The 72089-nt window shown below is 43.4% G+C and overlaps 3 protein-coding genes across 9 annotated transcripts in view; 2 read left to right on the top strand and 1 right to left on the bottom strand.

Annotated features, from left to right (window-relative positions):
* Positions 1 to 42913: 42913 nt before the first annotated feature.
* Positions 42914 to 44740, top strand: LOC120686635 (the record flags this gene model as incomplete). The annotated part of the gene is made up of 2 exons (XM_039968844.1): positions 42914 to 43945; positions 44330 to 44740. Coding segments are annotated over exons 1-2 (1443 nt in total), but the record flags the coding sequence as incomplete, so codon positions are not given.
* An 11304-nt stretch (positions 44741 to 56044) lies between these two features.
* On the top strand, positions 56045 to 58886 carry LOC120684349. 6 transcript variants are annotated; one of them, XR_005679250.1, is made up of 6 exons: positions 56045 to 56240; positions 57155 to 57366; positions 57436 to 57603; positions 57680 to 58070; positions 58220 to 58367; positions 58456 to 58886. XR_005679250.1 is itself a non-coding variant. In XM_039966218.1 (5 exons), exons 3-5 carry the CDS (start codon positions 57951 to 57953, stop codon positions 58710 to 58712), a joined length of 507 nt encoding a protein of 168 aa, XP_039822152.1. In that variant the 5' UTR covers positions 56045 to 56240; positions 57155 to 57366; positions 57436 to 57950; the 3' UTR covers positions 58713 to 58886. The 6 variants fall into 6 exon arrangements, 4 of the variants coding, with proteins under 4 accessions (XP_039822152.1, XP_039822149.1, XP_039822151.1 ...); XR_005679249.1 differs by having other exon boundaries at positions 57159 to 57366; positions 57436 to 58070; XM_039966218.1 differs by having other exon boundaries at positions 57436 to 58070; positions 58238 to 58367.
* Positions 58887 to 69849: 10963 nt separating this feature from the next.
* LOC120686399 overlaps positions 69850 to 72089 on the bottom strand; it is a 2486-nt gene continuing 246 nt past the window's right edge. Inside the window, exons 1-3 of one of the 2 annotated variants that reach the window (XM_039968599.1) lie at positions 71940 to 72089; positions 70611 to 70708; positions 69850 to 70126 (exon numbers count right to left, since the gene is read on the bottom strand). The exon at positions 71940 to 72089 is cut by the window's right edge and continues 246 nt beyond it. In XM_039968599.1, coding sequence (XP_039824533.1) covers positions 70078 to 70126; positions 70611 to 70708; positions 71940 to 72089 — 297 coding nt within the window. In that variant the 3' untranslated portion in view covers positions 69850 to 70077. Of the gene's footprint in view, positions 70260 to 70610; positions 70709 to 71939 lie in introns of both variants that reach the window. The other variant, XM_039968598.1, reaches the window with a different exon arrangement.

The raw sequence follows: 72089 nt of genomic DNA, 5'->3' as shown, positions 1-72089 counted from the left end.
CTTGGAGTCAGCGTGGCGTCGTGGAGCGGCGGCACGATTCGCGGCAGTGGTACAGGGCGATGGGATGGGTCGGGCAAAAGCTGAGCGGCGCGCATGGAGCGTGTGGGCACAGGGCGCGCGTGCGTGGCTCTGCTCGCTGGCGGACGTGGGAGCTCGGACATCGAGGCAGGCAAGCGGTACGGCGGTGCAGGGGATAGGATGCGGTGTGGGGGCCCTGGTGGGGAGAGGGGCGCCGGCGTCGAGCTCGGGCACGCGGCGTGCTGCGCGTGCTGCTCGTGGCCGTGAGGAGGCTGAAGGAGGAAGGAAGGAGAAGGAAGAAAGAAGGAGGAGAAAAAGAAAAGGAGAAAAAGAGAAAGGGGAGAAGGAAAAGAAAAAGAGAAGAGAGAGAGATGCCGGCGCCATTTGCGGCGGCGGTCGGCCACTCGCGTGCTGCGGCGTCCGGTTGGTCAGCGACGGTCGCGAGTGTCTTCGGCGGGAAGCGTTCCGCACGCAGAACGAAGAAATGTGAAACAAGGAGAGGACAGCGAGTGATTCCGGTGTTGGGACGGTGAGTCGCCGGGAAAGATTTCGGGGAATCAGGATCTCGGACACAAAAGGATTTTGAAATGATTTGAGCTCAGCGTCGAAAAGATTTTAAAATTGTTTTTTTAGCAAGTGATTTAATTGGATGAATTTTTACGGATGTTACAATTTTCCCCCTCCGAAGAGTACGACTCGGAAGAAATCCTTCACTTTTGTGAGGATGAATGATCATCATCCCTCTCGACTGAGTTTGAGCATCTTCCCGCTGGCCCCGATTACATTGTTCTCGGCCACGATCGAGACTCAACTATGATCTTTCACGATAAATCTCTTGAGATGGAGAATCCATGGGCCAAGGAATTTTGTGAGGCGTTGACTCTGGAATCTAAAGGAAAGAATTCCACAGATGATCATGGGAGCTTCACTCTTGAAATACCACAAAAACCATGCTCATCCAATGCCACTCCAGAGTCAGGCATGCTTAGTGCCCCGTACACACACAAGGACTACAACCACCTTAAAGTCCTCTTCTGCAAAATCTTCAGAAGGTTGGTTGTAGATGTATATATTTATCATAAACATTGCAAATTTCGTGGGTGCACTGTGGCACTAACCTTGTAGCTAGCTTCAACAATTGGTGATGAAACAAGGACCCATTACCAATGATAGCTGCAAGAACTCTCATGGTCAAGCTTACGACCATAAACAAAGCACTGCCGGGAGATAACCTGGATTATCATCTATTTATTTCCCTATTTAATAAAAGCAAGAGCATGCTCTAGGTTATAGCTTTCCTTCGGGTATTCTTGGTCGCTAACCATTCTAGGTGGAGATCAAAGAGAACGACGGACATGCGACACTTATGAACTTGAGCTACATCGACTACAAAACCTTGGAATGTCTTGGTGAAGGAACGACTACGAAAGGTGATTTGAACTCCACACACTTGAGTTTTGTTGCCAAGCAATGCAAACTCCAAGTGTGGGGGAGGTACATGAGTATCCCAAGTAAGTTCTTTTCATACCAATTCTTATCATGGTTTGGAAATAGTGTTAGCTCTTGCACCTTGCTCTTAAAAAAATATCCTGCTTTCGACCTTAAACAAAGCCCTTCCAGGAGGTCACTCGAGGATCACCATGCTCGTGCTCATGCTTATCTCTGTTCCAGTAAAGCTCAATCATGCCTCATGTAACCTTTATCTATTCTTGTATGCTCTAGTCTGAATGTGTGCCATGGAACACATTTATAGGCCTTTTAAATTAAGCATGGTGCTTAGGTTAAAATGCCTTCTTCAATTAAATGAGACATGGAGCTAAGTTTAATTGATGAAGCTAGAGTTAATACTTTTATAGATATTGGTTGTATATGTGGACTAACCCCTACAGGATAATCTTCAAATCCAAATGGGTGAGTCATTGAACTTAATTCAAATGAAGAGGTAAATCGAGGCATTGGATTCTTGTTGTACAACATTCTCATGTTGATGCAACATCAATTCAGTCTTGCTTGAGTAAGTTTCATGGTGAGAGTAAATTTTAGATCCAATAAATTTAGGGCTCCCTGCTTCTTAAAACCGGCAGAGCCATTATTTTGTTTCCACATATTTGTTTTTGAATAAAGCACCAGGTACAAGAACAAATGTGGGAGAGATCACTCAGAGCTTTGACTCAAATCTACTCGAGATCTCCCACACTACGTGCACAACACCGAACAAACCAACATGCAAAAGTCCAAGATGAACTGGTGCTAGCGTTGGTCGGCAGAACCTCAGGTTTGGTCTCCAACACTAGCCCCGCTCGTTCTTCATCGCGATGGTTTGTGCACTCTACCCCTTATTCTCCCCAACCTTTGAGTTTAACTGAGATCCATTGATTAATCACTAAAATTAAAACTCAAGGATATCCTCTAGTTGTGTGCTTCCTTATAATTGGCTTGCATACATTTTATTCTTTGCTAAGCCGGAACTTGTGAATCATATCTTAGGGAACCCATAATTGTTAAGATGTTGAAAAGTGAGATATGATTTGATGGAGGAATCCTCGCTTTATCTGTTTATATGTCTGGGAAATTTTATTTTAAAAGGGAACCTTCCATAGCTTTACAACTCCACGTGTTTGTCCTACCAAAGCCATATGTTGATCCTCATGAATAAATCATATACATATGTGCCTTGTTGTTGGATTGAGCTTCATCAAATTTTGTGACCCAAGTGAGATGCATTTCATGATTAATCAAGATCATGTACAAGCCAGAAGCTAAACTTCTACACTAGAAGTTAGCTATTCCATCCCATCCATTCGCAGAATAAAACTCCATGAAATTATCTCACTCTCCATATTATCCCTAAAAAGAGGCATGGGCTATATAAAAAAAGAAAAAAAGGGGAGAGAAAGAAAAAGGACCCATGAAGGTCCAAGTGTTGAAAAAAAATTTGGACACAAGAAGGTCCAAGAAAAAAAATATATAAATAAATATAGCCATGTCCTCATGTTATCCAAATCAAGGAGAGAGAGATGCATTAAAGGAATATTTCATTTCCACCATCCATTTTCCACACACATGCACAATCTTGATCAGCTTGTATGATTTGTCATCTCTATGGATCCATTGTTTGATTTTGCAATATGTGTGACACATGTGCATGCTTCCTTTTTACCTAACATGAGCTCCACATAAGCTATCTTTAAAAGTAGGATGAAAAGAAGCAATGCTTTGGTGAGGATATATACACACTGAGGGATATGAGAGATCCTATGGAGGAGTAAAGCTATGGTTGGTCTTTGCAAAAATCTTTTCAAAACGCCCAGTCATATGGCAGGAAAGTGGACGAGACCCAAGTCAACACCGTTCCACTCTTCAACTTCCCAAACCTTTATGGTAGACACATCAAAATTCACAGGTGAAGGTGAAGTTTAGAATAATATGTATGCAGGTATCATATCATATGAAAGTCAGGTCCGCCTTAGTCCTAGCCTTTACTCCAGGACGAGCAAAGGACTAAGTGTGGGGTCGCTTGTTGACGCTCGGTAACAACCCATTTTGAGCGTCATTTTAAGCCAAAAATCACAAGAATATAAATCTCATTCCTGCATATTTTATCCAAAAAGGGTCAATTCCGTGTTTCCCCTAGAAAATATTACTATGTCGGAATTTGGCCGGAAATGTGGGAAAATCATGCTCCAAGCTCCAAGTTACAATACCCGACCTGAAGGAGCATGCTAGTTAGCCTCCCATGGATCAGAGCAGGCCGTCAGCTCCTACATGAGCGCATAAAATACGAGCGTCAATATTAGTGGAAGGTGTTATTACTAATGAATTCCACAAAGTGTTGGTGTATATTGTATGCAGGTTGCTTATCATTGGAAATGAGGATGAAACACACCTTGAGAGCAAGAGACACGTCAACAATCCAAGATGACATCCTCTCGGTGAATCAGGCACATTCATGAGGATCCATGGGCCCACTAGAGCTAGTAAACCGACTCAAGACACCCCCACTCACCCATAATTGACCTTAGGACCCACCAAGCAGCCTCCTGGACGAAATTGGGGCCGTTTGGTCACTGTTTTCAGTCGGCTGACTAACATGGTCGCCCGACCTAAGGTCGGCGCATCTCGAGCCCATCTTCCATGTGTCGTCTCCTTGTGACATCTCAAAGGTGGTTCTGATAGGCTCGGGGTGAAGTTACCGACTTAAGAAGTGCTAGGTGGCACAAGGAGAAGAGTTGAAGGCTTGGAGGAAGTCCACTCTCCCAAGGCACCTCCCACATGTCACCCTCTACAAATACAAGGTGGGGGGCTCATATTTGAGACACACAACACCAGCCAAGAGAGCTCCATTCCAAAGGCAAAGCCTTACCTAGTGTTGACACTAAATTGCGCCGAAACATACATGAATGCGCTAGAACGGACGATCATCAAAACAATCAACTCGAAGGAATCCTGTGCCGACCGATCAGACTGGTTATGCAGAACGCCGTGTGAAACCTACCACCTCGAGCTCGGGAGGGTCCCCATCGGAGCTCAAGGAACTTGGGATGCTCTGAGATCGCTCAGGCCACTCAGAACACCTTCAAACACTGCTAGGACACAAGAAGAACAACAATTAGGGTTTGGAAAAGCTAGGGTTTGAGAGAGTAAAAAGTAGATATAAATTTTATTGATTCGATTGGGAATAACCTCAATCGCCCGTGGCCTTCATATATATATGCCGGGAAAGACGTACCCCTTCCAAATCAGTTTACACAAGGATTCCTAAATTAAATCTAAGCCTACTCGGATTACAACAGGGCTGACCGGTCAGATCGATCGGCCTCTGACACTGCCAATTTTGGCTGTCAACATATGCCCCCTTGCTTTTTGGTGAGTTTTACAAGCCAAAAAGCAAGTACTAAAATCTAGCCTGATTTACATGTATTACAGATCATATTGGCCTAAAAACAAAACTAAGGGCGATATCCTGTACCGGCTGTCTTCATCTTCATGCACTTTGCCATACGCTGGGGTAGAATTTCTCCAAGCACCTCCCATTGATAGCCCCGGGTAAACGTTCTACTTGCAGTGTTTCCATCATGTATGAGTTCCCGGAGATAACCTTGATAATCTTGTATGGACTCTCCCAACTTGGCGACCATTTGCCAAACTTATTGCTCTTCATCCCAAGAGGCAGAATTGTCTTCCACACTAGATCTCCAACCTGAAAAGATTTAACTTTTACCTTTTTGTTGTAGGCTCTAGCCACCCGAAGCTTGTCCTCCTCAATCTCCTTTAGAGCTCTCAAATGCTTGTCAGTCACCTCATCAATATTGTCCATCATCAAATCATGGTAATCAACAGCGGAGAGGTCATTTTGTTTAGCCAATCTATATGCGTCTAGATTTACTTCAACAGGTAAAATGGCCTCTTGACCATACACAAGCTCAAAAGGAGTCACCTTAGTAGCAGCATATGAAGATATGCGATAAGCCCATAATTCTTCAGATAATACTTCATGCCACCTCCTAGGATTTTCTTCTATCTTTTTCTTGATAAGTTTGATCAAAATCTTATTACTTGACTTGGCTTGTTCATTGGCCTGAGCATAATATGGAGATGAATTGAGCAACTTAATCTTATAAGATTCGGCAAAAACATGCACTTCCTTTGAAATAAATGAAGAACCTTGATCCATTGTCAAAGTTTGTCGAATACCGAATCTATGAATAATATGCTCTGTAATAAACTCATTCACCTCTTTATGTGTCATATTCTTCAAAGGAACTGCTTCGGTCCACTTAGTGAAATAATCCGTAGGAACCAACATGAAGCGATGCCCCTTTGAAGATGGAGGATTAATTTGCCCAATGAAATCCAACCCCCCAATCTCAGAACAGCCATGGTTTAATGATAGGATGTATCAACGCATCGGGTACCAACTGTAAGTCACCAAACCGCTGACATTCTTCGTACCCTTTATAATATTTGAGGCAATCAGACATCAAGGTAGGCCAATAAAAACCGACTCTTCTAAGTAACCACTTCATCTTGGGAGCTGATTGATGAGTACCACAAATGCCTTCATGAACATCACCCATGGCAACTCTGGTCTGATCCGAGTCTAAACAGTTGAGAAGTAAATCTTCAGCGGTATGACGATAAAGCTCATTGTCAATCAAAACATATTTAAAAGCCATACACCGAATATTCCTCTCTACACCACGACCAGGATCTCTTAAATAAGATATAAGAGGAACCCTCCAATCCTGATCTTCGGCCTTGACGATCAAATCATCTTTCATAGCCGAATTGGTGTTTCCAGCAGATTCACCGGTCAGACCGGTTTCTGGACCGGTCAGACCGGTCTGGGCGGTCAGACCAGCTGCTTCAACCGATCGGACCGGTTCGTCCAGAACCTGAAACTCGGATTTTGCTTGCATCGGCTTTCGAATGTTAAAATATTTCTTTGTAACATTATAACCAGATGCTTGTTGAGCCAAAGTGTTAGCCTTTCAATTCTCTTCCCTTGGTAGATGTTTTATAACAAATTCATCAAAGGAAGAAATAATATCAAGATATGCATTTAAAGAATGGTTATAGCATTGGCATACCTTGGATACTTGCAGCACCACTAGAAGAGGATCTCCAAAGGCTTCAACATGTTTCACGCCCATGGATTGCAAAAATTCCAAGCCAAATAGAAGTGCTTCATATTCAACTTTATTATTTGTACATTTCTCTTCCAATCGGTTCGAAAACTCAAAAACAGTGCCACTCGGGGAAATAAGAATAGTACCAATTCCTTGACCATCATCACAAACCAATCTATCAAAGTACAACATCCATGGTGTGCAAGTAACATAGCTGACTTCTAAATCACGCTCATCATTAATCCGATGCTTAACAATGAAATCCGCTACAATTTGGCCTCTCATAAATCTTAAAGGTTCACAAGCCAAATCATATTCAACTAAAGCATAAGCTCACTTGCCGATTCTACCACTCAAAATCGGCTTTTGTAATATATGCTTGATCACATCAGTTTGACATACGACTATGTAAGTACTAGATAGTAGATAATGCCTCAATTTGGTACAAGCATAATAAAGAGACAAACATAACTTTTCAATGAAAGATACCTTGTCTCCGCATCTATAAGTCATCGGCTTATATAAGTAATGATATACTCCTTGCCTTCGGTTTCTTGAGTAAAAACAGCTCCAATAACCTTGTCTTCAGTAGCCACATAAAGTTTGAAAGCTATCCTCTCCTAGGCGTCTTGAGCACAGGTGGCGAAGACAAATAAATCTTAATCTTTTCAAATGCTTCTTGCTGTTCTCCCCCCTAAGTAAATTCAGCTCCATTCTTTGACCGAAGGATAGGAGTATAAGCATCGATCTTCCCAGACAAGTTAGATATCAATCTTCTCAAGAAATTTACCTTGCCCAAGAATTTCTACAAGTCTCTCTTGCTGGTAGGAGCCTCAACTTTCTTCGTGGCTTCAATCCTCTTAGGATCAATCTCTATGCCCTTCTCATGAATAATGAAGCCAAGAAACTTTCCAGCCGATACACCAAAAGCACATTTGAGTGGATTCATTTTCAAATCACACCAACGCATCGTCTCAAGAGCAAGTCTGAAATCTGCTAAATGATGATCCAAACCAGTCGATTTTATGACAATATCATCAATATATACTTCCAAGATAACACCAAGCAAATCATGGAAGATTAAATTCATAGATCTTTGATAAGTTGCAACAGTATTTTTCAAACCAAAAATCATGACGACCCACTCAAACAAACTGACAGATCCAGAACATCTAAAGGCCGTTTTAGACGTATCTTCTTTGGCCATAAATATTTGATTGTAACCAGCGTTACCATCAAGAAAGCTAATAACACGATGTCCGGATGCCTCATTAATCAACATATCGGCTATAGACATAGGATATTCATCTTTAGGAGTAGCTTTATTAAGATCTTTAAAATCAATGCACACTCTGATTTTCCCCGAATCCTTTTTCTCGATAGGCACAATATTAGAGATCCAATCAGTATAATGATAAGACCGAATAAAATCAGCATCTAATAAGCGATTAATCTCATCTTTAATTCGGTCATACATAATAGGATTGAAACGCCTAGCAGGTTGTTTATAAGGTCTAAAACCAGCTTTGATCGGTAAATGATGTTCAACAAGATCACGACTTAAACCAGGCATTTCATGATACTCCCAAGCAAAGCAATCAACATATTATTTTAATAAATCAATCAAATCGGCTTTATATTCAACCGATAATTTTTTATTTGCAAAGGTCGGCCTAGGAACGAATAATTCCATCGCCAATATCTACCTTTTCTAAAGGATCAACCGACGTAAAACCTTGGCCCAGCTTATCTAGATCATCAGAGTGTTCAATGGCTTCACACATATCGTTTGTACACATCTAGCCTCTGCTGGAGCCACTCTGAGTTGGACCGGTCTGACCGGTCAGGGCCTCCGGTCTAACCGGTGACTTCTGCAGGCGCTCTGACCGATCGCGTCTGGAGATTCTGCTGAACTCATTGGATTCACATTAAATGATTTAGCCGATTGTCCATCGGCTTTAGCACAGCAGAGACAAAGCCATCCTTGGTGCAATTGATCAGCTCATAATCGGATAGATCCAAGCTCATAGACACTTGATGTTGTCATATGCCCCAATGGAGTCAAAATCGGCCGTAGCAATAAAAGATGAAGTGTCACCACGGAGCACTTCAACATCATCGCCGATCCACTGAATATGGAACTGATGCAAGGTAGAAGGAACACATTGGTTTGCATGAATCCAATCGCTTCCTAGAATTAAACTGAAGTTACCTTGCACTTCCGAGATGAAGAAAGCTGTGGCAAGCATCTTGCTCCCAATGGTCAGCTCCATGGAAGCAACTCCCTTAGCACCGATGGGATCACCTCCACCAATGCCGCTGACTATCATGTTCGTCTTGATCAGCTCTTAGTCCTTGCCACCAAGCTTCTTTAACAAAGTGTAGGACATAAGATTTACAATACCCCCACCATCCACAAGCATGCGAGTGATCGGCTTCTCGTTTGTGTGTCCCCTCATGTAGAGAGCCTTCAAGTGGTTCTCCGACTCGTTGGGCTTCTAGAACACAGCTTCACAGGGCCCAAACTGTAGATGAGCCACGTCCTCCTTCGGAACTGGAGGAACTGCACAACATTGAACTCCATGTTGCTGTGCTCTGGAGACGGTTCGTAATTCACCAATTCCTCATCTTCTAGTACTGGAGGAACTGCTGGAGCTTCATCAGCAGAAAAAATCAAAACAAGCGCTGCTGATTTGGATATTGGCTTTGTGCTGGGCTCAACCGGTCCGACCGGTTGCTCAGGGCGGTCAGAACGGTCTGGCTCACCGGTCAGACCGGTCGGCTGGGGCGGTCCGACTGGTTCTGCTGGCCTGTCAGCTGACTTGACCTGCCAGATCTTACTTTGAGGGACCATGGGCCTATACTTGTTGAAGTGCTCATCCCTCAGCTTCTCTGCCTCCTTCTCCTTCTTCTCCTTGTTGTGAAGGCGCTGCAACTTCCTCTTTCTGAGTGTGTGTCGACCCAGGAGGGCATCACCTAGGTTGATGGTACTTTTCCGCTGCACTGCTGCTGCTGCTGCTGCTGCTGGCCTCATGATCATTAGCTATGATCGGCCTTTGCACAAGAGTGTTGACTGATTTTACAAAAACCATAGGTCCTTTGCCCACTTCTTTCACAGCCACCTTGACATCGCCGATCTGAATAACATCATCCTTGGGTCTCTCTGTGTCAAAAATAGGCTTCACTTCCTCCTTCTTCTCCTTGATGCGGTACTCTTGCCTTGGAGAAGGAGCTTTGCACGGCCTCTGATGAGACTAGTCTGACAGGTCAGTGGTGACCGGTCTGACCGGTGCCGCCTGCTGCACCAGACCTAATTGGCGTGGTCTCAATCGTTCCTGCATGGGTCTTCTAGGTTCTTCCCCTTGATAATGTGGAGGATATGCATGGGGAAGCACTACATCCAGATCCCTTCGTGCTCCCATGTAGGACATATAGCATTTGATGCCGGTGGCACCCATGGCATGGTAGCATACATCTTCTGGGGATGAAACAGCGTGGTAACCTCACCCCTGCGCCTGCTGGAGTCCCTCCTCGGGGATGATGGCCTGCCTTGGTGCGGTGGTGATCGCGGTCTCTTTTTTAGTGGCTGATCCTTTTGGACGGCCTTTGTGTACTTGTTCAACAACTGATCAAAGGTGGGCTTTTGATTTGCAGTTCTTCCTTACACCTTTGCCTCATTGGTCTTCCAAGTACCCACTTCCAGGTGCTTCGTCTTGTCCGGGGTCGGTCATTGGGCCGGTCTGACCGGTCATGCCAACCGGTCTGACCGATCGTGCCTGGGCAACAGACTGACTACCTGATAGAGAGCCTCCTTGTGCCCCCCCACCCGAGTCTCGGAGCTCTAATGGTGATCTTCAGAGTTTGTTCACCATCAGAAGTCCTCTCCTTTACAACCTCTCTGGCCAGAATCTTGTCATTGACATTCATCGGCCTCGGATCACCAATGACAACGTTCTTTCCTTTCACTCCTTCGGCTTGCTCCGGCCGAATGAGCACCTTTGGATTGTTTAATTCCAGCATATGTATAAGAAAAGGAGCCTTGTCAATTTGCATCTCAGAAAGTACCAATCGTCCTTCATTAATGGCTGATTGTACCTGTCGACGAAAAACATTACAATCATTAGTCGCATGAGATGTAGAATTATGCCACTTACAATATGCATGTCGTTTAAGCTCCTCGGGCGACGGTATAGCATGTGACAATCGGATATTCCCATTTTTAAGAAGCTCATCAAAAATCCGATCACACTTTGAAACATCAAAAGTAAATTTTATCTTGTCTTGCCGATTCTTTTGAATCGGCTTGAGAGATGGGACAGAACCAGGTTTGGCCTTTGATGGCCAAACAAATTCGGCGGTATACTTCTCTTAGCCCTCATCGTTCGAACTATTAGAAAGAAGATGCGTGTTGGACCGATGAGTCTTATAGGTGTGTTTGGCATTTTTAAGCTTAAATTCTAAACCCATGACATTCATTTGCAAATAATTAACAGTGTGATATTCAAAGCTTTCGAGTTTTTCTTTCAAGTAAGAACGGAAGCCATTAAAATCCAAATCTGCCAAAACTTTTTCAGAAATTGTCAAACTAAAGCATTGGTTTTTTACTTCTTTGAATCTCTTAAATTAATCAAAAGCAGGCTCATGTCGGCATTGCCTAACCGATGTCAAATCTGACAATGTTGCCTCGATTTCCCTGCTAAAGAAGTGGTCATGAAATTTATACTCCAATAGATTCCAATTTTGAATAGAATTCGAAGCAAGAAAATCAAGAGAAAGCCATTCCAGTCAAAGATAGAGAAAATAAACTCACACGCAAAGCATCATTGAAACTAGCTTCTCCCAATTGCAAAATATATTGACTTCCGTGCTCCCAAATCATACGCGTATCATCACCATTAAATTTAATAAACTCAGGAACACGCCAACCAACAGGATAAGAAACAAAATTAAACTCAGGAGGATAAGGCTTTTGATACAAATGAGAACTCCCCATATCCACCCCAAGCTTAATTTTAATCGCATTGTCTAGATCCTCCTTGAACTTAATGAGATTGGCCTGATAATATGCGCTGGTGTAAAAGTCAGAAGAAAGACGATGGGTGTTAGTGTTGCCATGTGCCATTGTCTTTGTAGAAGTTGGGATTGGTCCTTGATAAGGCCCGGATCCTCGTGATGTGCCTGCTACAGTAGTAGTGCGAGGAGGTGTATACACTGACAATTCATTGGTTCGGCCATGTGCAACCGAAATGGGAATCATCTCAAGTGGTGTGGGCGATGGTGGCGACATCATTATGTCGCCGGTCTGACCGGCTAGACAGTCGGTCTAACCGGTGTGACCAGTCTGACTGGTTGGTGGGACCGGTCCAACCGGTGGTGTGTACATAGATTATGGTGGTGGTATACCATAGATCGGTTCAGACGTGAACACAGGGGTAGCCGAACTTGGTTCTGATGAATAGGACCCATCCATAGGTTTTGTACCCTTAAGCGCATCTATCTCGCTATTCATCTTTGCAAACATATCGCCCGCAGCAGATTGTGCAGCAACAAGTTTCTGATCAATCATGAGCGATAATTTTTGAAACAAATTAGAGGGCGGAGTGCTTATAGTGGGAGTCTCTTCAACCATGTCTTTGTTAAGCTTGAAGGACGGCATGACAAACTCCTCGACCCTCTTGACAAAACCACCATGATCCTTCTTGAAACCATTCAAGAACTGCGCCTTGACGTGCTCCTCAAGGACCAAGTACGCCTTGCGCTCCTCCTCGCTGAGCTCCTCGATCGTCGTCGTGATGATGTTGTTCTTGTCAACCTCGGAGGAACTCATCTTCTTTGAGAACTAGATTAGATCGGTTTTACAGCTAGATTAATCTTTCCCCAGTGGAGTCACCAAAAAGTGTGTTGACACCAAATTGCGCCAAAACACAAGTGAATGCGCTAGAACGTGTGGACGATCGTCAAAACGATCAACTCGACGGAAGCCTGTACCGACCGGTCAGACCGGTAGGGCAAACTAGTCAGAAAGGTTATGCAGAATGTCATGTGAAACCTACCACCTCGAGCTTGGGAGGGACCCTGTCAGAGCTCAAGGAACTAGTGATGCTCTGAGATCGGTCAGGCCACTCAGAACACCTTGAAACGCTGCCGGGATGCAACAAGAACAACAATTAGGGGTTGAGAGAGTAAAAAGTAGATATAAATTTTATTGATTCGATTAGAAATAACCTCAATCAGCCATGGCCTTCATATATATAGGCCAGAGAAGACGTACCTCTTCCAAATCGGTATACACAAGAATTCCTAAATTAAATCTAAGCCTACTCAGATTACAATAGGGCAGACCGGTCTGACCGATCGTCCTCTGACTCTGCCAATTTTGACTATCAACACCTAGCTTGTCTTTAGAATAGGGAGAGGGTAGAGGTACTCAGGAGGGGCACCGGTTTTCGGCGCTCTTCTCCAAATTGTACCTCTACGAGAGTGAGGGAGTAGTTTGGGAGATGTGCCGGGGTGTTGGCACTCTTCCCTTAGCTTGTACCTCTACGGATGCTGCTACATTCTTCTGGTTTTAGTAAGTATTCATGGTTCCTATCTCTAGTATTTTACTTGGTATAGTAGATGCTAGTAGTATTTGTAGTTGAGTGAGATCAGTTCTCTTACTCGCGGGTTTGTCGCTCCGTATTTATATGAGGTACTGTAGTTTGCTATGGGACGTGATACATAGTTAGACTACAATAGTAATCAATAGTGTAGATGTGGTGTCTAGGCTAGTGGTTATCCTTCGTTTGCCTTATATCCCATGGTTTGCTAGAGGTAGGCCATAGATGGTGACAGCCCTATTGGTCCTCATTAATCCTCCATATTTGGATATAGCGTAGAGCTGTTGGCCAGAATCTCCTGGCAGACCAGGTGTGAGCCGGTGCCCGAAGCGAGTATTATGGCCGAGAGATTGACCTTTAACTCAGCTATAGTGCTATCTTAGGAATCCTCTCTTCCCTTGCCACCTATCTTGGTGTGTCCTTGGACCTACTAGAATAGGAGTTAGTGCACACACGTTCCCTGTGGATTCGATGACCCTTGGAATACTCTAAGACTGACTCCAACAATACAACACAAAATCGGAGAGGCAATCGGGAGTTTGCCTCGTGTACAGTGGTTGGATGGAGCACGCAAAAATTCCGGCCTCCAACAGAGCCGATGCAAAATCCGGATCCGGCGAGCTCGCGGGGCGAGGGCGAGGCCCGCCTGCTCGAGCTCCGGCGCCGTCGGCCACCTCCTCCTCCGGCCTCGGCCTCCTCGTCGTGCCTCCTCTTCCGTCCTGGGGAGAGGACGACGATGAGCTGGACGACGCGCCCGCCTCCGCCTCCCCTGCTCCACCACGCCAGGCTCCGGCTGATGCTGCTCCGCCTCCCCTGCTCCGCCTCGCCTCGAACACGCCGTCGGGACCTGCTGAGCGCCGCCACGCCGCCGGGGTCGCCCATGCTCACGCTGCCGCCGCCATCGGACCGCGGCGGCGACGACGACCAGCCCAAGAAGCAGCGGAGTGCCTCCGTGTCCAGCTCCACCACCCCGCAAACCGGCTCCGGCCACTCCCACATCCACTTCCACTCCGACGACACCTCGGACTCCGATCCGGACGCGGAGGAGGAGGAGGAGCTCCAGCGTGCCGCCGGCCCAGGGAGGGGAGCCGAGCCGCGGGGAGGGGCGGGCGCCAGTGCGCGGGCCTGCACGAGGAGGGGAACTGGAGCTCCGGCGGCCGCCGCCACATCCACCGCGGTCCCGCCGCGGCCGGAGGAGGAAGGCCGCGCGGAGGTGCAGCAAGGGGGTGGCTGGCGGCAGAGGGAGGAGGAGGGCCCGGGGCGAGGCTGGCGCCGGTGGAGAAGGGGGCCGCCGTCCGCACGCTCGCCCATCGCCACGGAGGGAGGAGGCATGGCTGGTGGCGGAGGGAGGAGGAGGGCCCGGGGCGAGGCCGGCACCAGTGGAGAAGGGGGCCGCCGTCCGCGCGCTCACCCGTCGCCGCGAAGGGAGGAGGTGGGCCCAGGGCGAGGCTGGCGCTGGTGGAGAAGGGGGCCGGCGTCCGCGCGCTCGCCGATCGCTCGCCCGTCCGCGCACTCGCCCCGCGCCGCGCCCCTCCGCCGCCAAAATGCATTCGAGGAGAGAGGGGATGTATTTTTGCATCCCCTCTCTCCTCCATGGGCAAAATGCATCGTGTGGTGCCTCTTCTGTTGGAGGAGGCACCGAGCGTGCACAGCGCCAAGCGCGAGGGAAAAATCCCTTTGCCTCGCGCTGTTGGGGTCAGCCTAAGGTGAATGCTATAACTTTATTCGAGCGCTTGCGGATTTATTTGTGACGCTAAAATACCCAACATAGAGCAAGGCACAAGAGCTAACACTATTTCCAAACCATGATAAGAATTGGTATGAAAGGAACTTACTTGGGATACTCATGTACCTCCCCCACACTTGGAGTTTGCATTGCTGGGCAATAAGACTCAAGTGTGTGGAGCTCAAGTCTCCTTTCGTAGTGGTTTCCTCACCATGGCTTACCAAAATTTTGTATTCAGTGTAGCTCATGTTCATAGGTGTCGCCTGTCCGTCATTCTCTTTGATCTCCACCTGGAATGGTTAGCGACCAAAAATACCCGAAGAAAAGCTATATCCTAGAGCATGCTCTTGCTTTTATTAAATAGGGGAATAAATAAATGATAATCCGGGTTATCTCCCAGCAGTGCTAGGTCTATGGTCATAAGCTTAACCATGGGAGTTCTTGCAGCTATCATTGATGATGTGTCCTTGTTTCACCACTAATTGTTGAAGCTAGCTACAAGGTTAGTGCCACAGTGCACCCACAGAATCTGTAATGTTCACGATAAACATATGCATCTACAACCAACCTTCCAAAGATTTTGCAGAAGAGGACCTTAAGGTGGTTGTAGTCCTCATGTGTGCACGGGGCACTAAACATGCTTGACTTTGGAGTGGTATTGAGTGAGCATGGTTCTTGTGGTATTTCAGAAGCGAAACTTCCATGCTCATTTTTGGAATCCTTCTCTTTGGACTCCAGAGTCGGTGCCTCACAAAATTCCTTGGCCCATTGATTCTCCATCTTAAGAGATTCATCATGAAATATCAAAGTTGTATCTCAATCAAGGTTGAGAACAACATGTTCTGGGCTAGCGGGAAGAGGCTCTAACTCGATCGGGGGAGATGACGATCATTCGTAGTTAAGGGTATCTTCCGGGCCGTACACTTTGGAAATGGGTTTTGTAACCCCAAAGAGAATGGGCTCGGATGATATGAATGGAGATATATGCATCATCTCCTCGAGCGGGTCTTGCTTGGGAAAATGCTTTGCCAAAAGATCTTCTGAGCAAGAGGTAGAAGTGGTAGAAGCAGTTTCCCTAAGCAATTCATCTAGGCACCCTTGATAGGATGTGAGAAGTTTTTCAAGAGGGTAGCCTAGGAGAAGATCGAAATCGAGGATATCAAAGGTGTGAAAGTCTAAGTACACCTCGATTTTGTTTACGATGATTGGCACATCCCTTGCGATTCCCCGACATTTGAAGAAAAGTCCTGAGGGACTTCTAAAGTAATTGTCGGTTGGCGTTAGAGGCTTGTTATCTACAAGAGTATCCATGAGGCACTCGGGTATGATGCAAACCTCAACGGTAGGGTCATGAAGGGCATCTACGACATTTCCCTTCATAGAACAAGGGATGGTCGTGGAGATTGGGCTAATCTGAATTGCTTCAGAAGTTTGCCTTGCCTCCTTCGACCAGTCCATTGTGGGTGCATGGTGGGAAAGTTGATCGAGGGTCTCACAAAGACATAACAATGTCGTAGGCTTCTTGTGCCTATGAGGATTCGTGGTATCTTTGATGTTTCTTGAAGAATCATCCTCGAATCAAGAAAAGAACCCCGAAGGTTGAATATCTTCTTGCTCCGATGTTCCTGGTTCGGGCAAAGGTTCTATAGTTGAGTCTGAGGATGTGGAAGGTGAAGGATTGGACTCAGGTGCTAGAAGATCCTCTTGGCTCGACTTGCGCTCTTCTTGAAGGGTTTCACACCTGACCGTGAAGTCGGTGTACATCATGATATTATCTAGGATTTCCCGACATTCAGCCAGAGACTTATGCAGAAATGACCCTCCATTGGCAATGTCGAGATAGTAGGCAGAGTCCTTGTCGAGGCCCTCATAAAAGTTGCGAAGCAACAAAGATTTGGGTATCAATAGGATAGGTCTAGATTCTACTAAACATGAAAATCTGAACCAAGCCTTGCCTATAGGTTCCTTCTCATTCTGCCAGAAACAACGGATATTCCTATGTAGAGTGATGACTCATCATGATGGGAAGAACTTAAGACAAAAATTGTCTCTAAGCTCATCCCAACTGTCATTCACACTGCCTACGTTGTACGTGTACCATTGTTCGGCTTTCCCTATAAGAGAGTAGGGGAACAACTTCCACATGAGGGTATCTTGTATCATGTTCGGATTGACAAACAACAAGCACATCCGCTCGAGATCCAACAGAAGGTGGTATGGGTTTTCACTTTTTAACCCAGAGAAGCAATGTTTCCGAACCAGAGTGATGAGATCGGGAAGGAATTCAAAGCCGGATGTGAGGATTATTCGCGTCGAGGGTGGTGGCTCTGAGAATTGCCCCCTTAGGGTAGAGAGCTGTGAAAAGGATAGCTGCTCCATGGGTAGTGGGGGTAAAGGTAGAATCAAGGAAATGAAAAAGATATGAGGACGAATTAGGTTCTAAGATAATATAGCTGCCGTTCCCCGGCAACGGCGCCAGAAAGCTTGTTGATGTTTTAGAGTGGCACGAATAGAATCTACAAGCGCATAGATATCGTCGAAGCTTTCAGCCAAGAGTATTCCAGGGTAAGAGGAAAGGGGTTGAGAGGATTTCTAAGCCCAAGAATCAAAGGTAAGATAGATCTACTAGTTGTTTACTTCGGGTCATCAGCGTCGCCTGGGTAAACCAGAAGTTCAGATGATTGGGCTACTATCACACATCCGAACGTGGAGGATTACAATGACATAAAACATGGTTGTCACCACCTGCAGGCTACCTCTACAAACCGCGGGATATCGCAACAATCAACAGGTAGAATCTAGTCTAGATACCACATCTACACTGTCCTCTACTAACTCTAGAGCCGTACAAGATTATCCTTCTTTACCCGAAGTCCTACTCTAGAGGCATCCATTAAACTAGTGAACTATTGATCTCATAAATGACTAGCGGTACTAGCACTACTTAACTTAGAAAATAAAGCACAGAGAAGATCACGGACACTTACTATGATTGATAAGCATCCATTGAGATACAAGATGGAGGAGCGTGCCGGTAGCGCAAACCCGGCACCTCCCCGACTCCCCCTCACTCTCGTAAAGGTACTAATTGGAGAAGAGCGCCGATATACTGGCGCCCCTCCTTAGTACCTCTACTCCTAACCTTTCCCTAACTATAAAAGTGAGAGAGGAGTGAATGTGAAGTGTCCCTATTTCCACCCCCTCCCCTCATATTTATAGAGGGGAAACATGGGTGCTCGGCTGGGTGATGAACCACCTATCACCTGGAACCGCCTTTGGCATCAAATGACGAGATGACACATGGAAGATGAAGGTCGGTGGCTCCAGAAGTCGGTCGGACGACCTGGGTGGTCGACCGACCGGAAAAGGCGGCCAAACGGCCCCAAATTTGACAAGGAGGCTGCGAGGTGGGTCCCCATAACTGTTCCTAATGAGTGGGCCCTTCTTAAGTCGGTTTGCTAGCTCCGGTGGGCCCATGGATCCTCGTACTCGCGCTTGATTCGCCGAGAGGATTTCACATTGGATTTCTGACGTGTCTCTTGCTCTCAAGGTGTGTTTCCTCCATGCAAAATCAACCTGCACACAAATATTCACCAATACTTTGTGGAATTCATTAGTAATAACTCCTACCACTAATGTTGACGCTCGTATTTTATGCGTCCATGCAGGAGCTGTCGATCTTCTCTGTCCATGTGAGGCTAATAGGAGTGCTCCGTCTGGTCGGGTTTTGTAACTTGGAGCTTGGAGCTTGATTTACCTGCATTTCTGCTCATATTTCTATATAACAATATTTCAAAGGTGAAACGTGGAACTGGCCCTTTTTGGATAAAACTTGCACGCATGAGATTTCAATTCTCATGATTTTTAGCTCAAATTGACGCTTAAAACAGGTCGGTAGCGAGCGTCAACAGACGCCCACCTTCGCAGGATCCACCGGCTCCTCCCCTGCCATCCTCCTCCTCCGCTCGCAAGGGCTCCTGCTCCCTCCCCTCCAACACCGGCGAGCAAAGGAGCTTACAGCTAGCCGGAGCTCGCGACACGGTGGCGCGCGGGACGCCGGTGGCTGTGCGCGGGATGACGGCACGACGGCGCACGGGACGCTATCCGCGGCGTTCTGGACTATGGCACGGCGTGCAAGACGGTGGCACGACGGCGCACGAGACGACGGCGGCAACACGCGGAGGCACGGCGGTGAGCGGGGTAGGGCAGCACATTTTTTTAAAATTTTCTTTGAGGTTCCCTAGGGTCCAAAGTTTGCTAAGGAAACATTCTATAGGATTTTCCGTCAAAACTTTAGAGCCCTCCTTATTTCCCGTCGAATTTGTCCCTAAGAGTCGATTCCTACCAAATTTTCTAGAAAAATGCTTTCCTCAGGTTTTTTCGACCATTTCCCTAGGATTTTGGCCCTAGGAAAACTGGTCGATTCTAGTAGTGAAAATGAGCGATTCATCTACCCCGTATATATGCAGTGTATCTTTAAAATGTTATAGGTTTTTTCTCTTGAGCTCATATGGAGATAAAAAATTAATACCATATAATTGTAGAGTTCGATGAGATCTACGACTTTGTAATTCATAACAACTTTTGGACCAACATCTGAGCTCCATTCTTAAACAAGGGTACAAAGGTCTTTAGGGTGTTGGAATTTCGGAGCCTTGGAGAGTGCTTGCATGGGCTGACATTCATTGATCTAGTGACTATAAGAAACTATTCCCTCCGTTTTTTATATGTCGTCTCACATTTTTTGAAAAAAGTTGGAAAAGGATGTTGCATACCTGTCTAGGGTCCTATTTGGATACATAGGATAATTCTTAGCTCTCACCTTTTAGCTTTAAATTATCTCTCATGCATCCAAACAAGTGAGATAATTTTGGGCTCAAGTGAATTAGCCCCCCTCCCCAAAATCCTTAGCTCCTCTAAGAGATGCTAATGCGGCTAATTTACGTGGGTCTCACAAAAAAATGTGAGTCTACACGCATACCTAGGTGTGGGAATGAGAGTGAGAGGGTGAGAATTAGCCCATTGATCCAACTAGCTCACTTTGGAATAATTATTAGTCTACCAATTTAAAACTAAATATTAACCCTCAAAATTATCCTGAACTAATGTTCCAAATAGGGTCTAAGTGCAGCGAGCGAGGCAGAACATTTACTCTCCATACATGGCCAGGTGCGCAGCAAAAAGCGGATCAATTCAAAAGCCTAATTGCGCAGGAAAAAGCGGCGAGCAGGCTTGCATGCAGCCAGCGGGGCCGCATAGAAATTAAATACGGGAGAAAGAGAGAGGATTCCTTGGTCTGTGTGTAGAACTACTATACGATATGTAAAAAAAACCGGATAGAGTATGATGAACTACAAATTTGTAGATAACATTGAGCCCAACGATTTTAATATAAACTTCATCATCATTCTAAATCACCTGATAAGTACATTTATATATTTTAAGATATGCCGAGCAGAGACCCTCTGTGAGAGTGATTAATTAACTCACATATGCAACATATCTTTCAAAAGTCCTAAGTTTTTTCACACGAGGTCATATATTACATCAATACTATTATTGTAGAGTTCAATGAGATTTACAACTTTGTGCTTCCCTTCACCTTTTTATTTGAAGAACATGTGTAGATTCATTCGGCATCAAGATGGCTTCAAATAAAAAACTGCTGAACTACAAAAGTTGTATATCTCGTTGAGTTATGCAATAATCTTGGTACAAATTTTATCTCTACCCAAGTTGATACGAAGAAAGGATAATTTTTAAAGATCGATATGCTGCGTACAGAAAAGAGAATAAATAATAATTGCCTATCTAGAGTAAAATTAATATTGATCGTACTGAGGGTGCAATATTTTCACCTTATTGGTCCCATGGTGGGCTATTTATATCAAAAAATCAGGAGTCATAGTTGGTAAATTTTTTAACTTAGCACATATCTTCTTTGGCTTAATTTAAAATAATAATAAAAAGTCTTTGGATTTGTGTTTGCATGGGCTGGCTTGCAGTGACCAAGCCAGCTGTGTGACTGTTCGACTGCGAGGTCAATGATTGTGCAGTGGAAGACCATCCAGGTCACTGCTAGATTCAGAACAATTACAGACCGAACTTGTTAGCCGAGGCGGATTCAATAGGTCGTCTCAGTGGAGAGATAGGTCAGTCTCAGTGGAGAGTGTCATATCTCAGTTATCAAAATTGTGAACTAGGTAACCGAGCCGGAGGAGTGTCATGGTGATAACACTCCTCTCATATCCTATGATATCTTCCCTTCTCTCTTCTGCCATATCAGTAAATTTAATGCTCATTGTACTTCTATAATACTCCAACTGAGACTGGCCTTAGCATACCATTTTCTGTGAGTGTTGTTAAATTCCCTACCACTATTTACCGAACCAGAAAATCAGAGCAAGTGCACAAATCAACAAAGGCCCCGTCAGCCACTTGCCAGCTAAATGTCGCAAATCTGGTGGTGGGTCGTTGGCGCACGATAATTTTACATGATATTCAGGCATCATTTCTTGTTGATAGCTTGCGGAGTCGGAGCAGATTTCTGGCTACATCTTCACCAGCACTGTGATGTTATTCAGTATTCTATTCTGCTTCGCATTCAAATGCACAAACAAGTCTATGGCCCTATTTGGACCCATGGACTATTTTTTAGCCCTCACTCCAAATAGCCTAAATAACTCTAGAGGAGCCAAACAAGAGAGCTATTTCTGGGCTATTTGCAAATAGCCCACCCTAAAAAACTATCCCCCGTAAAGGGTGCTATTTGGGGTATTTTTTGGGTGGGCCCACTAATTATCTCTTTCTCTCTTGGAAAAGTAGCAACCAAATGATTGGAAAAGTATTTTAGGAGCCAAATAGCCCTTGGATTCAAACACTTTATGGGCTATTTCGTTGAAGAACTATTTTCTTAGACTAAACATTAGCCATTAAAATAAACCTTGGCTATTTCTTCAAATAGGACCCATGTGAATCAAACCGAATTTTCTTCTTCAACTTAGTCTAGAAAGGACATAAACACGTTCGTGGCCACTAGCTACCACACTACGATTTTAGTTCCCAAGCTAACATAACTAGATTTCTTCCTTTCTCATGCAAGCATGCTGAATGAAGCCAACAATTTGCACAACGCAGGAACACTGCAGGTTTATGGAGAGAGAATCCACGCAATGAAGATGGGCTACAAATGACTAAGTCTCATCTCTCGATATATCTTTCTAACTTTGGAGATCGTTACAGTATCTCCTTGAGGATCACCTGCTTCTTTTCTACTGCTCTATAGGAATTATTTGTATGCGTGGCACACGTCCAATGTTGACATACATAATTTGTATGACACTTCTCTGAACATGTCTGACCTCAAATTGGAAAAGCTTTTATATAAAAGATAATTAGTTATGAATATACAGTTAACTCCAATTTTAATTTCCTACACGCAGCTTTTCCGGAAATATGGAAAGCTATATGTATATGGACAGCACCCAAGCTACTAATCCAATACATGCAAGTAAATGTTTAACTATTGGCAAAACAAAATGTTTGAAGTGCTGTGCATTTTAGGTTTGGAATCATCAGAACTTGAGGCAGTCAGACAACGGGTGTCTTGCCTGCACCACCATGGCACAACAAAAGAATCAACAGAAAATAGATTATTAGATACTTTGGTTGTGGTCCTAATCGATGTTAGGACTTGTGGTTATGTATATCCAGAATATTAAGGGGACCGGCAGGCTTTCATTATGGTTATGGGGCCATGGGACGGACATGCAAGCCCTGGTCCTATACACACAATTGAACTAATTAATTCTATGATTTTTATAAATTATCTACAATTCTTATATGCATCCCAGTTACTAAAAAATAAATATGATTTTTTAGTGACAGCCCTTTGCAGCTTCGTGAATTAATGGGATCATGCAGGTTCCATGCATGGAGGCACAAGTGTAACTACAATAGTATGTACAACGTTAACTAGTCAACAAGATCATATTTATTAACAGCTAATTATAGTATTTGTAATGAAGGAGGAAAACCAAGTACTGAAATGCTTAATTGATTGATCTTTTTATTTCCAGACCAGAGTAATGTAACAAAAACATCATATTTTGAATTTTTATGCCTGATAAAATTTATATTTCCTCACCTCCCTAACTCCCACATTATCAGTTTTTAATGTTCGTCTAGGTACACTCCAAATATATGTAATAAGATTCCCAGGCATATATGAAAGATATTTACACATGGTACAATTACTATTGAATTAACACTAATATTACCACCTATCAAAAGCTAAAGTAAAGTCAATAAAAATAAAATATTGCAGATGATATAACAAAATGTCTAAAATCTAATGCAATGCAATTGCTAGGTAATAGAAGAAATATCTAACCTTAATTTAACAAGCTTATTTAGTTAGTCAAACTTTTCCTACAAATATGCAATGCTTATATTAATTATTTGTATCTATCTGATAACAGATGTCATGATAATGCTGGAAAATATGCAAGACTAAGTTCATATATATCTAGGGACAAGTGAAAGGCATGAATCCTGACTCCTGCAGATTCAACTTCATGCAATCAGAGTTTTATCTCCAGATGTCCAAACATTGGCAACACGTGCCCAGGAACCATGTCCAGGAAGGGTGTGCCCTGTTCAGCTCAGACCATATGGATAAGCTTTGGCGTGGAGGAGACATCCATATGGCAATCCACCGGCAGTAATTCTTGGTATGCCTTCGTGAATCTTGAATATATTCATACAAAGCTAATCATAGTAACAAATTAAATAAAAAAATTATAAAGTTCAACAATAAAATCCATGTAAAGAAACTTTTGCAGATAAACAAAATGGGTGTGTAGCCGGTCAATGTTTTAGACAAATTAATATATCTGTTTCCAATCGCAGTACAGCACAAGAAATATGTAATTTGATTCTTTTGAAGATTATAGATTCATAGATTGGCCGCAGGAAGTGCTTCTTTATTAATAAGGCAAAACTGAAAATAAAACGAGATGTTTTTTCAGATTTCACAACAAAAAATAGGTATGGTTGTAGAGTGATTGATCTGAGATCTTGTGTTACTTAAGAAACAAACAATTTAGGAACCCTCTAAAAGCTAGAAGATCTCAGTGCACAGCCAATATATAGGATAAAATTGTACACAAAAGACTATTGCGTTGCAAAATCATGTATCACAATAAACCATTACAATGGTGTATAATGGATGAATTAATCATGATCATACTCTTGATTTTAACAACTCAACAGTGTGAAGGGATCTACACAAAATACTTGTTTTAACATATCAAGCTTGGCAAATATTGCAAGTGTTGAACTGACGTACGGGACCACATAAAAATTGTAACCAACCACGTATACATATTTTGTCAAGAATGCTGGCCAAAAGCTAAGCAGTTTTTTCGAAGGAACTACTGTGGAAGGATATTTCTTGCCAGAGCAAACAATTTTACTAAAGTAGTATTCTGGGAAGCAAAAACATACATGGATCTAGTAATACTGGGACATCTGTAAATTAACGAATAATTTAACTGTAATCATAATAATATATGCCCTCTAATATAGTTGCCCATCTAGATCCTGATGTGCACCTTAGACATGGATCTGCAAGAACTATAAGGAATTTCTTAAGACATTAGTAGGAGAAGCCTGATATCATAACGTCATAAAATACATGAAGCTTTCGCCTTATATGATCCAATTAATTGACTGTCATAAACCGTGCCATCTATGTACAATACCTCGTTAAACAAGTAAAAGTAACCTATAAGTTTCATCTCCAACCCAAAGGTGTGCAGTTGATTCCAAGATCAGGACTAGTAACAAGCCCCGGCCCGTATTGAATCCATTCTCCTGATGGCCATATTTTGTTTCGATGAACTACTGTCCTCAAAACACACAAGAATTTACAAGCAGAGAAATCAGTCATGGTCTGCAAAGGAACAATTCGAGCGGAAACACAAAAATTCGAAAAGTAAACACCCAGCAAAAATGCGGTGGTTTTCGATAACAAACAATTTTCCTTTTTACAAGTTATCTACTTGACGACACATTGGCTTTGTACGTGGGCTATCATACAACGGCCTTCGACACAGAATATCCATGTAGCGGCATCTCATTTCTTGGCGCAGGTGGTCAAGGATTTTTTTGCACAAGCTCATGGGTGGCAGTCTAGTCGTAGGATTGACGGTCACTAGTGTAGCTGGTTTGTTAAAACTCTTTTTAGACTGTGTGCTGTTGCAGCAGAGGCCAAGAACATTTCAAGTTGATGTATCACCTCTGTTCCCCAAAAAAAAGTTAATGTATCACCTCGATGTATATATCCTCTTGAAATCAATAAAGTTTCCCCTTTCCAAAAAAACACCCAGCAAAAACAAGCGCGAGATGCTCGTTTCCTCTCCCAGTCAGGCAGATATATAGATCTACCTTCTGTGCAAGGCTGCAACACGCCGGCACATCCATGGCCACCCCGGCCCAAAATAACCTATCTGCAGCCTGCAGCATGCACATGAGATGATAGCGCTGCAAACAGAAGCGTTTCAGAAAGGTTGGGAAAAGAAACGGTCACAACACGATTAGAGAAGTAAACATCAAATCTTGTTTGTTGGGGAGATTAAAAGAGATAACATGTACCAGCTGATCGATTGAAGGTGAAGACGAGAACTGCCGCAACTGCCGGCAGCCGAGAAGATCGATGAGCTTATCAATCCATCACGCGCGTCTCCTTCCCCGAGGCCGAGACAGCACACCCTGCAAACTAAGGGAAAGAAAGTGCAAAAAAAAAAAAAAAAAGGGAGGGACCGACCCTCTCCCGAGTACGGGTCCAAGCGCACCACCGCTCCAACGCCCTCCTCGGGCGGCGAGACGTAGGGCAAGACGGCCGGCAAGAACAAGATAAGGACCAGACCGGCGGCAGACGCAGACCCCGCCCAGGCCTGTCCAGCAACCTTATCTCTGCAAACCCTGCCTTATCGTCAACCTGGCCTGTCTCAGCTAATTTAATTTGCAATGAATCCTGCAACGACAACAAAAGAGAGGGACAGTATAGTAGTAGATCATGGCGAGTGGTGGCAGGGACCGGCCTGAGATGCCTGACAGAGAGAGTAGTGAGCACTCAACAGCAGCTGCATCATCATTCACATCGTCTCGGTTGTAAAGGCAGGGACTGATGCAATCTGACCGCTGTGTGCTCACTCTCTTCTGTCAGTGAGCCATGGACACCGCTGCTACCACCACCGTTCCACAAAAACCAGCGCAAATAGCCATGAGAGGGAGATCGTGTGAAAGACTGAGAGGCCGGCTGGGAGACCTGCTGCCGGACGTTAAGAAGAAGAAGATGAAGAAGAAGAAAGATGGGAGGAGATTTGGGCTCAGATCTGTGTACTGGAGATCTGCTTGGGGCGGCTGGTGTGGCTATGGGCGGCAAGGGTTGTGCCGCATTATATAGAGGAGAAGAGACATGGTCCTGCCTGCAGCCCATCTTTTCCTGCTTTTCTCATCCCACATTCCCACCACACACATGGCTCTGCTAGGGTTAGTGCTGCACACATCCCCGGGCGGCGGTGCCGCCGTTTCTTGGAGATATCCTGTTATCATGTTGCTGACTTTGGGGATATAGGAATGATTGATTTCTTTAAGGTGAGAAATTATATTATGGGATGCCTCGAGTTCTCATACTTATCCGTTCATAGATATTCGGCCGTAGATTGGGTTGATGTTACTAGACCCACACTACTTAACTACGCAGACCATGGCGAGTACTCCGTCTGGAGACATCTAACACTTTTATGAGGAACGCTATTGTATAGTGTTTTATTTAGTATATGGTCCAATGATCGGTTGACACCGATAATTCACATTGACTTTAGCTAATAAGTGATGGTCTGTGTATTGTAGCATTGTTGTTGGAGAATGTAGAATTAAATGTAATGCTTGGATAGATAGAGAGATGGTTGTACCCGTGTCCTTGAGAGAGCAATCCCCATTTGACAAATTGTGTGTGTCATTCATATAGCTATATTATTATTAGATGGTAGGTGAGACACAGTTTTTGACTTTATCGATCTAAAGATTTGTCGGACATGGCCAGTTTTTACCTGCAAGTGAAGATATATGGTTCAACAAACAATAATATTTTAGTATATATAACCATGCTGTATCCATTTATAGATATGCAAGGTAGTTTACATAATAATATATTATTGGTATTATATGTTATTACAGTAAAGCACATAATTCTATTTATTTTCATATAATCACCAATAGAGGTGGACATTCAGTCTAACCAAATTGAACCGATCAGTTTCTCATTTTTTTTCTTGAAATTCGGTTATCTAGAAACTAGAACCGACCGGTTCCTAGCAAATTTCAAGATCAAGACAATTCAGTCTTGGTTAGTTCATTGACGGAACTATCCAAGCCTGTAGAGAACACATAAAAAATAATCACCAAATGACAATCCAAAGCACAAATCAACAATGAATCAACACAAAAATCAGCCGAAATACAGGTGAGGGCTGTTGAGTGGAGCGAGGAGGGAGGCACCATAGATCCAATAGGATTTTTCATTTATTTGTATGCATCTTTATCTTGTGCCGGCCTTAGGTGGTGGGGAGGCTGTTATGTTGTTTAATTGTTTTGTTGTGTTCGATATTTTCGGTTAAATCGGTAACCGAGGTCTGAGATCAAATTACCCGTAATAAATTCAGTTAGTTGCTACTTAAGACCAAATCAAGGACTGAAGAAAATCAGTCTCGATCATTTCGGGTGATTATGTCCACCCTCTCACCAAGTTGTTAATTAATACAGCTCAGTATTCATATGATCTGGAGAGTTTGCCACCACAAGCGTAGAGGAAGAAGAAAAAGACAACGTTTAACTAAGTTTGGGCACGGTGTCAGGTTCTGATGGCTTTTATGGCATTTAACAAGACTATATTCCTTTATACACATTTTTCTAACAACTTACAAACTAAATTACATTGTCATTTAGTTAATTAGGATACGATTGTTTTTGTTCGCTTACACATCCGGGATGGCGGCAGAACGAAGGCCTTTTTTCACCCCGAACAGTGGGCACCTTTTTTATAATGAACAGTGGGCACCTTGGGTAGCAGATAAGAGCATCAGCAGTGGTGAGTCGAATCATCTGGAAAAGAATCAGCCATGCATGCTATGCATCTTCATTCTCCAGTGGTGCTGAACCATCATGTGGGACCGCATGCAGTAAAAAGTTCTCATTTCTCTCTCCAACGTACGCCCTGGCTAGAGGTGTGGACATATGTTTCACTGTATATATATAATCGTTTAATATCCATGCATCGAATCGTAATTGGAGGTCGATTCTTTGAACTGTACAAGATTCGGCTGTTCTCCAGTGACAAAGAGTCGACTCTTGAACTGCCAGGTCATTCCATGATTCGCTTTTTTTTCATCACTGGAGATGGCCTAAGCACTACACAGGATATGAAACTATGAAAGGATATCTCATGAGAAGGAAGGAGACATCCTCTGACAGTGAGGCACTGGTCAGTGGCTTTGTGTCTCTGTCAGAGGCACTACTACAGAATAGGCCTTTGTTCCAGGCCACTTGTCCCGGCAACCTTTGGGTCCGAGACAATAGTTGGCTTTTGTCCCGGGTCTAACGGCTAGCCGGGCTAGCGGGGGGACAGGGGCCTTTTGTCCTGGTTGGAGACACCAACCGGGACAAAAGGGTGGCCTTTTATCCCGGTTGGTGGCTCCAACCGGGACAAAAGGCCCGCGCAGCCCCCTTATCCCCTTCCCTCTCCCCCCGCCCGAGCCATTCAGCTCACTTGTTTCTTACTGTACTTGGCTCAGGAGAGATGAGTTCTTGCTCATTTCTTCACCACATTTGTAAAGATCTTTGATTCCCCGTCCATCCATCGGTGCTAAAGGTTTGGGGCTTGTTTTTCCCTTCTTCCTTGGCTTGTATAGCTCATTTCATGCTTTAGAAATAGAGAAAATGTGTAGCTAGCTCATTTCTTGGACATTTAGCTAGATTGCATATGTAGGTGTGATTTTCTTTTAAATTTAGATGAGTATGTGGATAGTAGAAATTTTTAGAATGATTGTAGACACTTCATGTGATGTACTTGTATATATGACCATATTGTGGATAGTTGATTTTTGTATTCATGAATGAATTAATGAAATGAGTATATTACAATTTTTTGTATTATGAATGGATTATTTTGACACTCTAGTGATGTATTTATTCAGGCTCACATTGAAACCATCTAGAAGCTAAAAAAATCTTTATTTCGAAACAAGTATACGTCGTTAATCTCCATCCAACGGTGATGGCACTACCTTTCGGGGATACACGATGCGCTATAAGGACGTCGTGAATCGGTTGGTCGCATCACTAGCACTTCCGATTGATAAGAAGACAGCATTCGACGCAGTCAGCATGGCCGTACTGAGAGCATATCAACGAGCACGCTGCCTGTGCCAAGTGCTATGCCTATTAATCGTAAATGTTGGTGTTGCAACTGGCCGATTGGTGACATCCTTGTACCGCACCGTGCCCCCCGAAAGGCAGTGTCATCACCGCAGGGTTTAGGTTACTGACATATACATTTTCAGAAATAAAGGTTTATTTTTCTTCTAGAGGGTTTCTGGATATTGAAAAGAGTGTACTCCTGGAACTGAAGGGTGTCAAAGTAATTAGAAGTTATAGAGATTTCTTTCAATTAATTAGAGATTTCTTTCAATTAATGATACATTTCGTCTTTTTTATATGATTTCATTGTTATTTGCAAGAGTTATTAATCTGATCATTGTAATTGTAATAGTAAATAATTTTTGCATTGTAATGGTAATAATTTATAATTTTGTGGAAATAAAGGTATTTTTCAGTAAAATATGGCTTCAGCAGCTGGAGGGAGTGGCGCCGGTGGGGGTGATCGTTGTCCTTCTTGAGAGAAGGGCACAACTCGAGTAGGTCGTCGGTCCAAAAAACCTAGTGCTTTTCATAGGGCAGCGCTCCGTTATTTGGAAAAAGAATATAGAGAATGCATGGCAAGGGGCAAGGAACCTCCGTTTGATCTTGAGGATTTATTGCGGCTTTACGGTTCGTCACCACCAAACTCGGAGTTTTCAGCTCCGCCATCTTCTTCTGCGCCAGCAAGAAATCCGTTAGAGCATTCTGCGTTCCAACGCAAGGACGGTTGAAAACCTATGTGTTGTTGTCCGAATTTTTAAGTTTCATGTATAGTACTCCTTTGTTAAGGTCTGTAATGGATTAAGTACTCTTTTTAATTAATCAAGATGTATGATGGATATTGCAGATCTTTTAATTATTCATGTTATGTTACATTTAGTTTAATTTAGGTTTGATATATTTTATTTATTTGATACGTGTAAAGAATTCAAATCGATATATTTAAAATGCAGATGGACCGGCAATGGATGTACAATGCTGACCGACGTTCGAAAGAATTCATTGATGGCCTGCATTATTTTTTGTCTGTGGCTGAGGCAAACAAGCAGAATGGTTTTATGTGCTGCCCGTGTGTTCATTGCAACAATAACAATGATTACTCATCTTCAAGAATCCTACACAGCCACATATTCGCAAATGGTTTCATGGAGAAGTATGTTTGTTGGATGAAGCACGGAGAACAGGGGGTTACCATGGAAGACAATGAAGAAGAAGATTTTGACGACCACTTTCTCGGGAATGCTGGAATCGGTGCATTCGATGACGATATTCCCATGGAAGAGCCCAAAGTAGATGTAGCAGAAAATGATCCCAGCGACTATCTGGGGCAGGCATTGCACAATGTGCAAGCAGACTGTGAGAGTGAAACGGGGAGATTGAAGTTCTAGAAGTTGTTAGAGGACCACCGTAAGTTGTTGTACCTAAATTGTCAAAATGGATTGAAGAAACTTGGCACCACCTTGGAGTTGCTGCAATGGAAGGCGACAAATGGTGTATCCGACAAGGGATTTGGTGAATTACTCAAACTTGTTAAAAAAATGCTTCCTAAGGACAACGAATTACTTGCCACAACGTATGAAGCCAAACAACTTGTTTGCCCTTTAAGATTGGAAGTGCAAAAGATACATGCATGCCCCAACGACTGCATCCTCTACCGAGGCGAGTACGAGAATTTGGATGTATGTCCCGTATGCAATGCATTGCATTACAAGATTAGAAAAGATGATCCTGGAGATGTCGAGGGGGAGCCTCCCCGGAAGAGAGTTCCTGCGAAGGTCATGTGGTATTCGCCTATAATACTACGTTTGAAGCATCTGTTTAGAAATAAAGATAATGCTAAGTTGATGCGATGGCACAAAGAGGAACGCAAGAAAGACTCGATGTTGAGACACCCCGCTGATAGGTCGCAGTGGAGAAAAATAGATAGAACGTACCCTGAATTTGATTTGGATGTGAGAAACATAAGGTTCGGTTTGAGTACGGATGGCATGAATCCTTTTGGTGAGATGAGCAGTGGTTAGAGCACTTGGCCTGTGACTCTTTGTATTTACAATCTTCCACCATGGCTCTGCATGAAACGAAAGTTCGTCATGATGCCAGTGCTTATCCCAGGTCCAAAGCAGCCCAGAAATGACATTGATGTGTACCTAAGACCATTGGTCGAAGAACTCTTATTGCTCTGGGGCGATGAAGGTGTACGGATGTGGGATGAATACAAATAGGTAAACTTCAACCTACGAGCATTGCTGTTTAGATGATACCGATAATATATGGTTTACTCACTGTAAGAAGGTTGTATACATGGGTCATCGTCGGTTTCTTCCAATCAGGCATGCGGTACGAAAGAAGGGCAAGTATTTCAAAGGCCAAGCGGACCACCGAACAAAACCAATGCACCATAGTGGTAAAAACGTTTTCAACATGGTAAAAGATCTAAAAGTTATTTTTGGAAAGAGATCTGGTAGCCAACCTATTCCGAACGAAAATGGAATGGCGCCCATGTGGAAGAAGAAATCTATATTTTGGGAGCTACCATATTGGGAAGTCTTAGATGTTCGTCATGCAATTGATGTGATGCACCTCACGAAATTTTTTTGCGTCAACCTGATAGCATTCTTGGGAGTGTACGGAAAGACAAAAGATACAGTAGAAGCATGTCAAGAATTGCAACGTTTGGAAGAACGAGATGGCTTACATCCACAATAGCGAGATAATGGACGACAATACTTAAGTCCTGCCAGCTATACTCTTAGCAAGGAAGAGAAAGAAACCATGTTTGACTGCTTGAGCAGTATAAAGGTTCCATCTGGATACTCATCCAATATAAAAGGAATCTTAAATTTGGCAGAGAAGAAATTTACAAATCTCAAGTCCCATGACTGTCATGTGCTTATGACCGAACTTCTTCCGGTTGTGCTGCGGGGGATTCTGTCTGATAACGTCCGGCTAACCATCGTGAAGCTATGTTCCTTCCTCAATGCAGTTTCTCAGAAGGTAATTGACCCGGAGAATTTGATAAAGCTGCAAAATGATGTGGTGCAATGTCTTGTTGGCTTTGAGCCGATATTTCAACCATCTTTCTTCAACATCATGACACATCTTCTAGTGCACCTTGTGAAAGAGATTGATATCCTCGGACCAGTATTTCTACACAACATGTTCCCATTCGAAAGGTTCATGGGGGTACTCAAGAAATGTGTTCGTAATCGAGTTCGTCCAGAAGGAAGCATCGCCAGTGCCTACGGAACTGAGGAGGTCATTGACTTTTGTGTTGACTTTATTGATGACCTTAAACCGATTGGAGTCCCTAAATCGCGATATGGGGGGAGACTAACTGGAAAGGGTACATTAGAAAATAAATCTTATGTTTGCACAGATGATTTCTTATTCAAGAAAGCGCATTATACAGTTCTTCAACAATCATCCTTGGTTTACCCATATATCGAGGAACACAAGGAAATTTTGCTCTCCAATTTCCCAGAAAAGTCTGAGGCATGGATTACATGTGAGCACATGAACACTTTCTGCAGCTGGTTGCGGAAGCATCTAATGCATAACATGGATATAAGTGAACAACTGTTCTTATTGGCTAGGGGACCATCTTGGAATATCTTAACATACCAAGGGTACGAGATAAATGGAAACACATTTTATACAATAGCCCAAGATAAAAAGAGTACCAACCAAAATAGTGGTGTTCGTATGGATGCCACGGACAATAATGGAAAAAAAGGACACATATTACGGCTACATTGAAGAGATATGGGAGCTGAATTACAGTCCCAATTTCAAGGTGCCTCTATTTCGTTGCCAATGGGTTAAGCTATATGGAGGAGGGGTAACAAAAGATGAGTATGGGTTGACCATAGTTGATCTCAACAATCTTGGGTATAGAGACAAGCCATTTGTCCTAGCCCAGGATGCCGCTCAGGTTTTCTACATTAAGGACATGTCCAGCAAGCCAAAGAAGCGGATAAACAAGCAAAAGGATGAGCCTAAGCGACACATAGTTCTATCAGGAAAGAGAAACATCGTTGGAGTGGAGGACAAGACAGATTTGTCAGTAGAATATAATAATTTTGTTGCCATTCCACCTTTCGATGTAAATGCTGATCCATGCATCCTGCTAGCCAATGATGATGCTCCATACTTGCGCCGTGATCATAATCAAGGGACATTTGTGAAGAGAAAGTCTGTTACCGCTAATCCTTCATGTACTTGAATCATTTTATATTATTGTATAAAAACGTAATCGCAATTCGAATACTTTTATTATATATGTACTGTACAATTATACTTTATGTGTTATATATATCATTTTTTATATTTTTCACTTAATTACCAGACTCAATTATAATTTTCATTCAATAATGGATTACTCAACTAATTTTATTTATTTCATGAAATTACATTCACATTAACACACTATACTCTCTCACTAACACACACAATCTCACTAACACACACACACTATCTATCAAACTCACACACTACTCATTAATATCATGAAATTACTTAATTTTATCTAAAATTCACTTTTTAAATGTTAATATTGTGATAGAATCCACTTTCTGTCGAAAAGCAACAATTTGAAAAAATTTGTTCACCTAATATATTTTTGCATGGTCAAAATAACAAATATGATTTCAAAAAAGATAGATATTTTGTTGACCCAATCACTTGAATGAAAATTAATTATTTTTGTTGTGTGTATCAAGTTTATATAGAGATAAGAAATTTTGTTCCATAATTTTTGGAATCATTATTTTATTAACTGAATTAACAAATGAAAGACAATTTTAAAAGAGAAGTAAAAACAAACAAAAACAAACATAAGATTTGGCGGGAACGAGGGAAAACGGGCCCCTTTTGTCCCGGGTGGTAGATCCACCCGGGACTAAAGGTGGGCCGCGGGCTGGGAATTTTGCCGGCCCGCCCAAAAACACCTTTTGTCCCGGGTGGAGCCACGACGGCCCTTTTGTCCCGGGTCGTGGATTCACCCGGGACAAAAGGTCCCCCCTTTTGTCCCGGGTGGTGTCTTCACCCGGGACAAAAGGGGGGCCCCTATATATGTCGCTTAACCTCCTCCTTCCTCCAACACTTGGGCATTTTTCTGATATGCGTCGCGCCGCCATCGTCTCCCATCGCGCCTCCTGCTCCGCCTCCATCCCCGAGCTCCGCCGCCTTGGACGACGACCCCGCCAGGCCGCTCACCGGTGCGCCGCCGTCCCCGGCCCCGTGCCACCTCGTCTTCGCCGCCCCGGCCTCCACTCTGTGCGTGCGCCCTCGTCTTCGCCGCCCCCGGCGGCCTCCACTGCACGCCGCCGTGCCACCACCCTCTCCGCTGCGCGCCACCGTGCCGCCAGCTCCCCGCCTCGTCGTCCAGGGCCGCCGCCCTAGGTTTCCCCTTCCTGTGTGAGTAGTGTGGCCGCCAGCGTTTTCTTTTTTCTTTTCAAATTTTATGTTTATGTAATTCTGTTTTATATTAACTAGAATTCAATTATGCATATAGATATTTTTAGAATTATATTATGGATATAGTGTTTTATTTATTATATATTAAGTATAATTGATTTATAGAGACATTATTAGAATGCAATTATGGATATAGTGTTTTCTTTATATATAGAGATATAGTGAGAAATAGAGAGAATTTATAGAGAAATAGAGAAGGAAATAGAGAATTAGAGAGAATTTCTTTTATGATGTATTTATTATTTAATTTTTTCATTCAAAGATTTTAATTATCATATATTCATTATTTAATTATGTCATTCAAAGACTTTAATTTATCTTGTATTTATTATTTAATTATGTCATTCGTAGCCTTTAATTTATCATGTTTTTATTATTTAATTATATCATTATAAGCCTTTAATTTATCATGTATTTATTATTTAATTATGTCATTTATATTACTTCTCGAGCTCGCAAACTCGCGCTAACACACAATTGTTTCTGATAGTTTCCGATCGTTACCGATCCCGACCGAATCGTTTCCGATAGTCTCCGATCGTTACCGATACCGACCGAATTGTTTCTGATAGTTTCCGATCGTTACCAATACCGACCGAATCATTTCCGATAGTTTCCGATCGTTACCGATACCGACCGAATCATTTCCGATAGTTTCCGATACCGATCGAATCGTTTCCGATAGTTTCCGATCGTTATCGATCTAAATATGTGGATTATTTAGAGAATTTTTTTAAGGGTTTTATTTGTATTTATATTTTAGTTATGATGGACCCGCGACACACAGACGCAGAAGACGAACAGTTCCTGTTGAATATGATTGGCGAAGGTCAAGGAGATGTCGCTGAACAAGCTGATGATGGTAGCAATACCGACATATATTTGAATATGTCTGGTGATGGAATTGAGCCACCATCTATTCAGGATGACGCTGCTGCTGAACAAAGTGCTAATGTACATATCACAACTATACTTATTTGTAGTGACAATCATATTTTCTTCTGAATCTATATGAATACTATGAATGTTTTTTTTATAGCCGTCTGGATCATTGTCGCAGCAGAAAAAGACGAAGCGAGGCCCAACAAAAAAACTGGAAGGGCGGTTCATTATAACGGAAGTTGGTCCAGATGGCGAACCGATCGCTCCATAAGCTGCCGCCAAAAAATTCATAAGACAATCCGGATGTATTGTCAGGGACCACATCCCGATCAGCTTCAGGCTCTGGAAAGCTTCCAATCCAAGCGAGGAACGGGATGCGGTACCCGAAAGAGAAAAAGAATGGTGCTGGCGGGAGCTTAAGAAAAACTTCACGGTTCTAGCTGAATCCGAAGAGATATGCAAGCGCTGGACCCTGAGTAAGATGGCTGAATAGCTACAATCATTCAAGAAAATTTTGACGAAGAAATATATCAAGACCGGGACCACACCCGTATTTACCGGTGAGCTCGAAAAGCTCAAGGGTCACTGGGATGCATTTGTGGAATACAAGTCTTCAGAGCTTGGGCTTTAGAAGGTGCAGAAGGCCAAAAACAACGCATCGAAGAAAGTGTACCATCACACTCTAGGCCAAGGAGGCTACAAGCTTGCAATACCCAAATGGGAGAAGATGGAGCAGGATCTGCTTGACAGAGGCATCCAACCTGCGACCATGAACTGGCCTGAAAGGTCAAGGACCTGGTTTTATGGTCACGGGGGAAGCTTGGACCCATTGACTGGTGACTGCATCTATGGGCCAAACATCCAGCGAGCAGCCCAGAGACTACAGGAGGCCATACAAGCAGCGGCCGAGGGAACATTCCAGCCGGATAGAGAGAGGGATACGAGCTGACTTACGCCCTTGGGAATCCAGAGCATCCGGGCCGCACAATAGGCAAAGGCGTGGTTCCGTGGAAGTATGGGTTCAAGGATTACATTGAATCATATAGAAGCCGGCAAAGAAGAAAGAATGATGAGCAGGAGCACTTACGCAGGCTAGAGGAACGACTCATGTCACACGATCAAAGACTGGAGGAAGAGGTTCAACACCAAGTGGCCATAGCAATGAGCCAGCAACAGCAAGCGCAAACGGTGCCTCCAGAGCCTAATGTCGCAGCTGATCACCTGTCTCAGCGGAAAAGCAGCTACGCTTCCACATATGTCGCCATCGTCGAGCCAACGGGTATCCAGGCCGCAGTTGAAGCGATGGCCCCGCAGCGATTTCGAGTGGATGAGATCACCCAGCAGACACCTTGTGACCTGCAGACTGCCATTAAGAACTTAATGTTCACTGTTGTGTACGGTACCGCCATGTCAACCCAACCAGGCGACGTGTACCACGGACAGCAAATTCCGCCAAGATACACAAGAGTTGGCGTGGAGCAGGTGTGCCAGGGTTGGGAGACGCTCGAGCTTGATATTCCTGGAGGTGATGGGGAGAGGACACTAGCAGAAGCCATTCATGGCTACATCCTATGGGATAAGCGCTACATTGTCCTAAAGTCGGATGATCAAACACCAAGACCGGCATCTCAGCATGCCTCTCCAAAGCCGGCATCTCCGCAAAACTCCCCAAGGGCAGCACTATCTCGGCAAGGTTCACCGGCACATTCTCCATCACCATCATCTCATGCGCCGATGAACACTCAAGCGTCACCATCGCCTCCATGGTCACCCCCTCCGCCGCCAGCAAAGAAGCAGAATCAGCCACCGGCAAAGAAGGTAGCTGCACCGGCTAAGGAGCCTCCAAAGAAGAAGGAAAAGGAGAAGAAAACCAAGGAGGCTCTTATTAAACCCTAGGACATGAGCCTTGAAGAATGCGATCGGATAACTCAAGAAAGAGTTAAAGAGCACTTCAAGCCGAAGCCGAAGCCCGAGCCCGAGCCCGAGAAAGTGATAAATCCGATGGATTTGAAAATTTTTAAGGGAATGTGCGAAGAAAATAAGAGAAAATTCATTCTGAGAGACCCCCCTTCAGACTATGAACGCACAATTATCAAAACTACTGAGAAAAAGAAGAGACAATCAAAGTCATCGTCGTCCGACGTTCCACAGCTCGGAGCCCAAAAGAAACAATCAATAGAGCCTCTCGTAGTGGGATAGACGACGCAACAACAAGACTTTGTTACATTTTTGAAAGAATCAAACCTGACGGCAGCTCAGATTGCAGGGGGAGAAGATATTCCAAAGGCCGATGTGGTTGTCAAATGGGCGTATGAGCTGGGCAAAACTCTTGTACCCCCCGAAGTAGTGTCTGTGCTTCCAACGCAAATGTATAAGTTGCACCAGCACTACATGCGTGCGATGGCCGATTGCATCTTCATGCAGGGCGCAAAGATTAATGATGACGATTTCTTACGGGGGGAGCCCATTATATGGATAAACTGGGAAGAAATTTACCAACTATTCCATCAGGAGGACCTCGACATCTCTATGGTCGGCTTGTGGGTTCTGTAAATATTTTACTCTCCTTACGTATTGTTTTGCATGATCTCAACATACTGATCCCTTGATTTATTCGGTATCATGTAGAATGGAGATACAAACTTGTAGGAGAAAGAGATACTCTCACTTTGGCTTCATCGACCCAATTACTTGTAATTGGAGGATTCTACGCGACACTTCCGATGAGCTATACCAAAACTTATTCAAGTACATAAGCGTTCATCACAACAAACAAATGATATTGTTTTCTTACAACTTTGCGTGAGTGATTCCTTCCGTCTAACTCTTTCTATTCTGTAATCGAATTGTTTAAACCTTAACTACCAAGAACTGCCTCCGTATAATCTTGCAGTGAACACTGGGTCCTAATTGTCATAATTCCCGAGAAGAGCCTACGCGTGGTTATGGACTCATTGAGGAGAAATCCAGAACAATACGAAAATCTTCTTAACATGATGAAAAAGTAATTCTACCACTACTCCGTCGATGACCGATAATTTGAATCACTTTGTTACTTGACTATAATTGTTCTAATCATGCATAGGATTTGGAAACAATTCGTTAAAAATCATCCAGGCAAATTTGACAAGGAATAGAAGATCAAGACAGATTTTGCGGTACACACTTGGATGATTCGTTGCATGATTCATTAGTTTTATTATATATTCATATAAATACTTGATAATTTCTTCTCTCTTAAAGTGTATGAGGCAGAAACAAGGCACTAATTTATGCTCATACTATGTATGCGAGAACATCCATGGTCTGGTAGGTCCTCCAAGGGACTGGACAGATTGGGAGGAGGAAGTAAGTAAAAAACTTGTTAATATTTGAACTCGTATTTTAATTAGTTGAAATTAATTATCCCCTTTTTCCATAGGTCGAGGAGATGCGCAATAAACTCATACCAGAGAAAAAGATTATGGCGATTCAAGAACAATTGTCCGGATTTATTGTTAACCAAGTCCTCGATCCAAAAGCCGAATTCTACTATGATAGACTATCTAATATTGACAATCGCAGCAAATATGATAATATACGCGTATATATGTAATTAAGAACGAATATACCTATGTAAATATATATGTATGTGTATGTATTAAATTTCTATTTATGAGTATGTATGTATTATATATATAAGCACTCCAATAATATATGTGTGTGTGTGTATATATATATATAATTATAATATTGGGCCTAGACATTTTCATATGTAAAGGAATTCACATGTATAGATATGTGTATACATATATATATAAGTGAATTAATTTTTATATGAAAACTATCTAGGACAAATATTATATAAGTAACTATATATATATATTAGTGGAGATCATACACACTGAATTCCAATACATAAGTTTAATTGAAATGCAAAAGTATAATTGAAATAGAAAAAGAATTGAGAAACGGAAAACAGGAGAAAAAAAATGGACCTTTTGTCTCGGTTGGTAACAAAAGGGTCTGCCAGCCACGTGGCGCTGGCAGCACCTTTTGTACCGGAACAAAAGGTAGCCTTTTTTATCCCGGCCTGGCGTTCTCGATTGGGAAACCAGGACAACAAGGGTTTTCCAACCGGGATAAATTAGCCTTTCTGTAGTAGTGAGGATAATTCACTCGTTGAAACGAAGAGACTAGTAGCGATAGCAAGGTGCTAGCCGAAGAAGAATGCATGCGGTCTATCTTGGCTTAGTCCAACCTGATCAGTGTAGATAATGTTAACTAAGATTAGGAGTGCAAATAATTTTCCGAAAAGTAATCATGAGACGTAGAAGATAAATGGTCTAAAAATGTGTGTAGGTGGATTAATATTAGCATAGGATATTTTATCAACTAATTACATAGATGCTGATCTAAAAATGTGTGTAGGTGAATTTGGGATGAAAATACATGAAAAACAGGGAGAACAATCTAAGTTATAAATTCTCAGCCTATCACAGCAATCACGAGGAGGAAAGGGCCTGTTTGACAGCCCAAACGTGGCACCCACGCTTATTGCATGTGGGATCCACATGTCATCCTTCCATCCAAAGGCGGCGGACAGAGGCAGCAGGAGTAGGTCGGCCGAACCCCTGGTTGGGCCGAACCAAAGGGTGGGCCCAATGGACCCTAGCTTCCACGTGTCAGCTCCTTAAGTCGGTTCTGCATGCTTTGGCCACCATTCTACCATAAACTGACATGACCAAGGCTATAAATAGTAGAGGGGGTAGAATTAAGACACACAATACATTGCTTGACGAAGGCTATAAATAGTAGAGGGGGTAGAATTAAGACACACAATACATTGCTCTCGCACTCTCATACACAAGCTCTAGGCTCATCTTGCATAATGATGCCTCAGCGGTGTTAGAAAATACCGAGAGAGCGAGGGGAAGTAGGGGAAGTGCTGGGCCTATTGGTATTCTTCTCCAGCTTGTACCTCGACAGATGCTTATCAATCAAAGTAAGTGTTCGTGAATCGGGGGCCACAGGCTGATGCTAGCCCTACTCCTGAACCGGGACCACAGGTTGATGCTTGTCCACCGCAGTTGCTAGCCATGATGCAGGCAGTGCAGAATGAGGTAAGGAAAATAGGTAGGGTGCACTGCTACTGGTGCGGCCCCTGCGATAATGGGGTTGTAGCTACTCTGTCTGGTAATGGTACTCCAGAAGTGGTTCTTCGTGTTAGTTCCGTATCAATGATGCGGTTGATTCACTACTACAAAACAGGCCTTTGTTCTTGGCCATTTGTCCCGGCAGCCTTTGGGCCCGGGTCAATAGGTGGCTTTTGTCCCGGGTCCAACGGCTAGCCGGGCCAGCGGGGGGGGGGGGGGACGGGGGCCTTTTGTCCCGGTTTGAGACACCAACCGGGACAAAATGGGAGCCTTTTGTCCCGGTTGGTGGTTCCAACCGGGACAAAAGGCCCGTGTAGCCTTTTGTCCCGGTTGGAACCACCAACCGGGACAAAAGTCCCCCCTTTTGTCCCGGTTGGTGCCTCCAACCGGGACAAAAGGCCTTGCGCCCCTTATCCCCTTCCCTCTCCCCCCGCCCGAGCCATTCAGCTCACTTGTTTTCTTGCTGTTCTTGGCTCGGGACAGAGGAGTTCTTGCTCATTTCTTCACCACATTTGTGAAGATCTTTGATTCCCCGTCCATCCATCTGCTCTAAAGGTTTGGGGCTTGTTTTTCTCTTCTTCCTTGGCTTGTATAGCTCATTTCATACTTTAGAAATAGAGAAAATGTGTAGCTAGCGCATTTCTTGGACATTTAGCTAGCTAGATTGCATATGTAGGTGTAATTTTCTTTTAGATTTAGATGAGTATATGGATAGTAGAAATTTTTAGAATGAGTGTAGATACTTCATGTGATGTACTTGTATATATGACCATATTGTGGATAGTTGATTTTTTTATTCATGAATGAATTAATGAAATGAGTATATTATAGAATTTTTTGTATTATGAATGGATTATTTTGACACTCTAGTGATGTATTTAATCAGGCTCACATTGAAACCATCTAGAAGCTAAAAAAATCTTTTTTTCGAAACAAGTATACGTCGTTAATCTCCATCCAACGGTGATGGCACTACCTTTCAGGGATACACGATGCGCTATAAGGACGTCGCAAATCGGTTGGTCGCATCACCAGCACTTCCGATTGATAAGAAGACAGCATTTGACGCAGTCAGCATGCCTGTTGTTGTACTGAGAGCATATCAACGAGCATCCTGCCTGTGCCAAGTGATGTGCCTATTAATCGTAAATGTTGGTGCTGCGACTAGCCGATTGGTGACATCCTTGTACCGCACCGTGTCCTCCCGAAAGGTAGTGTCATCACCGCAGGGTTGAGGTTACTGACATATACATTTTCAGAAATAAAGGTTTATTTTTCTTCTAGAGGGTTTCTGGATATTGAAAAGAGTGTACTCCTGGAACTAAAGGGTGTCAAAGTAATTAGAAGTTATAGAGATTTCTTTCAAATAATTTTTGCATTGTAATGGTAAGAATTTATAATTATGTGGAAAATAAAGGTATTTTTCAGTAAAATATGGCTTCAGCAGCTGGAGAGAGTGGCGCCGGTGGGGGTGATCGTTGTCCTTCTGGAGAGAAGGGCACAACTCGAGTAGGTCGTCGGTCCAAAAAACCTAGTGCTTTTCATAGGGCAGCGCTCCGTTATTTGGAAAAAGAATATAGAGAATGCATGGCAAGGGGCGAGGAACCTCCGTTTGATCTTGAGGATTTATTGCGGCGTTACGGTTCGTCACCACCAAACTCGGAGGTTTCAGCTCCGCCATCTTCTTCTGCGCCAGCAAGAAATCCGTTAGAACATTCTGCGTTCCAACGCAAGGACGGTTGAAAACCTATGTGTTGTTGACCGAATTTTTAAATTTCATGTATAGTACTGCTTTGTTAAGTTCTGTAATGGATTAAGTACTCCTTTTAATTAATCAAGATGTATGATGGATATTGCATATTTTTTAATTATTCATGTTATGTTACATTTAGTTTAATTTAGGTTTGATATATTTTATTTATTCGATACGTGTAAAGAATTCAAATCGATTTATTTAAAATGCAGATGGACCGGCAATGGATGTACAATGCTGACCGACGTTCGAAAGAATTCATTGATGGCCTGCATTATTTTTTGTCTGTGGCTGAGGCAAACAAGCAGAATGGTTTTATGTGCTGCCCGTGTGTTCATTGCAACAATAACAAGGATTACTCATCTTCAAGAACCATACACAGCCACATTTTCGCAAATGGTTTCATGAAAAAGTATGTTTGTTGGACGAAGCACGGAGAACAGGGGGTTACCATGGAAGACAATGAAGAAGAAGATTTTGACGACCACTTTCCCGGGAATGCTGGAATCGGTGCATTCGATGACAATATTCCCATGGAAGAGCCCGAAGTAGATGTAGCAGAAAATGATCCCAGCGACGATCTGGGGCAAGCATTGCACAATGTGCAGGTAGACTGTGAGAGTGAAACGGAGAGGTTGAAGTTCCAGAAGTTGTTAGAGGACCACCATAAGTTGTTGTACCCAGATTGTCAAAATGGATTTAAGAAACTTGGCACCACCTTGGAGTTGCTGCAATGGAAGGCGACAAATGGTGTATCCGACAAGGGATTTGGTGAATTACTCAAACTTGTTAAAAAAATGCTTCCTAAGGACAATGAATTGCCTGCCACAACGTATGAAGCCAAACAACTTGTTTGCCCTTTGGGACTGGAAGTACAAAAGATACATGCATGCCCCAACGACTGCATCCTCTACCGAGGCGAGTACGAGAATTTGGATGCATGTCCCGTATGCAGTGCATTGCGTTACAAGATTAGAAAAGATGATCCTGGAGATGTCGAGGGGGAGCCTCCCCGGAAGAGAGTTCCTGCGAAGGTCATGTGGTATTTGCCTATAATACCACGTTTGAAGCGTCTGTTTAGAAATAAAGATAATGCTAAGTTGATGCGATGGCACAAAGAGGAACGCAAGAAAGACTCGATGTTGAGACACCCCGCTGATGGGTCGCAGTGGAGAAAAATAGATAGAACGTACCCTAAATTTGATTTGGATGCGAGAAACATAAGGTTCGGTTTGAGTACGGATGTCATGAATCCTTTTGGTGAGATGAGCAGTGGTCATAGCACTTGGCCTGTGACTCTTTGTCTGTACAATCTTCCACCATGGCTCTGCATGAAACGAAAGTTCATCATGATGCCAGTGCTTATCCCGGGTCCAAAGCAGCCCGGAAATGACATTGATGTGTACCTAAGGCCATTGGTCGAAGAACTCTTATTGCTCTGGGGCGATGAAAGTGTACGGATGTGGGACGAATACAAACAGGAAAACTTCAACCTACGAGCATTGCTGTTCGTAACGATCAATGACTGGCCTGCTCTTAGTAACTTGTCAGGACATTCGAACAAGGGATACAAAGCATGCACACACTGTTTAGATGATACCGATAATATATGGTTGACTCACTGTAAGAAGGTTGTATACATGGGTCATCGTCGGTTTCTTCCCATCAGGCATGCGGTACGAAAGAAGGGCAAGCATTTCAAAGGCCAAGCGGACCACCGAACAAAACCGATGCACCGTAGTGGTAAAGACGTCTTCAACATGGTAAAAGATCTAGAAGTTGTTTTTGGAAAGGGATCTGGTAGCCAACCTGTTCCGAACGAAAACGGAATGGCGCCCATGTGGAAGAAGAAATCTATATTTTGGGAGCTACCATATTGGGAAGTCTTAGATGTTCGTCATGCAATTGATGTGATGCACCTCACGAAGAATTTTTGCGTCAACCTGATAGCATTCTTGGGAGTGTATGGAAAGACAAAAGATACAGTAGAAGCACGTCAAGAATTGCAACGTATGGAAGAACGAGATGCCTTACATCCACAACAGCGAGATAATGGACGACAATACTTAAGTCCTGCCAGCTATACTCTTAGCAAGGAAGAGAAAGAAACCATGTTTGACTGCTTGAGCAGTATAAAGGTTCCATCTGGATACTCATCCAATATAAAAGGAATCTTAAATTTGGCAGAGAAGAAATTTACAAATCTCAAGTCCCATGACTGCCATGTGCTTATGACCAAACTTCTTCCGGTTGTGCTGCGGGGGATTCTGCCTGATAACGTCCGGTTAACCATCGTGAAGATATGTGCCTTCCTCAACGCAGTTTCTCAGAAGATAATTGACCCGGAGAATTTGATAAAGCTGCAAAACGATGTGGTGCAATGTCTTGTTGGCTTTGAGCTGATATTTCCACCATCTTTCTTCAACATCATGACACATCTTCTAGTGCACCTTGTCAAAGAAATTGATATTCTCGGACCAGTATTTCTACACAACATGTTCCCATTCGAAAGGTTCATGGGGGTACTCAAGAAATGTGTTCGTAATAGAGCTCGTCTAGAAGGAAGCATCGCCAGTGCCTACGGAACTGAGGAGGTCATTGACTTTTGTGTTGACTTTATTGATGACCTTAAACCGATTGGAGTCCCTGAATCGCGATATGAGGGGAGACTAACAGGAAAGGGTACATTAGGAAAGAAATCTTATGTCTGCACAGATGATTTCTCATTCAACAAAGCGCATTATACGGTTCTTCAACAATCATCCTTGGTTGACCCATATATCGAGGAACACAAGAAAATTCTGCTCTCCAATTTCCCGGAAAAGTCTGAGGCATGGATTACACGTGAGCACATGAACACTTTCTGCAGCTGGTTGCGGAAGCATCTAATGCATAACATGGATATAAGTGAACAACTGTTCTTATTGGCTAGGGGACCATCTTGGAATATCTTAACATACCAAGGGTACGAGATAAATGGAAACACATTTTATACGATAGCCCAAGATAAAAAGAGTACCAACCAAAACAGCGGTGTTCGTATGGATGCCACGGACAATAATGGAAAAAAAGACACATATTACGACTACATTGAAGAGATATGGGAGCTGGATTACGGTCCCAATTTCAAGGTGCCTCTATTTCGTTGCCAATGGGTTAAGCTATCTGGAGGAGGGGTAACAAAAGATGAGTATGGGATGACAATAGTTGATCTCAACAATCTTGGGTATAGAGACGAGCCATTTGTCCTAGCCCAGGATGTCGCTCAGGTTTTCTACATTAAGGACATGTCCAGCAAGCCAAAGAAGGGGATCAACAAGCAAAAGGATGAGCCTAAGCGACACATAGTTCTATCAGGAAAGAGAAACATCGTTGGAGTGGAGGACAAGATAGACTTTTCAGAAGAATATAATAATTTTGTTGCCATTCCACCTTTCGAAGTAAATGCTGATCCATGCATCCTGCTAGCCAATGATGATGCTCCATACTTGCGCCGTGATCATAATCAAGGGACATTTGTGAAGAGAAAGTCTGTTACCGCTAATCCTTCATGTACTTGAATCATTTTATATTATTGTATAAAAACATAATCGCAATTCGAATACTTTTATTATATATGTACTGTACAATTATACTTTATGTGTTATTTATATTATTTTATATATTTTTCAATTAATTACTAGACTCAATTATAATTTTCATTCAATAATGGATTACTCAACTAATTTTATTTATTTCATGAAATTACATTCACATTAACACACTATACTCTCGCACTAACACACACAATCTCACTAACACACACTATCTCTCAAACTCACACACTACTCATTAATATCATGAAATTGCTTAATTTTATCTAAAATTCACTTTTTAAACGTTAATATCGTGATAGAATCCACTTTCTATCGAAAAGCAACAGTTTGAAAAAAAATTTCACCTAATATATTTTTGCATGGTCAAAATAACAAATATGATTTCAAAAAAGTTAGATATTTCATTGACCCAATCACTTGAATGAAAATTAATTATTTTTGTTGCGTGTATCAAGTTTATATAGAGATAAGAAATTTTGTTCCATAATTTTTGGAATCATAATTTTATTAACTGAATTAACAAATGAAAGCCAATTTTAAAAGAGAAGTAAAAAGAAACAAAAACAAACATAACATTAGGCGGGAACGAGGGAAAACGGGCCCCTTTTGTCCCGGGTGGTAGATCCACCCGGGACTAAAGGTGGGCCGCGGGCTGGGAATTTTACCGGCCCGCCCAAAAACCCCTTTTGTCCCGGGTGAAGCCACGACCCGGGACAAAAGGTCCTTTTGTCCCGGGTGGTGGATTCACCCGGGACAAAAGGGGGGGCCTTTTGTCCCGAGTGAAGCCACCACCCGGGACAAAAGGACCTTTTGTCCCGGGTCGTGGCTTCACCCGGGACAAAAGCCCCCCCCCCCATATATTTCCTTCCTCCTTCGCCCTTCTCCTAACACATGGTTTCTCATCTGCGCCCGTCCTGCTCCCCCCACCGCGCGAGCCGAGCACCGCCGCCATCGACGTCGCCGCCGCCCAGAGCCCCGACCTCACGCCGCCGCCCAGAGCCACCGCCGCCGCCGTCCTGCTCCCCCCACCGCGCGAGCCGAGCACCGCCACCATCGACGTCTCGCCGCCGCCCAGAGCCGGCCCCGACCTCACGGGCCGCCGCCCAGAGCCACCGCCGCCGCCGTAATGCCCTCGCCACCATCCCCTGCTCGCCGTCGACCCGCCGCTACAGGCCATCCCAGCCCACGCCGCGTACCCAAAGGTAGAGCTCGATCTCGTCCCCTCCAACACAGAGCACTAATAACAGAATCACCATGCTTGCATTGTCTGCTGCTCTCAAATGTAGGTGCATTGATGCTTGGTCATCAAATAGGAAATGAGGCTTCACAAAACTATTATAGTGTTCACCCTGAATCTGACTTACACAGTACCACAACAATGACTAACATAACTTTCTAATTATGATCTGCATGAGAGAAAAATTATTGATAAGTAATTGACATGAATCTATGAATTTACTATAATAACATTCAGGGTCCAACTTAATTGACGTAAATTGCTGACTTCGATTTACTAGAAAGAAAACTCTTGGCAAGTAAGTAACATGGATCCATAAATTTTCTATAACATTTACTAATAAAAAAACTTTTAGTTTCGTGCTACTTAGACCTAAGTCTATAAAATCAACCACAACAAAAGAACCTGATGAAATCGGCACAATTCAAAGAAAGTAGCAAATTATATGGTTAATTTAGCATTGTACAGGATCAATGAAGGTCTAGAAAATTACGAGAATTGTGTACTAAGAAGCATGGTAAACTAGTATAAGAGCGATCAATCATGTAACTTTGGGACATGCTCATAATTTGAAATCATAATTTAGAGTTCATGTTATTTAGCGTGAAATCATAATTTGTTGTTAAGAGTGAAATCATAATTTGTTGTGTAAATAAAGGTATATTTACAAATTTTTAAATGTATGAATGTATGTATGTATGTATGTGTAAAGTGAGTTTAAATTTCTTTTAAATATTTCATGTATATTTCTTGAATTACTTAGTGAAATATTTCTCGACCTCATCCATCGATCAGTACTTAGTGAAATTATCGATAGAATATTTCAAGTTCATTTCTTGAATTACTTAGAGAATATTACTCGACCTCGTCCATCGATCGGTACTTAGTCAAATGCTCGCAAATATGTGGATTATTTAGATAATTTTTTAAGGGTTTTATTTGTATTCATATTTTAGTTACGATGGACCCGCGACACAGACGTGGAAGAAGAAGAGTTCTTGTTGAATATGATTGGCGAAGGTCAAGGAGATGTCGCTGAACAAGCTGATGATGGCAGCAATACCGACATATATTTGAATATGTCCGGTGATGGAATTGAGGCACCATCTATTCAGGATGACGCTGCTGCTGAACAAAGCGCTAATGTACATATCACAACTATAATTATTTGTAGTGACAATCATATTTTCATCTGAATCTATATGAATACTATGAATGTTTTTTTATAGCCGTCTGGATCATCGTCGCAGCAGAAAAAGACGAAGCGAGGCCCAACAAAAAAACTGGAAGGGCGGTTCATTATAACGGAAGTTGGTCCAGATGGCGAACCGATCGCTCCAGAAGCTGCCGCCAAAAAATTCATAAGACAATCCGGATGTATTGTCAGGGACCACATCCCGATCAGCTTCAAGCTCTGGAAAGCTTCCAATCCAAGCGAGGAACGGGATGCGGTACCCGAAAGAGAAAAAGAATGGTGCTGGCGGGAGCTTAAGAAAAACTTCACGGATCCAGCTGAATCCGAAGAGATATGCAAGCACTGAACCCTGAGTAAGATGGCCGAACAGCTACGATCATTCAAGAAAATTTTGACGAAGAAATATATCAAGACCGGGACCACACCCGTATTTACCGGCGAGCTCGAAAAGCTCAGGGGTCACTGGGATGCATTTGTGGAATACAAGTCTTCAGAGCTTGGGCTTCAGAAGGTGCAGAAGGCCAAAGACAACACCTCGAAGAAAGTGTACCATCACACTCTAGGCCAAGGAGGCTACAAGCTTGCAGTACCCAAATGGGAGAAGATGGAGCAGGATCTGCTTGACAGAGGCATCCAACCTGCGACCATGAACTGGCCTGAAAGGTCAAGGACCTGGTTTTATGGTCACGGGGGAAGCTTGGACCCATTGACTGGTGACTGCGTCTATGGGCCAAACATCCAGCGAGCAGCCCAGAGACTACAGGAGGCCATACAAGCAGCGGCCGAGGGAACATTCAAGCCGGATAGAGAGAGGGACGAGCTGACTTACGCCCTTTGGAATCCAGAGCATCCGGGCCGCACAAGAGGCAAAGGCGTGGTTCCGTGGAAGTATGGGTTCAGGGATTACATTGAGTCATATAGAAGCCGGCAAAGAAGAAAGAATGATGAGCGGGAGCACTTGCGAAGGCTAGAGGAATGGCTCATGTCACACGATCAAAGACTAGAGGAAGAGGTTCAACGCCAAGTGGCCGTAGCAATGAGCCAGCAACAGCAAGCGCAAACGTTGCCTCCAGAGCCTAGTGTCGCAGCCGATCACCTGTCTCAGCGGAAAAGCAGCTGCGCTTCCACAGACGTCGCCGCCGCCGAGCCCACGGGGATCCAGGCCGCAGTTGAAGCGTCGGCCCCGCAGCGATTTCCAGTGGATGAGAACACCCACCGGACACCTTGTGACCTGCAGACTGCCGTTAAGAACTTAATGTTCACTGTTGCGTACGGTACCGCCATGCCAACCGAACCAGGCGACGTGTACCACGGGCAGCAAATTCCGCCTAGATACACAAGAGTTGGCATGGAGCAGGTGTGCCAGGGTTGGGAGACGCTCGAGCTTGATATTCCTGGAGGCGATGGGGAGAGGACACTAGCCGAAGCCATTCATGGCTACATCCTATGGGATAAGCGCTACATTGTCCTAAAGTCGGATGATCAAACACCAAGACCGGCATCTCAGCATGCCTCTCCAAGACCGGCATCTCCGCAAAACTCCCCAAGGGCAGCACTATCTCGGCAAGGTTCACCGGCACATTCTCCATCACCATCATCTCATGCACCGATGAACACTCAAGCGTCACCGTCGCCTCCATGGTCACCCCCTCCGCCGCCGGCAAAGAAGCAGAAACGGCCGCCGGCAAAGAAGGTAGCTGCACCGGCTAAGGAGCCTCCAAAGAAGAAGGAAAAGAAGAAGAAAACCAAGGAGGCTCCTATTAAACCCTGGGACATGAGCCTTGAAGAATGCGATCGGATAACTCAAGAAAGAGTTAAAGAGCACTTCAAGCCGAAGCCGAAGCCGGAGCCCGAGAAAGTGATAAATCCGATAGATTTGAAATTTTTTAAGGGAATGTGAGAAGCAAATAAGAGAAAATTCATTCCGAGAGACCCCCCTTCAGACTACGAACGCACAATTATCAAAACTACTGAGAAAAAGAAGAGACAATCAAAGTCGTCGTCGTCTGACGTTCCACAGCTCGGAGCCCAAAAGAAACAATCAATAGAGCCTCTCGTAGTGGGACAGACGACGCAAGAACAAGACTTTGTTACATTTTTGAAAGAATCAAACCTGACGGCCGCTCAGATTGCAGGGGGAGAAGATATTCCAAAGGCCGATGTGGTCGTCAAATGGACGTTTGAGATCGGCAAAACTCTTGTACCCCCCGAAGTAGTGTCTGTGCTTCCAACGCAAATGTATAAGCTGCACCAGCACTACATGCGTGCGATGGCCGATTGCATCTTCATGCAGGGCGCAAAGATTAAAGATGACGATTTCTTACGGGGGGAGGCCATTCTATGGATAAACTGGGAAGAAATTTACCAACTATTCCATCAGGAGGCCCTCGACATCTCTATGGTCGCCTTGTGGGTTCTGTAAGTATTTTACTCTCCTTACGTATTGTTTTGCATGATCTCAACATACTGATCTCTTGATTTATTCGGTATCATGTAGAATGGAGATACATACTTGCAGAAGAAAGGGATACTCTCACCTCAGCTTCATCGACCCAATTACTTGTAATTGGAGGCTTCTACGCGACAATACCGATGAGATATTCCAAATGTTGTTCAAGTACATAAGCGTTTATCACAACAAGCAAATGATATTGTTTCCTTACAACTTTGCGTGAGTGATTCCTTCCGTCTAACTCTTTCTATTCTGTAATCGAATTGTTTAAACCTTAACTACCAAGAACTGCCTCCGTATAATCTTGCAGTGAACACTGGGTCCTAATTGTCATAATTCCCGAGAAGAGCCTACTCGTGGTTATGGACTCATTGAGGAGACCTCCAGAACAATACGAAAATCTTCTTAACATGATGAAAAAGTAATTCTACCACTACTCCGTCGGTGACCGATAATTTGAATCACTTTGTTACTTGACTATAATTGTTCTAATCATGCACAGGGTTTGGAAAGAATTCGCTAAAAATCATCCAGGCAAATTTGACAAGGAATTGAAGATCAAGACAGATTTTCCGGTACGCACTTGGATGATTCATTGCACGATTCATTAGTTTTATTATATATTCATGTAAATACCTGATAATTTCTTCTCTCTTAAAGTGTATGAGGCAGAAACCAGGCACTGTATTGTGCGCATACTATGTATGCGAGAACATCCATGGTCTGGTAGGTCCTCCAAAGGGCTGGACATATTGGGAGGAGGAAGTAAGTAAAAAATTTGTTAATATTTGAACTCGTATTTTAATTAGTCGAAATTAATTATCCCATTTTTCCATAGGTCGGGGAGATGCGCGATAAACTCATACCGGAGGAAAAGATTATGGCGATTCAAGAACAATTCTCCGGATTTATTGTTGAGCAAGTCCTCGATCCAAAAGGCGAATTCTACTACGATGGAATATCTAATATTGACAATCACAGCAAATATGACAATATACGCGTATATATGTAATTAAGAACGAATATAACTATGTAAATATATATGTGTGTCTATGTATTAAATTTCTATTTATGAGTATGTATGTATGTATTAAATTTCCAAAAGGCGAATTCTACTATGTAATTAAGAACGAATATACCTATGCAAATATGATGGAGTATGTATGTATTATATATATAAGCACTCCAATAATATATATGTGTATATATATATTTATATAATATTGGTCCTAGACATTTTCATATGTAAAGGAATTCACATGTATAGATGTGTGTATACATATATATATAAGTGAATTAATTTATATATGAAAACTATCTAGGAAAAATATTATATAAGTAACTATATATATATGTATATATTAGTGGAGATCATACACACTGAATTCCAATACATAAGTTTAATTGAAATGCAAAAGTATAATTGAAATAGAAAAAGAATTGAGAAAAGAAAAACATGAAAAAAAAAGAGACATTTTGTCCCGGTTGGTAACACCAACCGGGACAAAAGGGTGCGCCAGCCACGTGGGCGCTAGCTGCACCTTTTGTCCCGGTTGGTGTTACCAACCGGGACAAAAGGTCCTCTTCTGTCCCGGTTGCCAGACCCGGGACAAAAGGGCACCCCCTTTTGTCCCGGACTGGCGTTCCCGGTTGGGAAACCGGGACAACAGCGGTTTCCCAACCAGGATAAATCAACGTTTTTGTAGTAGTGATTGGGAATCTGCCAAGAGTTTGTCTCTTATCCATTGGTCGTTTCATCTGTATCGAAAGAGACGAGGCTGCTTGAGGGAGTGTCTTATTCCTGCAAAGAATAGAAATAAAAGTTAGCCAATGGAATGAGTTAAAAAGAAATATGAGAAGTGGAGAATTCATACTCTTTTCAGGCCACTGCTACAGAATTGAGCATTTGTACCGGGCTGGAACCCCTGTTAGTACCGGTTCCGTGCCTGGTACCGCCTGACCAGTATTAAATTGAATGTTTAGTACCGGTCGGTAATACCCACCTGTACTAACTACTCGCCATGCAGGGGCTGTTGGGGTGGCAGTTTGTAATACCTGGTATTACCAGCTGGTACTAATTTCTTTTTTTATTTGTTTGCTTATGTTTCTTTTCTTTTTCTTTTTAGTTTTAATTCGAATTCATATCCGTAGCTATTTACATATTCATATTCGTATCTAGCATTCGTATTTGTATTCCTCATCATCACTTTAGTGCCGGCTAGTGGCTCCAGCCGGTACTAAAAGAATCACGTGGGCACTGTTGTATAGGCCCGGTACTAAATGTTCACATTAGTACTAAATGTTCACATTAGTACCAGTTTAATTTGCAGCAGGTACTAACGGTAGGGACGAATGCCCCTTTCTCTAGCAGTGGGCGTCCTTCTCATACAGGGTAACTGCTACCAAAGTTGAGGCCAGTCTCAGTGCTAGTGTCATAAGAGTGTCATAGATATTAAAGACTATGACACATCAGCAAAATTGTTGATTTGGCAACAGAGTTAAGAGGAGAGAGATGACCCGAGCCATCACAATGACCCACTCTCGTGGCACGGTTGCCAAGGCACGACACGGGGATGACACTCCCACTGAGGCTGGTCTTCGTTAAGTCCTGGCACATTTGATCATACAACTATTGCACTATTTAATGATGTAAGTTGTCTATGAAACTGTGCCATGACACTGTGCACTGAGAGTGACTATGCCATTCTAGTGTCAAGCTAATATGACACTCTTGGCAACTGTATGATGACACTTCCTACTGAGACTAGCCTGATGCAAAAGGAACATCTGGCATAGCTTCAGGAATTGCCGATGGTTCCAGCGATGTTTTCTTTCTCTACGTTATTAATGGCATTTTTCTTTGTTAGGGATGAGTCAACCACCCTTACTATTATCGATATCTGGGACAGTTGTTGAATGGACGAAATCAAAAGAAAAGGTCCGATACGAGTATAAATTGGCTTTCTGTCAGAAAACATACTATTTCATCATATGTAGGAGGGGCTTCCTTGAGATGTGCTGCATCGTCTTCTTCCGTGGTTGATGATAACTCTTGAGAAGCGATAGGCACTACTACACAAAGTATTTTTAGGGCACGGGTAAAAACCTTTAGCGCCCCCATTGCTAGTTTTCACAGCTAAAAATACCTTTTTCAAGGACGGGTAGAGTACCCCGCCCCTGAAAATCCATTTCCAGGGGCGGACGCTTTTGTAGGGGCGGGTCAGCCCCTACAAATCAATTTTCAGGGGCGGGTCACCCCCTCACCCGCCCCTAAAAATGGATTTCCTAGGGAGGGTGAGGGCATGGCCCGCCCCTGGAAATGGATTCCCAGCCTGCCAAAAATTCACCGATTCAAATTTAAAATTTTTTATTTTGTTTCCCGCTAATTTTTAAAATTTGGATTCCGATCAATTTTGATCCATCAAGCTTGTCCACGATCAAGACGTGGAATATGTTAGATAAAAATGCTTACGCATACAAAATTAAATTATATAAAAATAAAATATCATTAGAGTATATCATTAAAGTGCATATTGAATACATGTTTTTCCCATATTCCCTAGGAATGCTACTGGGGCGGCACGGTGCACTTGATTGTGCCACTCATGAAGTCCAATGTATTTATCCTTCGTTGCTAATTCTTGTACTTCGTGAAAGAATTTTCCCTTCACATTGGCCACTTCATGCAGAATGAAACGACACAAATTGTCGACTACATATAGAAGTTGTTTCTCGTGGAGCTGGGTAGAGTGCCTTTCCGGGTGAATATACAATTATTGATGCCATGGAAAAATTAAGCAAGTGTTAGTTACAGTAAAAAAACAATATACATACATGCATCTATCCCTAATAAAGAGTAGGCCCTTACACGTTCGGGATCAGTAGTGTATCTCCCTTGCACCCCCATATGCTCGCACATGTAGTAGCCACAGTACATGGAACCGTAAGGTTGCTTGTAGCACGAGAAGTGTGTGCGCATAGTCATTTCCTTTATCCTGTCAGCGGGATGAGATCCTCTTTTATAAAAATATAGTATCGGTAAGCCCTATTTTAAAAAGAAAGAAATGGAAAGTTAATTTATATATGTATACTTCTATGGAGAAATTATCATGATGTATATAGGAAAGATAAGAAATTCACTCACAATCCTAGGATATCTGTGAATTCTTCGTATGTCTTCTTTGGCCAATCTAAGGAGTCGAATACCAGGACCCTTCCAAGCTTTGGGTGTAGTTGGAAAGCAATCCAGTGATTCCTGCAAAAAAATATTATGTAAGATTTTTAGGCATTGATAGGAGCAATGATTTATTATATCAAATGATTGATATTAGACTACAGGATGTGGTACTGTGCATATATGACATCCATGTCTTACCATCATCATAAGCGATATATAGGCCGTAACCTTCTTCACGGTCTCATGGTGAATTTTTTTTTCATTCCTTTTGCTTTTACTTGTGCGTTTCAAATGACTTTAGGTAGTCATCGTCATCCTTCGTCCATTTTGGCTGGAGTAGCCCCCGAGCCTTAGGTTGAATCGAGGAATTCAGGCTGAGGGTCCATCTTAAATGTTGAATCAAATGTTTCTCAAATATTTTTTGAAAAACAAATTCCTTTTGCCACGTACCCAATAGCCCCCGAGCCTTGTATCCAAATCCCAGAATTTGGAAAAAAGATCTCAGACGTCGTGGCATATCTAGGGTGACTTTCATTTATATGTGCCAGATCATCCTTTATTTTTTTGGAATATTATCCCTGGAAAACTGACCTGATATATACTTAAACAGGAAACATACCGCTTGGCATTCCATTTTATTTACAAGACTGCCACTGATTAGGTTTATAAAAGCCAATCTAGTAACCTTCGCTTGTGCCTGCACCTTCCTTGGCTCCTTAGCATCCCAGTAGAGCAGTGCAGCAATCCCTCAATAATCCTAGCCCCCGAGCGTCAGGAGACCTTAGGATTTTGGGATGGCGAATCCTGCAGATTCCAGCTGTGGGGAAAAGCGGAAGCGCGAAGAGGACAAACCAGCAGAAGAAGAATCATCTTGGGTGCAAAGTAAGTGCACTGAAGGCGATTTGCAAGTTATGGTTTAGAGATTTTTTCTGCAATCGAAAGGTGGAATCCGGTGGCGGAGTGCCCTAGGGGAGGTTTCCCCACCTCCTGAGGATTCAGAAATTGTTTTGTTTACCACTTTTTTGGAGCACGGCCTTTCGCCTTCGGCTAGTGATTTTCTGCAAGGCCTGCTGTATTATTATGGGATTCTGATCCATCACCTGACCCCTCAATCAATTTTGCATATTGCTGTGTTTGTACACTTCTGCGAAACTTTTCTAGGGATTGAGCCCCATTTCGAGTTCTTGCGGAGCTTATACACCTTGACTCCATTGCCATCTGCTGAGGAGATGGATAGCATAGGGTGCGCAAATTTGGAACTACGTCCAGGAATGGTTGAGAAATACCTGGAATGGCCTGCAATCCATGTAGATCCAGAGTGGAAAGGCAGTTGGTTTTACAATAGCAATCCTGCTCCTACACTGCCTAGGTTTTCCGCTACGCCACCTGTGTATGTTCGCGAGTGGATTTTGAAGTATAATACTGACTTTAGAGACCAAGTAGAGGAACTGTTGGAGCGCACAGTCTTCTTTAGAGAGATGAAAGTCACTGTGGCCTCGATTCTCTTCAATTACACTCAGCACAGAATCCAGCCTTTGCAGAGGCATCAAGATTTTTGCTTCCAGTATCTAGGAACTGAGGATAGTAACCGGTTGTCCACAGAATCGATGGAGCGGGCTACGGGACAGAGGATAATCTGAAGCATATTTCCAGATCAGCTCAGTGTCTCGTATGTGCCCACTGCCTTTCGGGCGACAAATTCTCCATCTCTGCTGAGATATGACTTCTTTGACTACTTTTTGTAGCCTATATGAGTTTCTCGAGTGGTTTCATCATGAACTTCTTGTCTTGTGAAGGCAGATGTGGTGGTGTTCAAGAGCGATGCACCCATCCCCGACTCTGTTACCACAAAGAGCCAAGGAACTTTCCACCAACCTGTGGCCATCAGTCTTGAAGATGCGCCAATAATTGAAGAAAATCCACTGACATCATTAGACGAGTCATCAGGGGACGGTGGTCGTCAGCCACGCGGAAGAAATAATCCTTCACGCGAAAGCCGCGAGCAAATGTTAGTCCCTCATGATGAACTGTGATTGTATTTGTCATGAGTAGTTTCTGACTTTGTGTGGTATTCTAGAGATCCGGCCCCTTCGAGTGCTCCTGGCCCAACTTTGGGCCAGAGCATGAGTGGTGCTGAGGGTACTCAGAATACCTCCACTCCTGCTCCGAGTCCAGCAGCCAGTACCGGTCCAGCACGGAGGGGGCTGCAAGTACCTAGGAAACTTATCATCAAAAGGGCAAAGACGTAAATTTTTTACCTGAAAAGTAGTTGATACTTTTCCAGATGAATCATGGGTTCCTTTTGATTTTGTGTAATGCAGGAGTGTTGCCGAGTTGAGCCTGCTGCTGCTGCAGTCGTTTGGAGTACCGTCGACTGCTTCGGCTCAGGGCCCCATGAATGATGCCACAGATAAGGCAGCACCCGATGCGGGAACGCCTGCTCCGGCAAGGATTTAACCTCCCTCTCCTGCTGCTAAAACGGCGAATATGGAAGAGGCGGAATATAGGGATCCTGATGGATCGGCAGAACCGTCTACTTGTTAAGGCACGCCACCCCCGGGGTCAGATCCACTCGGGACTTCAGTCCCCGAGATGTCTCATCCTGAGCTGGTGGATGAGATCCCAGTTGGGCTGATCGAGGACGATCTCCTTGAGGATGATTTGTGCAACAGAATGTTGAACTCACTGTGTCGAGTGTATAAACACCATAAGGTAAAGTCTTGCTTCATTATATGTAGTCGCATTGATGCCTTCGTGGCAATATTTTTGTATAACTCTTGTGTCTGGATATGCAAAGAGTAATCTTGCGCTCCTGAGTCAAATCATCAATTTTAGCTGTGAAGTCTGAAAGACTCTAGCAGGTTCCTGTGCTGAAGCAGGAACTTGAAGAAAAAGATGCTGTCATTGCCGAGCTCGGGAGGCAGTTGGCTGCTGCTCACGAGAGTGGTGGAGGCCCTGGCGCTGTGAGTACTTCTAGCCAGTACCAGGTGGAACTGGCTCAAGTCCAGAGTGAGTATCTATTCTGAGGATTCTAAATAGTACTTGTACTATTATTGTTTCTCTTTTGTTTTAAATGCTTTGTGATCTTGCTCTACAGGAGAGAGCGATCAAGCTCTTCAAGATTGTGCAGAACTGCAACAATCAAATGCAGATCTCGAAGAGTACAAGAAAACCATCGAACAGCAGTTGGATGGGACTGACAAAAAGCTTGTTGAGAACATGTACACCATCCAGAAGCTGAACCGCGACAAGGAGAGGAGGGATCAAGAGATCTTTGACCTGGAGGAGGCAGCTCGAATTGTCAAAGATATGGTGCAGCCCCCTCATCCTGGCTTTGTGGACTCAAGGTCCTAGTTGGAACGATTGAAACAAGTTCCAATATGGTTAAAAGATGCCTCAAAGAAGAAATCCTCGAGGAAGTAGTTGTGTACTTTGATGTAGAAACTTGATTTGTATGAAACTTTTGTCACTTCTTGGGATGTATGATATCTTCTAGTATATAGTCTTCAATCCTCGCATACTCGTAATATTCTGTAATTGCACGAGTTCGGGAATGCGGAATGTCGTATACACATGACGTGCCTGGATGTAGGCGCCGTTTGTTCATGGCTTGGACTTGTGATCCATAATCATAAGTTGATCGAGTGCCAGTCCGTAGGTGACAATTTGCGGTTTCTCCTACCATGTGGGAGTAGTGTACCAAGAAGAACTAAGCAGCCCGAGTACTAGCCTGATAGGGAGTAGTCGGGGATGCTTCTTGCCGAGTTCAAAGGCACGAGAATAATAGAAACTGCTCGTGTACCTGCCAGAACAGAATCATGGGAGATGTTACCAGGGTGGGAACACCGTCCTAGGGAGAGCAAAACTACCCGAGTACTAGCCTAATATAGAGTAGTCGGAGATGCTTCCTGCCAAGTTCAAAGGCTCGAGGATAACAGAAACTGCCCGTGTACCTACCAGAATAGGATCACAGAGATGTTACCAGGGTGGGAACACCATCCCAAGGAGAGCAAAACTGCCCGAGTACTAGCCTGATAAGGAGAAGTCAGAGATGCTTCCCGCCCAGTTCAAAGGCTCGAGGGTAACAGAAACTGCCTGTGTACCTGCCGGGACAGGATCACGGAGATGTTACAAGGGTGGGAACACCATCCCAGGGAGAACAAAACTGCCTGAGTACTAGCCTGATAGGGAGTAGTCAGAGATGCTTCCCGCCAGTTCAAAAGCTCGAGGGTAACAGAAACAGCCCATGTACCTGGCAGAACAGGATCTCAGAGATGTTACCAGGGTGGGAACACCATCCTAGGGAGAGCAAAACTGCCCGAGTACTAGCCTAATAGGGAGTAGTCGGAGATGCTTTCAGCCGAGTTCAAAGGCTCGAGGGTAACAGAAACAGTCCAGGTACCTACTGGGACAGGATCACGGAGATGTTACCAGGGTGGGAACACTGTCCCAGGGAGAGCAAAACTGCCCGAGCACTAGCCTGATAGGGAGTAGTCAGAGATGCTTCCCGCCGAGTTCAAAGACTCGAGGGTAACAGAAACTGCCCGTGTACCTGCTGGAACAGGATTATGGAGATGTTACCAGTGTGGGAACATCGTCCTAGAGAGAGCAAAACTGCCCGAGTACTAGCCTGATAGGGAGTAGTCGGAGATGCTTCCCACTGAATTCAAAGACTCAAGAGTAATAGAAACTGCCCATGTACCTACCGGAACAGGATCACGGAGATGTTACCATGGTGGGAACACCGTCCCAGGGAGAGCAAAACTGCTCGAGTACTAATCAAATAGGGTGTAGTCGGAGGTGCTTCCCACTAAGTTCAAATGCTCGAGGGTAACAGAAATTGCCTGTGTACCTGCCGGAACAGGATCATGGAGACGTTACCAGGGTGGGAACACTATCCCAGGGAAAGCAAAACTGCTCGAGTACTAGCCTGATAGAGAGTAGTCGAAGATTCTTCCCGCCGAGTTCAAAGGCTCGAGGGTAACATAAACTACCGGTGTACCTGCTAGAACAGGATCACGGAGATGTTATCAGGGTGGGAACACCATCCTAGGGAGAGCAAAACTACCCGAGTACTAGCCTGATAGGGAGTAGTCGGAGATGCTTCCCGCCGAGTTAAAAGGCTCGAGGGTAATAGAAACTGCACGTGTACCTATCAGAACAGGATCATGGAGATGTTACCGGGGTGGAAACACCATTCCAGGGAGAGCAAAACTGCCCGAGTACTAGCCTGATAGGGAGTAGTCGGAGATGCTTCCCACCGAGTTCAAACGCTCGAAGGTAAAAGAAACTGCCCATGTACCTGCCGGAACAAGATCACAGAGATGTTACCGGAGTGGGAGCATTGCCCCTAAGTGTGTACGAGAGTTCGGAGAAGCCAGTATAGATAATGATAACTATATTATATAGAATCTGATCTTGGTACAAGACTTCTAATGCCGGACCTCTTTTAACTAGCCTCCTGTGCACGGATGTGCCTACCGAACTTATTATAGTAATAAGTAGGGTAATGTTCTTCAGAACGGTTTTGTCTTTGCAGCTTCTTCACTCCAGACGTGTGCCATCTTGCTTGCGAGGAGAGTTGGGTGGGAGTTGCGGTGCTCCCAAAGCACTGCGAAGATTACGGCATTCGAAAGCCGAGTGCTTGCCACTTGGGTGCCATGGGCAATGCTTGTGGAGAGCTAGCTCGAAGCGATCCTGGATGAGTGCAGCTTCTCTTCACTGCTGAAGTGGGGAGCTGGTTTGGATGGGCCCGCTTTCGAGTCGTGGGCCCTGACGTTCGGCCGCTTGCGTGCCGGTCTCGAGTAGTCGTCGTGGATGCGGTAGTTGGAGGAGGGGCAATATGCTTCTGCTTCCTCGCATTCCTGCCTCTTGGAGATGATAACAGTGCGGGCATCACACCCGATGCTGATGACGTTGTGCAGATCATTGTTGAAGTAGTCGTGAGACTCTCCAGCATCTTCTTGAAGGCGACTGAGTAGGCGTTAGTGGCGCTCGGCGCGCTTCTGGTTGCGGATCTTGCGGCGCTCCTTCTCGATTTCCTTGTCTTCATCCTCCAACTTGACGGTGACCGTGACTGTTGGAGGAGGACTCATGATTGGGGTTGGCTTTTACCTCCGTGGTGGTTTGGGTTGCCTGTATGTCATCATCAGAGAGGTGCTCCTTGAAGTCATCGGAGTCGTAATCGTCCAGATTGACTCGCTCGATCGAGTCGTCCTCGTTGTCGATCTCCATGAGGTGCACCATGTTGACTTCTCGAGATAAGTCTTTGGTGTCTTCTTCTTCGCGTGGAGGTGGCAGAGCTGGTCCCTCTTGGAAGGGAAGTTCTTCAAGGGTTTGATCGTGAGGGTTGGACCAATACATGCTTCGACCCTCGGGGGTTGATTTTATAGTCAGGGTAGAGTTGATGAGGTTTGGGTCCTCCTCTTCTGACTCGGTTTTGATTTGATCGGTTATGGGGGCCGCACGATCTCCGAAGGCCTTCCCTTGCCCGATCAGGATTAAGGAGTCTAGATCCTTTTCTGAGTTGGTTAAGATTGTAGATTCGGTGGCCTCCCGGAAGGTGGTGGCTCAGTTTTGTAGCCCGAAAGGAAAGGTTGGGGCGCAGTAAAATGGTTCTAGGGGAGGGAGTCCCATCTCAGCACGAAGAGCCATGTCATCCAACTCATGCAGAGTTTGGTTAGATGAAGAAAGATCGCGCTGGGTAACAGGTCGCGAGATATTCTCCTCGGGTACCAGCTGGTTCTGTGAGCCAGATTGGAAGTTATCCCACATCTTTTTGGCTTTTGATTTTTGCCAGAGTTCGTCGATCATATGTGGGTTTCATAACCCTTCCATGAATAGATAGACGTCGTCAGACCAGTCATCAAGGTCATCGAAATTGTCTGGATTATCAAGACTATTTATGTAATCAATGAAATCTCGATCATCGGTTGGGTCGAGAAATTCCAGACTGATCTGAATGTAATCAGAATTGAGCGGGTCGGTGTTATCGAGTCCACTCATGAAACTGTCGAAGTCTTAATTGAATTTTTCCTCAAGGACGTTGCACTCCTTGGCGTTGAGGGTGTTCTCAGCTAGGTTGATACACTCTAGCAGGGAGTTGTCTACTCGATTCAGATGGGCAAAGTTGTCATTTGGTCGAGGGTAGTGCGGTCTCGTTGCTGTAGAACTGGTGACGAATGGAACGTCGTTTTGTGCTAAAGTATTTTGTGCAAGGTTAATGCATTGGGCTATTTTTCAAAAAACGTGGTCAATTCCATTGAGTAGATCAGAGTTGTCTACTCGAGGATGGGACACTGCTTCAGGATCGGTCCAGTATCTTTTGATTAGATCAAAAGTTTTTTCCTCCTGGGGGTCCTCGGGAGGGTTTTTTGTGATGGCCGCTTGGCTTGACGAGTTGTTTGAAAGGAGTTGGTCGGTGGAATTAGATTCCACGCTCTCTTGATCAGCAAGGTGATTAGTAAAACCACCCGAGCCATCTGCAATGCAGGTCCATGACCCAAAAGTGAAGGTTGCGCCCTCCTCCAGGGCGTTGTTGAAGTTGGGGGAAACCATCGAGTTCGTCGGAAGATCGTCAGAGATCGGCCCCACGGTGGGCGCCAGCTGTCGGTGTTTTACCGTCATGTCTACCTAGGGATACCCTTCGGTAGATGAATGATCGTGGGAAATCGCAGAGATCAAGAGCATGATGGTGCAAGCAACACGAGGGGTTAGACAGGTTTGGGCCGCGAGAGTTGCGTAACACCCTACGTCCTGTGTGGTTTGTATTGCCTAGAAGGAATGACGTGGAGTCTCTCTTAGGCTATGCTTTGGAGGGGTCCCTTCCCGCCCTTATATAGGCCGGGGGAGCAGGGTTACATCGAAACCCTAGATCGGTGCGGTGCGTAGAGTCCCTCTCGAGTACTACCCAGGTGGTTTCTATCCGATCCGACTAGTACAAGATATGATACGAGTAGTTACACGACATATGCTTATATGGCATGCCCTACCCTATACCTCGTACAGGATTGTGCCACGTCAGGTGTCCCATGGCCCGGGTCTGACATATCCGCCTCTACAAATCATTTTCAAATTTATCCAGGAAATTCATTTAATTCAGAAAATAGCAAAACACATCAAAAAAAGTGAAATTTGTACTATAAGATAAGGTCGACCTTTATAATCTAAAGAAAATATCAAAACCACATTTGAGTGTACATAATAGTTCAAGGCATGGAAACCACAATGAATAGCAAAACCACACAAACTTATCTCATACAAGTCAAGGCTCACTTTATGTTTTCCAAAAACTTAATCATCAGATATATGAAATACATTTATCATATTTTTTTCTAGTTCTATAGATTAGAATAGTCCTATTGTACAAATTTTGCTTTTTTCGAGGTGCTTTGCTATTTTTTTGAATTAAATGAATTTATAGAATAATTTTGAAAATGATTTGTAGGGGCTGGTGAGGCCCCCACCTGTCTCTACAAATCATTTTCAAATTTATTAATAATATTTTTTAGTTCAATTAAAATAGCAAAACACATCAAAAAAGTTAAATTTTTACAATGAGCTGAATGTGACATGTATAAATTAAAAATAAATATCAAAACTACATTTCAGTTTATATAATATTTTTTCATTATAAATATGACAAGCAAATAGAACTAGAAAAAAATATAAGCAGCATATTTTATCATATATGTAGTGATTCCAACTGTCATTATAGAAAAGAAAGCAAAACACATTAGAATAATGTGAAATTTGTTCGCTAAGACTTGTGTGTTAGAGTGTGTGATCGTGTGTAATAAACTAACAAACATATATTTCAATATAAATAACAAGTCCAAGTATCATTATAGTAAGATCTGACATATTACAATCACTTTCGCACATTAATAGGTCTCATATGTATAATTGTTTCAGAATGCATGAATGCACGAGATATTAGCTGCATATATTTAAGCGGTAACAATTCTCGATTCGCCATCTTTGCGTGCCCATGGCTTGTCGTCTTTTCTTATGCTTGCTTCTATAATCCTCATCTTCTATGGTAGGTTTGTGAAGATGTTTATTTCATCATACTGATTATATTCTTCTACAACGTCGATACTATCAACTCCTATGATATCTTGTTTTCCAGGGACGACAATGTGTTTTGTCTTCTTTGCAGGATCAGCTATATACTGCACCTATGCGACCTGTGAGGCAAGTACACATCGGTCGTCTTTATAACCTACATTGTTGAGGTCGACAATCGTGAGCCCATAGCCGACCACCTCAACACCTTTTGGGTGTTTGACCCAACGACACCAAAAGATCGGGATTTGTATACTGGAACTATAGTAAACTTTCCATATATCATCTATGACACCAAAATATGTTGTACTTTGCCCTATTCCCTAGTCTAAGGCCTCAATATGAACACCGATGTTCTGAGACACGATCTTGTCCTTGGCGGTAGTATAGAATAGATATCCATTAATACCATATCCTTGCCATGATGTGACCTGGCTAGATGGGCCAGCTGCCAATCTTTTAATCGTTTGTTCCTCCACGGTCTCCCCATCTGGTAGATCCAGGTCCTTCAACCATGCAGTCAGTTGACACTTGTGCTCTCTCATGATCCAATCATCCGAGCGCTCATTACTTTTTGTACGAATCATGCTCTAGTGTTCATTGACTAAAGGTGTCATTATCGTGAGGTGCTGCAAGATGCTATAATGTGCTTGTTGCACACCTTTGAAATATTTATCTATGAAGGTTTTCCTCCCAACTGTGCCCACACCATCCAATCTCCCCAAAAAGCATGGAATAGGCAAACCAAGTGACACGTTATCCTTTAGGTAATCTAGACAAGACTCGATGACTTCCTCAGTACTGTATCCATCTATCATGGACCCCTAAGAATGAGCACGATTCAGTACATACCGGTTGAGAATGGACATGAAATGCTCATACCTCCACATTTCGTGTAGGTTTTTAAGGATCAAGTGCCCGTATTTGATCGACCATGTGAATCACTAGTTGTTCTGTTATATCAAAAAATTCCAGAGGGAAGCACATCTCGAGCTACGCCATAGTCTCCCCAATGAATTCTTGGAGATCCTGCAATTCATCTTCGTCAATCACCTTTTGTGAAATCCTGTTGAAGAAGTAACACGACCGAGTGATTACCATCTTTTCATATACTGGCTTGATCGCTCTGATTACAATCGGGAGGAACACCATCAGCAACACATGACAATCATGACAGTTATAGCCGCATAGTGAGAGATCTTTCATTGACACTAGTTTTCTTATGTTGGACATGGAACGACTCGAGACTCCGATCCCGCTTAAGATCTCGCACATTGCCTTCTTCTCATCATGTGTCAAGTTGTAGCTAGCCGGGGGGACTTCATATCTGCCATTCCCTTTATCCATAGGGTAAAGATCTTGTCTTATCTTCATGGCTTTGAAATCCTGGCGCGACTTCAAGATATCCTTTATCTTGGCTGACGTCTCCAGGAGAAGCCCAGTTGTGTTACCAAACACATTCTTCTTCAGGTGCGTACCATCGATTGCATGGCGGACCTCAAGATCCGCCCAATACGGCAAGTACTTGTAGAAGACGGATTGTTTCTTGAATGGTACGCCATTGATAGGTGCCTTATCGCCCTTTCTCTTCTTCCCATCTTTCTTCTTCTTCCCATAAGTGACCTGGATGGTCCAGACCATATCGAAAACATAGTCCCCATCCTGTTTTACTGGAGTAGAATGTAATTCAAGCCTGTCATCAAAAAAATTATAGAACTTCTTACTTCGGTACCTATGTCCTTCCACCAAGAAGTGCATGTACCCAAGGTAAACTACCTTTCGAGATCCTTCCAAGAAAGATGATACGGTACCACCCACGCACACTGTGCATCCCATCTTATCTTTGATCTGTCCCGACAGGACAAACAATGCTTGGTAATCATGGATGGTGACGAATATAATGGCTCTAAGATTAAAGGGCTGCGTGAAAAACCATCAAAGATATTGATACCCTCCTTCCATAAAGTTTCCATCTCCTACATCAGACGCTCAAGAAAAACATCTATATCGATATCTGGATGCTTGGGGGCCCTGTATAAGGATGGATAGCAAAAGATACTTCCTCTTCTGGCATAGCCATGTAGGCAGGTTGTACATCGTCAATATCACCGGCCATGTGCTGTGGGTGCTACTTCTTTCACCAAATAGATTCATTCCATCCATACTCAACGCGAACCAAACATTCCTCGGGTCCTTTCCAAATTCCATATAGTACTTCTCATCGAATTTCTTCCACTGCCGAGCATCAGCTAGATGTTGGAGCTTTCTATCACCCTTCTTGTGCTTATCTGAATCCCACCATCGCATCAGTTCAGCATCCTTTGGGTTCGAGAAGAAACGCATCAACCGATCAGAAACTGGGCGGTACCACATAACCAAGGCCTAAATTCTGCTGTGCTTCTCATAAATGGCTAAAGTAGCGTCATCTGGCTCTACAGAGGCAACACTATTCCTCACACCCTTCCCCTTCCTTCTATTCCCATCGGCTGGACCTTAATTGTTGCCACCACAATAACCGGCATTGTTTTTGTACCGACTTACAGCATACAGGGCATTTGTCCAAGTTTTTGAAAGTATCCTCATGATACAAAATACAATGATTTGGACATGCATGAATTTTTTTCACACCCATCGTGAACGGGCTAACAAGTTTCTTAGCTCGATATGTGTTGGCTAGCATTTTATTTGGCTTTGGAAGCAACTAAGGTAAGATACACAGTAGATCATTCAAACTACTATCTGACCAACTATACTTAGCCTTCAGAGTCAACCACTCAACTATGAAACGAAGCACAATCCAGTGCTTTGGACATCCCTTTGATCGCTCGTATACATTTTTGTCTGCTGATTTTCTCACCGTCTCGAAGTTTGCTAACCCCTTAGCACCACCAACCAATAGCTCCGCTTTGGTGTGGCGCAACAACTGGCTCAGAAAATCACCATCGTCAAGTTCACCATCACTACTATCACCATCGATGGGCCCGTCATCGGCATCATCACCGTGGAATCCACCAACCCCAACATCATCGCCGCCACCATCATCATCTCCGCCACCATCATCAGAATCAACATAAGCATCAAATCTTCTGTCAAGCTCCTTATCTTGTATGATTTCATTCAGTGGATTATTCATCAGAGGGGGAGCATTCATCTCGCCATGATACTTTCAGATCATGTAGTCCTTAACAAATCCACTCACCTCATGCAACTGATTATAGTTGGGTCGCTGAGTACTCTCAAATTATTGCAGACTTTACATGGGCAATGTATCATCCATGTCTTCTCATTTCTTGCATGGTTCTCCGCAACTTTAATGAATTTAAATAGGTGTCTGTTCATGTCCTATCCATCTCTGAACATCAGCAATAAATAATTTAAAAGGATTAAAACAATCAAGCATTTATGTAAATATATGAAAAAATAAATCAAATCCTTTTTTCGAAGGAAAACCATAAATGGCCATAAATATATACTTCTATATATGCTTGTCGGGAGGAGCAAGAAGGGAGGCTATAACTTTTATCGCCCATTTTTAGGGGCAGGTGGGGGGCTAAACCGCCCTGGAAATGCCATTTGTAGGGGCTGGTGGGGGGTAACCCGCCCTTGCAAATGAAATTTTTAGGGGCGGGTAGGGGCGCCCATTTGTAGGGGCCCATTTGTAGGGGCGGGTGAGGGGTTGACCTGCCCCTACAAATAGATTTTTAGGGACGGTCCTTTTACTACAATAACCTCACTCCATTTGTAGGAACGGGTGAAATTTTAGTCCGCCACTAGACCTCCTCCATCCTGCAGGTGGGGTGTGTCTTTTTTCTTGGACCTTCCCTTACTATTCTATGGAAAAAGTCCAATTTACTCCCTTCAAGTATAGCTAAAGTGTGAATAACCCTCTAAATTATAACTTGGTTCAATTTACCCCCTAAACTATGCCATTTAGTTCATTTCACCCTATAATACAATTTGTCTTTTTTGTTTCTCCACATAAAAGTTGAATTTTAATTTCAAATTTTATAGAATAGTAGCGGACATCATAATGCATATTAAAAAATTGTTATATTGTTTCGTCGTTATTTTTCATATAATATTGAACTCTAATGATTTATTTATTATTAAATATCCTAACCTATCAAAATAATGATAAAAAATTATGATGTATATTTTCTAATATGTGTTATGACGTGTACTATCATCTTGTAAAATTTCAACTTACAACTCTATGTATGGAGAAATAAAAAAAGATAAATTGTATCAGGGGGTAATTTGAACTTAATGATATAGTTTGGGGTAAAATGAGCCAAACGATAGTTTAGTGGTTATCCAAACTTTGGCTATAGCTGTGGGTAATTTAGATTTTTTTCCCTATTTCTATACCCTGCTTGATGATCTCTTGAAATGACTACCCAACCTCCATCAACATTATCTTTCATGCATAATCTTATATATGAACTCGTGGTTTGACCTATGGCTCTCCATGATGCATGAGCGATGTGCGTGTTTTTTGCATTTGAAATATGAACTCGTGGTTCATGCAGTTCTATATATGCTACTATTGCTAGCAGTACATATATGATAATTCTGCGATGAATGATCTATCAGAACTGAGAATATAAGCGATTTGGTCGAACATCAGCATCTTGCGGTCTGCCCTAATAATTGCACACACATAAGCTCTGCTTTCTTCTGTATTAATAGACCAGCGCTTGGACTACACATCGGCGCATAGCATCCAACAATCTTCAACCAGAGCCTACATCCAGCTCTCCTCCTACCTTGCAAAGCCGCGCCATGGCTCAAGCACAGACGGAGACCGAAAACTTTGGCATCGATGAAGAAAATGAGAGCCTTGCATCCATGCTTCCGACAACTACAAAAGAAGGCTGGTGGGCACCGTTCTTCCTCTTACAAGGCTGCTGGCTCACGCCCAAAACCACAAGGAGCGTCATGACCATGCAACCCCAGTTCCAGCCATGTCACAACGACGTCCTCCTTGCTACGCATCCCAAATGCAGCACCACCTGGTTGAAGGCCCTCGCTTTCACGTTCAACCGCTCGACCCACCCCATCGCCGGCCATACCAGAATCTAGTATTGCCTTGGCGGTCAAAAACCGCCAAAAAATATACTAAAGCTGCTAAAAAAATAGTCCTTGACAGCTGACCACCAAGCAAAATACACCAAGAATAGAGAGCCAAGAAAACTCGATTTCCTTGGCGGCCAGCTGCCAAGAATCACTTTCTTGGCGGTTCTACTTCACCGCCAAGTTAATAGCTTTTCTTGGCAGCGAAGAACCACCAAGTAAAGGGGCAGCCCGCAAATGCCAAGTAAAGATGTTATCTTGGCAGCCCTCAATCGCCAAGATAAATAGTTGATTCCTTGGCAACCCTTTTCTTGGCTGCCAACCGCCAAGAAAACGCATACCACCAATAAAAAAATATCAATCGATTTTAAATTATACACAAATACAGTTAATTAACCATGCATTTTGCCAACTCATCTTAGCACACACATCAAAAACTTTCATAAGCAATAAAATGGCTTATCTCCAAGATAAGCAAATTCATTTACCCTACAATATAATCCTCAAGTAAACCCATGCCTCTAAATACACAAGTCACTATCAGTTAACAAAATTATCTAGACTCAGAATTACCCTCATCTCAGTACAGACCACAGCGAACTTCCTTGTCCAGGTCATCAAAATGATTCCTGCAAAAAGATAGCTTCATCGCTTAGTTCTAATCCAAAACCACGGCCAGGCTTTCTTCCTCCTCCATTGTGAGTGGGCGCTGCTCTTCGCGAAGAGTTACTGGAGCTCCCCCTCCCCGCGGGAGAAATGGCGCTACAGCATGTGATAAATCAACAAAATTATCTAAACACATCACTTCCAAAGGCATATCAAAGTGGCCACATCAGACACCAGGCTTGATAGACTTGCACGTTCTTTAGAAAATACGGTTAAGCTATGGATGAGTACAACCAATATTCAACTGCTTAAATGCATATACTTTGTGATTAAGTTTTTTTTTCAAAATTACCCAAAGTTGAATGACAGAGTGCTACCCAATAAACTGCAGATTGAATACCTTGTATGGCACACGTTTGGCATTTTCAACAGTCTCCAAACATAATGGTTTGAATGTAATAGAATAAAAGATTTTCTTTTAGTTTCACTCCAGGTTGCATGTTGTACCTTGAAAAAACAGAGACCCTCCAGCAGCCCTGCCCTTCTTGGCCTCTAGGTCTCACAGAGTGAAGTAAATCGACATCATGTGCTATCCTGCCAATCACCTAAAAAATGGCATAATTACACAGAGTAGGTGGTTATTACATAACAGAGAGAGCTATATAATCCAAGAAATGAGCAACAAGTTATGATCATTGCAGGTTGCCTATACTTTGCAGATATGCAGTATTGCAAGACTGAATCATACTATCATTAAATTTACAGGAAAGTAAATCTTGCAACTAATTGTGTGCACAATATGATTTTGGGACAATGGCAGCATGTCCAAGTACGGGCCTGCAGAGCACCCTTCCAGACCCAAGTCAACGCTCAAGGAAAAAAAGAAATGAGCAATGTGTGCACGACTGAACATCACAGCCCCCAAAAAATATCCAGTTCAACACAACTAACTGTGGTGCTCTACTATTATCATGCCATTGCCATCTCCTTTCATAGTTTGTTACTACTAGCTTCTATAAAGAAAAACTGAAATAGTGTAGCATAATGAATGGAAAGCTGAACGAACCTTACTGGATGATGCACTCTAAAAAAAGACAGATTGCTTTTGTCAAACAACTAGCTTGCACCATCTCTCGATTCATCTTCCCCCCAATTTCCCTTCTCTACTCTTCGATGCATCAAATATTTCAACCCAAATCAATTGATGTGTCCACAGAGGCGGGCTCAGGATTTCGAAGATGGGTATTCAAAATCTCACATGGGTAAATTATTTTTGACAGCCTAAATCCTGGTACTTAGCATGAGTATAGCATGAATTAGTACAAATTGACTAATTGTATAGAAGTACTGCTAATTGTATCTAGGAAGTCTTTTCTTTTGTCTTATATGACATTTTTAGACCAACATACAAGTTGAGAAGCATAATTAAATTTTAAAACGACAATAAACTTGAAAAGGAGGAAAGAGAAGAGTAACACTTATTCATTCCTTTTGTTTTCTTTTCATGAAGATGCCCCTGCCTACTACAACTATAAATCTAGAAAACCAAACAGAAACCTTGCAATCAAGGTGGAGCACAACCATGAAGAACCGAATAGGCTACTGTATAATAAGAGAAGGAGAACGACTTATCTAAGTTGGATCAGCCACAACGATCAAACCAATCTAGTTAAAATAGCAAGCTTCACAATCTCGTTTCTAGTATTCGAATCGGAGTAAACAGCTACGCACTTCTCTAGTCCCTAGCTATTAGGTACTTCTTCTCGCTAGTACACGATAATATAAGTACAAATGAACAGGTCAACAGGATTCAAATCAGAAGCAACAAATTAGTACCTTCGCCGAGACATATTGCCTCGCTCGCGGCTGGCAGCTCGGCTGCCGCCGGCCACCACGGAGGTGCGGAGCCCCTGCGGCGGTTCGACCTAGAGCACGGTGGCTGCTCGCCGCTCGCCTGCCGCCAGCCCTGTGAAGACGCGGAACCCC

This window comes from Panicum virgatum, chromosome 8N (assembly GCF_016808335.1).
Source record: "Panicum virgatum strain AP13 chromosome 8N, P.virgatum_v5, whole genome shotgun sequence".
Lineage (NCBI taxonomy): Eukaryota > Viridiplantae > Streptophyta > Magnoliopsida > Poales > Poaceae > Panicum > Panicum virgatum.
This window is presented reverse-complemented; position numbering and strand designations above follow the sequence as displayed.

Coding starts and splice junctions, on each gene's coding strand:
- LOC120684349 (XM_039966217.1), top strand. CDS start 57,951: ATGTCTCATCCTGAGCTGGTGGATGAGATCCCAGTTGGGCTGATCGAG. Junction 58,071..58,219: donor GAGTGTATAAACACCATAAG/GTAAAGTCTTGC, acceptor AGACTCTAGCAG/GTTCCTGTGCTGAAGCAGGA. Junction 58,368..58,455: donor GGAACTGGCTCAAGTCCAGA/GTGAGTATCTAT, acceptor CTTGCTCTACAG/GAGAGAGCGATCAAGCTCTT.